Source organism: Hermetia illucens, chromosome 4 (assembly GCF_905115235.1).
Source record: "Hermetia illucens chromosome 4, iHerIll2.2.curated.20191125, whole genome shotgun sequence".
In the NCBI taxonomy this organism is placed as follows: Eukaryota; Metazoa; Arthropoda; class Insecta; order Diptera; family Stratiomyidae; genus Hermetia; species Hermetia illucens.
Window position 1 is genome coordinate 12151269 of NC_051852.1, and position 72089 is coordinate 12223357.

Genomic DNA, 72089 nt, shown 5'->3' on the forward strand with positions numbered 1-72089 from the left:
GCGCCTCATTCAAAATCTGAGGTAGAAGAGGCAATAATTGGGACTGTGATCCGTCGTGGATCTTCCCCTTTTTGATCGCGGCACTCGGGTCCGGAGACTTACGGCTCCACGCGCGCGGTCGAGCCCTTTTTTTTTCTTTTCTATTTTCCAATTTTAGTTCGCGCTCTGATTATCATTCGATAGACCGTCGCGAAGTCCCCTTTAATGTCTATTTTGGAATCCAGTGCAGACCCACGCATCGGAATAGACACGTTGTTTTGTACAGAGTGCGGCAGCATAACTTCCTTTTTTAAAATGCGCGCCACTCAGTTAGTTGATGTCATAGCGGAGCGCTAGTGGTCTCGTTCAAGAGGGGATACTGAAAAGTTTTGTCCCGACACGGTTCAGTCGCCATCATGCGTTGGAATAGTGAGGAGCGTGCCTTTGCCGTTGAGGTTTACTTTTCAAGCGGATGTTCGGTTATTGCAACACAGCGTGCATTTCGGAATCGCTTTAATTTAGCCCCGTTGGCTCCCGTCCCAGACCGCAAATCAATTGTTACATGGGTCACTACATTCAGACAAACTGCAAGTGCGACAAAAGGAAGAACTGGAGTCCCTCGGCCCGTTAGATCACTTGAGGACATTGAAGCAGTGAGAGCGTCAATATTGCGATCACCACGGCGTTCTGCGCGCAAACACGCATCTGCCCGTGGACTATCCGATCGTTCTGTGAGAAGAATTCTTCGTGATGATCTTCATTTTCATCCCTATAAGATGGCGATAGTGCAGGAACTTTCAGAACGTGACTTTAATTCTCGGATGTCTCTTGATGTGGTTCCCGAGGGTGCTATTGGTTTTTTAGCGATGAAGCCCATTTTCATTTGTGTGGGTCGGTTAACAAACAAAACCTTCGCTACTGGGCTGACACCAACCCTCGAGAATTGCATCAAAAGCCTTTGCATTCACCCAAAGTCACAGTGTGGTGTGCAATTTCCACAGCTGGAATTATTGGTCCCTGGTTTTTTGAGGAAAATGAGGTTACAGTGACAGTGAATTCGGACCGGTATGTAAACATGCTACAGAATTTTTTTTTCCCACGGCTAGAAAATTTGGATTTGGGGGACACTTGATTCCAACAAGATGGTGCAACAGCACACACTTCAAGAGCATCGATGGCTGTTTTGAGGGAACACTTTCCAGAGCGCCTTATCTCAATTAGAGGCGATTTGGAATGGCCAGCACGCTCTCCCGATTTGTCCCCTTGTGATTTTTTTCTATGAGGTTTTTTGAAATCCCCCCCCCTTATGTGAACCGTCCAAGAACCCTACAAGATTTGAAGACCAACATCCAGTAGTAATGAAGCGTGAGGGATCAAAGCGCTCAAAGGACCCTCCTCCCCCCCCCCCCCCCCCACATTCCCAAGCCTGGCTAGCACAGAGGCCTGCAAGAACGTGTCGACCGAATACTTTGATGGAGCTTCAATCTTTGTGGGGGGACCTTCACGGTCAACTTAGCCAATTTGTTTAGATTTCTGGAATAGCTCAGCCCTTTAGGTCGTTATCGGCCACTCAGAATGATCGACCTGATCTTCCTATATCCACTCTAACCATTACAAATGGGAGACAAAAACCCCGTAAATTCAGGGAGTCTCAACTAATCCGGCTTCTCCCCTATCCGTCTTCTTTTTCTCGCCATAAGGCTGCTTTGAATGGGACCACATGTCCTCGCTTTGCAGCATGAGCTCAATTAATGTGCCTGGGGATGCAAAACACCCTTCGATCGAGAGGTGATGGCAACAGAAGAAAAAGGTGTGACAGGCATCATCCATCATATCATTGCAAAAACTTCAATCGGGCGATTGTGAGCAGGTAAAATTGCAAATATCCACGTTGGTTGAGCAACTGGGCTAGATAATAGTCAACCTCACCATGCTTTTGATTAAACCATGGCCGCACGTCACTTATGAGATCCTTTGGTCTATCTACCTCTGAATTCTCTTTCCCAAGACTGCTGCCGTGCGCAGAGAGTACGGGCTCTCTCTTCACAACCGATAGCTTCCTTATTTTCCTTGTCTTTTCTGCGGTATATAAGCCTCCGCTCGGCAGCATGGACAGCAGAATAACTTCCGCTATCACCATTACTGTTAGCTACGGGACGATACGAAAGGTGGACACAACTCCCAGAGCCCCTCGCCTTTATACTTGCGCTAGGCGCTGGCAGTACATTTCTTTACTGAGGGAATCAGCCCATACTTTCGAATCGTAAAGGAGAACGGACTGAACCAAGTTCATCAACAAACGACGCCTGTTGGATAACGAACCTCCGAGATTGAAAATCAGTCGGCAAATCGCATACATCCTAATCGTTGACGGTGTTGTGAATTTGCTCGAATAAGCTCATTTTCGTGTCTATCATGATGCCGAAATATTCCACCCCCGGCTTCGACAAGACCTTTATTTCACCAACCTGAATGGGGAGGACTATGGGAACCCTCTCCTTGGTCAACACAACGACTTTGGTTTTCTCCAGAGTTATTCGCCGCATCACCATTCCTAGTGTGCGCTGAGCTTGCTCTACCTAGGGTGCGGTAAACAGTGCCACAAAATCATCGACTATCCGACTAGATAGGATTCATCAGGCATCTCGAGTAGTAGAAGACTATTGTATGAGGCGTTTCAAAGGTTCGGACGCATATATGAGCCGCTCCCGATGTATGATGCGCTATCCCCCCTCAAGTGCTTTAAGACATCTAATGGACCCTCTGATATTCTGGTAATATCCCTCGGGATACTTCTGTAAATATTTAAGAGGGAGCAAATTATTATTAACACAAAAGATTGTTTCTTGATCTCCAAATATCTGGATTAGCCTCACATTTCTGTCAGTTTTCAAGCTTCCTCTAAGCAATTGTGGCGCTCTATTTTGAGAAATGTGAAAATCTAAGGTTCGAGGGAGTTTGGGTTCAAATTTACCATCCGAATCTGTAGCAGGAAAAAATCGATTAAATACTACATTTCAACTTTGTTTCGAATTCTCAGCACAGTGACGGAACTTCTACTTGCTCATTTGGCTTTTAAAAAGCCCCCATTCGAAAGCGGCACTCATGGCACTCGCTTCTAAAAATGCGCATAAATGTTATGCTCATCAATTTTACAACTCGGCGAATGATTGTCTTCAAGTCACCAAGCGAGTTTTAAACTGTTCCTAGATTCCTAGCCGTCCAACATATGCCTGTTGCTAACTTTTTCCTGAACGGTCTCAAGTTCTTCTTGTCAATCACTTCTCGCCAGTTCACACTTTCCGTCTGCCGATGTATCACTTCTCGAATGCTCACCCTGCTTTCAAAATTCTTCCTCTTATTTCGTACCTTCTCGCATAGCCTCCTCCTTCCATTTTACACTTATTACTTCTCCATGATTTATTGCTTCTAGGCAGTCTCGCTCCTCCTCTTTAGCCACCTCCTGATTGATCACTTTCTGTGATTTTCAAATATTCTGAATGAACTGCAATTTGTCAACTTCTTCCTGCCGTTTTGCAATTTCCGGCACCATCTCATTGGCATTTCCTGGCACCAGCTCATTGGCGTTCTCACGCTCTCTCACTTCCTTCTGTATACTCACTTGCTGATACATGGGCTATTCATCCTGCCGCTCTACGCTTTACCTCCTGTCTTTCCATACCTTTCCTAAGGCCATCCTCCAAACACTCTGGAGGGCTTTCTTTATGCCCTCAATCTGTTCTTTTACTATTTCCGTAATCTTTGCTAGCCTTTCGTTTTGTTGCTTTCTAGATTCCTCCTCCTTTCTATATATAGTTTGTATTAGCACTACTATGTCGTTTTTGTTTACCATGGACGTTCCAGCTGCGTCCTTGCGACTTTCGATAGCCAGTGTAGGCTCACGCTGGAATGCACGTTCCTCGACATTAATATCTCGCGACTCCAAAGCTTCACGAAGTCTCTTCTGCAAGTCTACTTTAATTCCCGTTGTAGGGAGCTCTAAAGCTAACAGCACCCTTTTCAGCTGCTCCATTTTCAAGTCCTTGAATTTAACCATCGTTCGCTGTCACGAATTGTTACGCTTTTTGCTTTAGGTACTCGTCACTAATTGCGTTAGTTACGTAGGCTCGTATCACTGGATTGGGTAGCACTAAATAAAAACCCCCTGAAGTCCATCCGTCTTTAGTAATATAAAAACAATAAACTCAAGTTACAAGAGAAAGAAGAGGTGCTTATGTCAGGCCCATATCGAGGGCACTACTACTACTACTACAGATGAACTAATGGTCTTCAGCCTGCAGATGATTGTCGCTTAGCTGGCCGTCGATTCCAGGGATCCCTCAAGAAGCAAATCCCGACAAGATGGTTGGCCAATAGAAGCCAACAAAAAAGCAAAAAGGCTGGAGTCCTGCTAAAAAGCCAGTAGCAGAAGACCTTCCGCATTCTAAAGAAGATGCCGAAGAATTAAGAGGCCGGTACTGCCTACGAGTGAGATAAAATTGACCTTACTAAGTCCCAGGCTATTTTCGAGGAGTGTGAGAAATCAGTTGAAGCACAATCGATTTCGGGATGAAGTCAAACAAGAAAACAAGAGAAACAGAGTGTAACCGCAGGATACCTTTGTCGATGGTCAAAAGACTATTTCTTGTGGCCGAAGATGACTTAGAGAGAAGGTCCGTCAGAAAATGTTGAAGCAGCATTGGAGTGCTAGCTAGGGTCGGGACTGTGAGGGGGTCCTTTGAGCACTTTGAACACTCGCTCACTCAGTTGCTAATCAGCTGAACCCGGAAGTGGAATCCAATGCTGATCCGTGAAAAAATCCATTTCCTACTCAAGCAATTTGGGAAATAAAAATAAAAGCTGGAATTGTGCAAATGTAAATGAATTCAACAGGGGATGTATCTCCTAATTTGATTCCTCCCAGGTGGCCCGTGAGTACCAAATCGAAACCATACGAACCCTATGCACGACTAGTAGGTGGTCAAGGAGTATGAACCACAGGTGAACAGCCAATGGGAAATGACAGGGGCCGCTGGAAAATGTCCACTACAAAATGTCCGTTCCGCGCAGTTGGACTACGCCCTGGATCGACACCGCCATCGAGCTCTCGATAAACATAAAGACCGTTGATCTGACGGAGATGGATGATCACCGTGTCCAAGCAGACAATAGTGAGGGTAGACGAAATAAATCTGCACTCGAATCGTGCCTAAGCTAACTTGCTGCTCTTTCCCTTTGAATGAAACTTCGAGGTCGCATTAGCATAGGAGCCCTGTATATGAGGAGGTCTCCGAATTGAATATTACAATTTAAACCGCAGAATAAGGGAAACTGCTTGGGACAGACCTAGAGCATGTATTCTTGCCAAAAAGAGCTTGTACGTGTTTTTGTATCCAAACCTAGGTCCCAACAACCTAGCCCCGGTCAAACTGGAGCAGGTGAGAGCAGAGCATATGTAAATTTCTTCCGCTTATATGGCTCACGGTCGATCAGCTACAGGAGATGATCCTAACCTGCTGAATTGGAGCGGCTCGGCAATCAACGGAAGAGGTGACTGCCCATTTAATCTTATTAACATAAATGGTGGTGGTGGTAAATGGTACGCAACAAGGCTAGTACACCAACCTTCAACTGTGGCGGTTGGGAGAGTGTCTTTAATATCAAACTACTAACCGAAAATCGAATTTTTAGGTTGGAGAATTGGGAAATATGTGAATGGAAATCTCTCACAGATCACAATTGCATACCTTTCGGACAAAATTTTCTAGACGTTCTCTACCGTAAGGCGATCGACTAGAGGAAGCTTGGTTAAGTTACCAAAAACAAACTCTTCGCTGCCCAAAACGGTGGCATTTGGAACACAGAGGAACTAGAGTCAAAGGTCGGGCTCTGTAACATGTTTGAAGCCCCTAACCTGCGAAATACCGCAAAAAGAAATTGCAACAGTAATTATATAAAGATATATATAACGCCAAAAAGCTGCCAACGGAAGGACTGCCTTAAGAAATATAAGTCGGCCATCAGTCTAATCTACGTGACTCTGCAACATTCTTCCTCAGAGACATGGAGCCCACCCTTTTTTAATGGGTAATTCTAGAGTTAAAAAGAGTGGGTGTGGTCTGCAAAATGTGGACTTGAAATCCAACCAAAACTAAGAATTAAGAAGGCCGGTATAATCTGCTATGTCTGCAAGAGGACCTTTGCCAGAAAATGTGCAACTGTCTCTTTGACAGTGTTGTGACCGTACGTTTCATTCTCAAGTTATAGCCCGTCAAACATGGAGTCCACCAGTCTTTGGTCGAGGAAGGTTTGTTCCATCCTAAGTACGGTTCTATTGTGTGATAGGACGCGATAAACAAGAAATACAATGGAACCAACGTGTGCATGTCTCATGGAGGCTCTGCCGTCCTGCCCTCAGATGCCTTCAATGCACTCGTGGTCCTCAGTACTAAATGCGGTATAGCGTGCTGCGCTGCTAGGCTTGGTGAGACCGGAAGTTAGACGGCGAAACCAATAACATCCTAGACGATGTGCCTCGGACTGATACCACTTGCATCGAAAAAAACCAAAAAAAATGGGACATTTTCTGCCGTCTCATGTAAATTAACGACACACCCAGCAACTAAACGAAGAAGCCATCTTTGATTTTTGAAACATACTGAAACGAAGTTTATAGGATTTTTGTTAACCAATGGTTCAAAAGAAAAGAAAATTTAAAAATCCCCGTTATTGGCTTAAATTTTCTATTTAAAGTAGGCAAATTGGCTCGGAGGAGGCATCGAGTGAAAAACTTACCGAGGTCCTTCAAGAAGTCGCGGAAGCCATAGAGGCAGAAAGAACTGGATCAACCAGGGAAATGCCCAGTGAAGAGCAGAAGCTGGACGACCTAGACCTAGGACTCCTAGGGCTCGGGGTGGGCAGCGACGCGCAGGAAAGTGCCATGTAGGAGGAGGAGGGTGACACTCCGACAGTGGAGAAGAGCTCCAAATAATAACGGAGCCAATGGCCAGCACTAAGATAGCCCAGATAAACCTCCACCATGCGAGAGCTGCATCTGCAGTGATTGCAAGGGCAAATTCCAAGGAGAACATTGGAATAGTGCTGGCTTAGGAGCCCTGGGTGTACCGGGGGCAGATTCGCGGTTTGCAAGGAGGAGACATCCAGGTAATTTGGGACTCCTCTTGTGAAAAACCAAGAGCTTGCATAATTCTCAAAAGTAATTTAAAATACATATGCCTTTCAGAGTTCTTAACCGGGGACCTTATGGCTATCCAAGTCTCATTGGAAGCCGGGGGGAGCACTCGAGAGGCAGTTGTAGCATCGAGATACTTCCCAGGAGACGAGAGCCGGGCTCCACCGGAACAAGTCGCAAAGCTGACGAAGTATTGCGAGGAGAGGGCGTTACCACTACTTTTCGGCTGCGATGCCAACGTCCACCACGAAGTCTGGAGAAGCAGCGACACTAATCGTAGAGGTGAGAACCTTCTCGAATTTATTCTTAGCAATAAGTTAGAAATATAGAACGTAGGGAACACTCCAACATTTGTGACATCAGGAACGAACTGGAATTAGAAACGGTGGTGGAAAACCTCAACACAATCGTCATTGACGCATATGAGGCCAGCTGTCCGGCTAAGACAGTCAAGTCATCAAGGGATGTACCATGGTGGAACAAGAACCTAGCTAGAATGAGAACAGAGGTACGAAAACTCTTTAACCGGGCAAAACAAACCGGGGACTGGCGGAGGTATAAAAATGCACTGAATGCGTATAGCAACGCGATCAGGGAAGCGAAACGGAACAGCTTTAGAGAATTCTGTGAAGGGATTGAACAGATCACAGAAGCAACCAGGCTGTACAAGGCTGTAGCCAAAGACGGGGGAATATCCTCTGTCTGCTTGAAAAAGGAAGATGGTACATTCACCGAGAATGAGAAGGACAGGGTATATCTGCTTCTTAGAACTCATTTCCTGGGGTCCTACTCCTCGGTGGCAGGCGACAACATTCTGCCCGACTCCGCAACAACGAATAAAAGGAGAAGGAAGGAGAACTGGAAACTAGCAAAAGAGGTATGCTCAGAAGCTAGGCTAAGATGGGCAGTGGGAACTTTTAAACCAATGAAATCTCCCGGAGTAGATGGCATTTTCCCAGCACTAATCCACAGAGGCCTAGGAATTATCTCAGAGTCTCTTCTGAGGGTGGTAAGGGGGAGCATAGCACTGGGTTACATACCAAGGGCATGGAGACGGGCAAAAGTGGTCTTTATTCCAAAAGCGGGTAAAAAGGATCCTTTTCGCCTTAAAACTTTCAGACCAATCTGCCTAACATCGTTCGTACTCAAAACGGTGGAAAAGGTCATAGACAACTATATTAGAACCAACGTTCTAAAGCGTAATCCCCTACATCACTGTCAACATGCTTACCGGGCAGGACGGTCAACTGAAACTGCTCTGTATCAGCTGAAAGAGGTACTACGGGACGCCATAAAAACAACAGAAATTGTACTGTGCGCGTTTTTGGATATCGAAGGAGCATTCGACAACACATCGCACACAGAGCTACAGGATGCCCTGAGCCGCAAAGGAGTGGGAAACACCCTGGCACTCTGGATGGGCAAAATGGTAGAAAGCAGACAAGTAGAGGTACAACCAGGTGCAAATTCTATTATCATGAACACCACTCAAGGCTGTCCACAGGGTGGAGTACTATCGCCGATGACGTGGAGTATGGTAGTGGATGAACTCCTGGACGTATTAACTAATACCGGAATACAAGTCCAGAGCTACACGGACGACATTGTTTTAATCTGGAGGGGCAAATATGAAGATACCCTATGTGATAGAATCCAAACTGGATTAAGGGTTACTAGTGCCTGGTGCAGGAAGGTGGGACTGCGGATCAACCCAACCAAAACCACCATAGTACCATTCACTAGGAGGCGTAACCTGGATCACCTGAAAGCCATAACATTACATGATATGGAGGTGAAACGAGAAACAGAGGTCAAATATTTGGGAATCACGCTAGACCAAAAATTACTCTGGAAGACACATGACGGAAACACTTGTCGGAAAGCCACGAGGGCTCTGATGACTTGCAGATCCATAGCAGGAAAAATATGGGCTTGCAGCCCGAAGATACTACTTTGGATATATACTGCAATAGTAAGGCCAATGATTACCTATGGAGCGGTAATCTGGGCAGAAAGAACCCAACTCAGCACACAAGCCAGGGAATTACATAAGCTCCAAAGGCTGGCTTGCGTGTGTATCAGTGGGGCAATGAGGACATGCCCAACGGCATCCCTGGATTAACCCCTCCTTCTGGGATTAACCCCTCTCCATCTGCACATACAGATGCAGACAAGGAGATCAGTATTCAGGATGGCCGGTAATATGAGTGAGGCGGGGAGCTCCCTAAATCGAAGGAAGATTGATATCCTTTCTAGGCGGTATACCGAATTACTGATACCGAGGGACAACATGACAACGAGGTTTCACTTCGATAAGAAGTTTGAAACACGTTGGAGTAACAAGGCAAACTTGGAGAGCGTGGCTGCGACATACGGCTTAAACCAGCAACTGATTACTTGGTACACTGACGGATCCCTCACAGCAGAGGGAGCGGGTGCCGGTGTCATTGGTCCAAGGAAAATGTACTTTGAGCCAATGGGCAGGTACACTAGCATATTCCAGGCGGAAATTTACGCCATAGACAAATGTGCCTCCTTTAATCTACAAAGGAACTATAGGGGGCAGAACATCGCTATTCTCACCGATAGCCAAGCAGCGATCAAGGCACTTAGGTCCAACCAGGTGAACTCTAAACAGGTATGGGAATGCCTTGAGAGACTGAATACACTCGGCTCGTCCAACAAGGTCTGGATACTTTGGGTTCCAGGCATGCTGGGTTAGAATGCAATGAGGCAGTGGATGAACTAGCCAAGAAGGGAGCAGGGATGCCTTTACACGGGCCAGAACCCTTCTGAGCGATTTAAATACCTCGGGTCAACGCTATCAGCCAATGGAGAGCTGCGTTATGAAATTGCTTCACGCATTAACGCAACCTGGATGAAGTGGCGTTCCACAACTGGTGTCCTTTGTGATCGACGTATCAACGAACGTCTCAAATCTAAAATTTACCGCAATGTCGTCCGTCCAGTCGCTCTCTATGGTTCTGAGTGTTGGCCGACCATAAAAGACAATGAATGGCGTCTCGCGGTAATGGAGACGAAGATCCTACGTTGGACTAGTAGCGTCACACGTTTAGATCACATCCGAAATGAGGATATCCGCGATCGTTATGGGGTTGCACCGATCGTGGAAAAGTTGCGAGAGACGCGTCTTCGATGGCATGGTCACGCAATTCGTGCAAACGAGAATTCACTTGCAAAAATTGGTCTGAACATCGAAGTCGATGGTAAACGACCAAAAGGCAGACCTAAGCAACGGTGGCTTGATACGCTGGGTGGGGATTTGAAAGCCTCGAGATTGCACCTAGATCAGGCATTCGATAGAACCAAATGGCGAAGCCGATCACGACGAGCCAACCCCGCTTGTGAACGGGACAAAGGCTGAAGAAAAAGAAGAATCTAGGAAACGAAAAGAAACGGTTGAGGGAACTATATTGGGCGGGCCTACCAGCGACTTTCCCTTAAGAGAATAATAATAAGCAAATTGGCCTCCTTCCTCTGTAGAGAAAAGTTACAAAAACTTATTCGTAAGCTCTCAGTGGAGGGAGAAAGGATGAAAGTGATGAAGACAGTAGTTCCCCAAATACAGTATTTGTACAACACAAAATAAAGAAAATTAACCAAGAACGGAAATTCCCCAATTTTTTTTTTTTTCTATTAAAGCCAGCTATTTCTGCAGCTGAAACAAAAAAATCACAAAGTGTACAACCAGGACAACCGCAAACTGAGGCTTTCTTACTGAAAACTTTCAGAAATCGCAGAAATCCGCAAACAAAACTCTCCCTATTGCCCGCATGAAGCTGTTAGGCAAAATTCTTTCGATAGCATGCAATCCGGAGAAAAATATAATCTATGAAATAGGATAATTGCCACAGTGGATTTTAGTATAGGAAAAATGTTAGGATTCCAGGGTTTTTGAAAATAAATTAAAATTGATGTTTAAATGATGATAATTTATAGATATGGAGTCGGGAGGGGATACAGACAATTGGGCATGTGAGAATGATTAAAAAAACTTTGTTATAGAATAAAAACGGAAAACGTTGCATGAATTAAATTTCTCCTGCGGTTTGAAAAAGATAATAAAGGAACATTCACTTGGTACACGGAGCTGTCAATAGTACATGCCACCCATCAAAGGAAAGAGACAACTTCCACACTAAAGCCAAACAGTCAATTCAAATTATTCAAATCAATGCATGGTTCCTCTTATCTGCATGCAATTGTCAGTTTTGTTATTGGTTATTCATGTCGTAATGAATTTTATTTTATTTCTTATGTCACTTAATCATTTTTTGAATATAATATGCATTAAACAAGAAACGTCAATTGATCATTTCCCTTTTTTGGTAAACTTCTCGAACCTGATTCTAATTTTATAATTTTTTGGTATAATAATAATGTGTCCATGATTTTAAGGTGTCAATTCGACGAAATATTTTGGAAATAGAAAACTTGACAGCCGTGCATACCTGTGCCGGTGTCATTTTTACTGGAGACGAAATTTTGACAACTGCAAGTTGTCTACATGACGTCCAGTAGGTTTAAGTCCTTATTTGCCTGAATTTCAGCACTTGTTCGTCAATAATGTCTACTATTTTTAGAGGAAATGCTTTGCTGCGCCCTTACTCATTTACAATTACTGCTGGTGTGTCAGACCTCAAAGAAGTAACCAACTTTGAACGATTTTCAGCCTTGGTGAAAATTCATCCCCGTTTTTCGTTAGGCAGTTTGGAATATGATATTGCGGTTATCCGGTTGGATAAACACCTGCCAATTAATAACAAAACTATTGCGATGGCTAATCTGGAAACATCTGAAATTCAGGAAGGCAAACCATGTACTATTGCAGGATGGGGTGCAACTGCTATGGTATAAGTCTTATTTATTGATAATACTTTGATGATATTTTGATTTTGATGGTTGAACTTAGAAACCATTTATCAACCTTCCGGGAAAGCTCTACACGAATAAAGTACATATTAACAAGGATTGTGCAGGCTTCCTATTCTTTGAATATAATATCAGGATAAAGGATACTCAGATATGTGCTGGTAAGTTCCTAGAAATGTTTAACAAAACAGCAATCGAACGTCAGTCTTCTTTTTAATTGAGTACTTTTCCATTCATATAAAATGGAAGTCCTTCAGGGTTGTTTTGTTATTTACATTCATACCAACCTAGATACTCTAAATTTAAAGCTTTTCTATCGAAATTGTTCTTCACATTTACAAATATTGAGCTTTACCTTCTAAATGATTGCCAAATGTTCTATTCTATTAGTCAATTCGCTGGAAATTATTCATCTTAATGTGAATTTTTAATGAATTTCAAAAGGTGATCTGAGTATTGATTTACGTCAAAATCAGATTCTTGAAATCAACGTGAAGAATATTTAGCAATTTATTTTCAAGGCACATGGAAATCTGAAAAAGTTGCAGGCATGCAACTGCTCTAGTAGTTTCGGCAATAGTTGGTATTCTGAAGAGTATTTCGTGTTTGGTTAGTTTACGAAAATGGTCCTGGTCATATATGTACGCCCATTTTTTCCAAAAAAAGGCAGATTGGTGTTAGATCTTTACAATCGAGTACAGAATCGTTTTTTATTTATCTTTTCCTTTTGTTATAGATATAAGTTATAACTAAATTGGTAAGGAAGGACCAAACTCCTCGGTTGTTCCTTTGCCGTAAGAAAATTAGTTTTATTTACAAGCAGGCACATGTTTATCACACAATATGTGTCCTTCACCGAACGCAATCCAAACATTACCAAACACTACAACATCACCGAACATTAAAACATCACCTAACATTACCCCATTCTAACAATAACATCGTTACATTACCAAAGTAATAGTGATATTACTTCTGTGATAGGTAATGGTCACATTATAAGGCATCATCAAACATAACCGCTCTTCGTAGTACGAGTGGCAGCGCAAGTTGTCGAATGCCAAGCCGATACGAACGCCGACTATCGGTTGCGAATCTATTGCTGTCTTAATGGCCTGTTCTTTTATAGGCTTTGGACTGGCTTCGGGCTATAATATGACTTCATATTGATGTGAATATGCGGATGCAAATTATTTTCTTTAAGTAATTGGTTTCTAATATTGTCGCTCAATGACGATGACATTTTAAATTATTCCATGCAAAGATAACTTCTAAGTGAAGTAATGCTCGTTCGCAGAAATCATGATTCTCTGTTCTTCGCATGCGAAAGGATTGTGGCATTTAACACCTTATATAGGACCTGTCTTTTTTTTCTGGTGCATAAAAGGGTTCGTTCATTTATTCTTCATTGATCCCAATTTGGCGCTGCCGTACATGCTATAAATATATTGTAATAAATATGGGGCAAAACTCCCTAATGATGAGGCATATTTTATGATATTTATAATATAACATCATACCCTGTGAGTTGGGGCTCAAGGGCTTTGCGTTAGAGGCAACTATAAAAGACACAAATTTGTTGGCGAGCAACCTTCAAATTTTGAAATTTTGCGGTTGCGAAACGTCAACAATGTCTCGGGTAGAGATTGATCTCACATCGAAGCCGTTTGGCTATCGAAAACGGACTACGCATTCAAATGGAATACCATAAAGCTGTTGGGCTTGGCGGTCTCCCCACCCCCCTTGGAAACGCGAGACTTTTCCTAGATAGTGGAAGAAGGGGATGATCATTAAGATTCCATGCTATATATGGAGGCATCTGCCATGTAAGTTGTGGCTTAAGAATACAATCAAAGCTTTCCCTGTTAGCCGTAAGAGGCGACTAAAAGGCATAAAAATTAGTGAGCTAGCAACCTGCAAATTTTGAAACTCTACTGCTACCAAAACGTTAACAACGCCTCGGATAGGGATTCACCTTACGACAACGACCATTGGCTGTCGAAAACGGACTATGATTGGTTTCTGGAATGTGTGCACATTCCTCGACAACAATAGCGGAGGTGGAGGAGAAGGAAGGAGGAGAGGGAAGGAGGAGGTCCTCAGAATTCTCGCTTGCTCCAACTTCAATGGGAATCCCAGCGATATAAACTGGACATTTTGGACCTAAGTAATGTAAGATGGTGGTACTCTGGAAAGTTCTCCTCTTCCTCGTGCCAAACTAATAGAAATGTGCTTTTGTATTCTGCAAAGCCAAGTGGTAGTAGACGCAAATCCGGTATCGGATTGCTATTGACGGGTACCGCAAGGCACGCTCTCTTGACCTGGGACTTGGTTTCTAACAGGCTTCTAACTGCAAAATTTCGCTCCAGGTTAAAGAGCATCACAATTGTACAATGCTACGCACCCACGGAGACTTTCAATGTAGTGGAGAACAATCTTTTCTATGAGCAATTAAATGTCGTTCAAGGGAAGCTTCCTAAAGGAGACATTGTGATCGTGATGGGTGATTTGAGTGCCAAGGTGGAATTTGACAACAACTTGCTTCGACATGTAATGGGGAAATACAGTCTTGGCGATCATAACAATAATGGTGGGAGGTCTGCAATTTCCACTGACTCGTCATTGGTGGCACATTGTTTGAGAACAGAGCCTGCTATAAAGTCAGTTGGGTTTCAACTGAACGACGGAGTACGAGCAATCAGATCGACAACTTTGTGATCAACAATTGATTTAGGAATTGTCTTCTGGATGTGCGTGTTGTGCGCGCCATTTCTAGCAGGGTTAGGGAGCTGTGACCCCCTAAATTCAACATGGACCGCTTGTATGACCCAGCTGTCGCGGGACAGCGGGAAAGTTATCTTACTGATTTAACTGCAGATCTACTGAGTAACTCATCTGAAAATATCGAAGAGCATTAGGTCACCATAAAAAATGCTCTTTTCTCAGGTGCTCAGGTGCTCCTTGACCGTTTTACATCCGGTGAAGTTCTTTAGTGGATGGAATGGATGGTCACCGTTACATGCGAAGACGGATTGTTCCTCCAAGCAGAAAAAAAATAATTTCAGCCATCAATGGACTCAAACGGAATAAATTCGCTGGGCTTGATGGTCTCCCAGCAGAGTTACTTGCTGATCTGCTGCTTCCACTCGTAAGGAAACTTTGGTAATCCTAGACCTTTCTCAGAGTGTATAAAAGAGGGATGATCGTTAAGATTCTCTTTTTGAGTGTGACGATTGGAGGGGTATCTGCGTGCCGTCGCAAAGATAATAACTTTTCCAGAGCCCCGACCTTTAACTCCAATTCGTCTCTCGTGCCAATCTCACCAATTTGCGCACCGGAGAGTTTGTTCTTAATTACTTGACCAGTCAATCCTCTTCGAGTCTCTGAAGGGTTTGGAGACCTTTTTGGCGAGATCTAGACTGAAAAGTATCCAACTGTGATCTGAGAAGGATCTCTGGTTAGACACTCTCCAGTTCTCCACCATTAAAATCCGAATGTAGGTTAGTAGGGTAATATCAAAGACTTCTTCCCAACCGTCATAGTTCTCCGAGCTGTTGCTACGGTGGTCGTCAAATGTTGTAGTTCCTTTGGCGGAGCTGTTCGGTTGTGAACCATGTAAGCTGAGAAAATATACACGTACTCTGTCACCGCATGCTCCAGTTTGACGACGATTAGGTCTCTAGAACTCAGGTCCGGACACAGAAAAGCGTGAAGACTCTTCTTCATGAGGATACATGCTTTAGGTCTGTCCTGATCAGCATCTCAAGTGATGTGGAATAAATTAAAATCTTTGTTTTAGAGACCTTTGATGGTTCAGTTGATTCCGGTCTCCTTGGTAACAACCCAGTCGTCCATGGGAATCCTGGGGTTTTGATGGCGCAGGAATTGGACGAGGTTGCCCTTATCCATCCGGATCTTCGGCAACCAGAAGCGAGTAACCGGTCTCATGGGAAACTTGTCGTAATAGATTATTGCGGGGTTTCGACGTCGCTGAAGGATTTCGCAGTTCATGGTTCGTTGGCTGGCTGTTGCAGCGTACTTTTCTCTAAATGTTGCTTAGCGTCCGAGCTTTTGCCCACTGTGCTTCGCTTGTGATCTTGTTCGACCTCGTCTTGAGATGGATTGCATTTGAGAACGGTGGGCTTTGCCTTTTGCTCATCCGCTAGGCATTTGCTATTATTCCTCAACAATCGCCTGGTATTTAGCGAGTTCTTTTTCAACCCGCTTGTCAGACGTCCCGACGTACCGATCTCCTTATTCTTACCATTTTTGAGAATATGCATAGCCTTTTGATACTGGTTGTTAAGCAGGACACCGGTGGACCTTCGCTTTTTACCCAGCTTCCGGCGACCGACATTCTTGTCGGTCTTTACTTGAGGGATCCCCCGACGTCGAAGGTTTCGTGTTTGAAGTACTATGTCTGGTACTCACTACACCCAGCTTGACGGCAGTTTATTTCAGGCTGGAAACCACTAGTTTATCTGCCGCGTCGCCCCGGTAGGTCCGTGCGATTGGTTTTACCATACCGCACCGCACACACCCTACGTGATCCACTTGCCCTTAACACATGACCAGCAGACAAGCGGATTATCGTCAGTTGAATGAGCCTACTCCCAGCCCGGCCGTACATATTCCTGGCCCGTGCAAAGACGATTTTCAGCGGCCACCGCAAGGAGGTCGTGTGGGGACTTATCTGATTCTGCAACTATAACCTAAAGTATAATAAATACCTTCTACCATAACTTTTTTTATAATTGAAGCGATTCGCATGAAACTTTCCAATATAGTATCAGTTATACGTTATACGTTACCTTAGTTTCAAGTTAAACGCTGTCATTCGGACGTGATGACTTGACATTTAGTATTATTTAATCTTGTCTTATTTTCAGGATCAAATGACCCAAATGAAGACACATGCTTTCAAGACACCGGCTCACCATTAATATGTGACAATCGTATAGTCGGACTTGCAAATGTTTATAATGAATGCAAAGTGGGCAAAACAAAAGGAACTGCATACACGAAAGTATCTAAATACACTGACTTTATATTCGGAATTCGAGGTAGTATTTCCGCGTCTGTAAAGCCAATCTTGTGGACATTCATAATCATAAAAATATCTGTGTAACTGCTTTGAATTCTTTTCTTTGCATTTTACCTTTCCGATTGATATGGTATATCCTATGGTATTTTGGAAAAGTGCATAGGTCCTCAACATATTGTAATGCTTGTAATGGCGCTGGTTTGCGTGCATTAAGGATGGAGCTCGACTATACACACTATAACATTCTCCGTGAAAATAGTTGAAAATGAACATGATGCAGCGCCTGATAAGCACAAGCACTTTCAATATAGTCATGGAAAGCAGGTTCATTTTCTAAGAACCACACTGGGGTTCTTCACTTTGTCCTCATTAACTCAACAATTATCCCATTATCCCTCTTTAGAGAGAGAGGGATACTCTTTATTTCACAATTTTTATGCCGGCTTTCATTTATATACAATACAACAACTGGTCCCTTTGCCTTAAACTTCATAGTCCAATTTTAATTAAACAACTTCAAATTTTATTTTGTCATAAATTTGCAATGATATAAACCAGAATTGGCCAACCTTTCGTTGACCCTAAAAAACTTGCTCATATTGCTTATTGGGTGCAGGCCGGCGATTGATCGTGGCTGAAGGGAAAGACCTACATGACACTGAGCTTGGCATGCATTTTTAAGTTCAAGCCCATGGACCCCGAACGAAAATTAACCGGCCCGACCAGGCTGATCGATTGACAGCGGAACGCTTGGACTGGCAGTCGATTCGAAGACATGGTGCGGACACAATTATTTCAGAGTTCAGTGACATTTTTTATTGAGCTGGAGTCAAAAATAAGTGGTAGTGAAGTAATTTGCTGCATAAAAAAGTGGAACTCAGTAGTCAGGGAAATTTACTCTCCCTCCAAGTGTTGTAATTCCAATGCAATTCTGACGGGCACACCCCTGCGTATACGAAGATGTGAATTAGTAGGAGTTTCGGACGGGTAAGAAACTAGGGTGCACACGAATAAGTGGAAGGAATGGGCAATAATCGAACATTTTTAACAGGTAACCTTAATTTGACGCTTTGCATGAGATTTTGATGAGATGTTTTGTGATGCGACTGCCGCGATTGACCGATGGATAGAATGCGTTTTTTTGTCATCGTCAAAAATTTATTGAATCGGTCAAAATTTCGATTCAATCGAGGAGCCAATGCGTAAATGCGTATGTGATCATATTTAACGGTGAAGTGTAGGGCGCAAGAAGGAGAAAAAGAGGGGCACCCAACCAAATCTCCAAATCTCCAAATCTCTTCCCAGTAACCTTCTAAAACAGCCCCTCGGACACCACCTTATTGTGATGAGAGAGCCTGTGGTACTTTATTACTACACTAAGGGTGTCCAAAAACACATGAAGATGGAAACAAAGGATTGTAACTCTTCAAGTGGTAAGAATTTCCAATCCACTGGCGACTTTGAGAAATCAGGTCGTGGCCGAGGCACAGATTTTGAAGGCCTCACCAAATTTATGTACCCCAACGGAGAAATTTGTGGAACACACCCGGTGTCTACAACGCAACTCTCTTAATGAGAGGAACTGGAAACCTGACTACGACCGGCCTGTCGATGACACTGTTGTCTAACTCTTCCAAAATACGGGAGAGGAAGGCTCGGCGGAAGGGGCAAGGACTACAGGCTTGCCTGTAAGAATCTTCTCCTCCGCCTGTACCAGGAAAAATGGAAGAAAGAGAAGCTGGTGATGTGGACGCAATTGGTCTAACGCCGGTATGTAGAAACAGATCCATGCAGCCCGGACACCGTGAATATGGGAGGGCTCCCAGCCGGCGACAATGGAAGGCAATGCTAAAGAAGGGGTTAGGAATGAGGACATTGACGTAACTATACCACTAAGTATGACGATATCCAGAGAAATCGGACGCTAGAAAGCGAAACTTTTGGCGGAAGGTGAAGACAAGCTGGTAACCCCGGTGAGATCCACACTGAACGCAGCAGATTTTTTAGTTGGTTAGTTAGTAGCTTCAGATTAGTCTGCACTTATGACTGCAAACATAAGAGTTAGTTAAATTAACCTGCAGCATGCCAAAGCTTTTTCCTATCTACTGTAGCAAGGCTGGCAAGGTTACAGGACTTTCCTTATATATTTCTGGTTCAAAAGCCATGGGTCTGTTTTAACAGAACAGAATGGTATTGGGTCAGTCAAGGGAACTAGGGTCGATCTTCTTCGATGAAATATCCTTGAGACCGAGAGACAACCATGCTGAGAAAATTCTTTTCCCAGGACCTTGTTGTAGTCGACTTATAATACCAAGTTAATGGTAAGAGGAGAAACGTCATAGTTACCACTGCTTACTTACCCGATGATTCCTTGTGTCCTCCGCCGACCCAAAGACTAAGGGATCTGGCAGTGTATGCAGAATCAAGTGGCCCTGTACTCTTAATAGATTGTGCAAATGCAATCCTAGAGGAGAGAATCTGTTTGCATCTTTCATTTCAGCTACATTCGTTAGGTCAAGAAGAAGTGAAGTAATTGAGCTAACAATCCGCATTTCAAAGTTGTTAGAGTTGATTAGAGACTGGCGAGTGCTAGATGAAGTCTCACTCTCAGATCACCGGTACTTTGAATTTAGTCTGACTATTGCTGGACTGGAAGTGGAGACTTCCAGGCTGTACAGAGTCCTTAGTAAGGATAAGTCGGCCAAGTTGAACTCTCTTAGAAAACCGGATGGTACTTTCGTGAACTCCAGAGTTGAGTCTATACAGACTCTCTTGGAAGTATCTTGGAAATACACTACCCTGGAGAACAGGTGTCTGAAGTGAGAGGAAGAGAATTGGCGGTTCCTGTAAACCTTTCAACACGAAGGTGTTGCAAGGGGGGGGGGGCCATTGTGAAAGCGGTTGTTACCAATGAAAAGGCGAGAGCTGCTATACCATTTGAACACTTCAAAGCAGGTATAGAGCACTTAGAGCAACTTCTAGGAAATGATTTTCGAGGATGTCTTGCTCTGGGCTGCGGGCCTGGGAATGATGACTATTCGAATCCAAAGAACTTCAGGAAAATCAGCTCAACATCATTTTCGCTGAAATGTTTTCAGAGACTGGTTAAGCGTCACATTCTCGAAAAGCCGGTAAGGTTGCCCCCACTAAATGAAAACCAACATGCTTACCAACGAGGAGAGTCCTGTGAGTCTGCTCTTCATTCTTTGTTTTCAAAGATAGAGGACGCAATTCTGAAAGACGAGTACGCGATGGAGGTGTTCGTGGAAACCGGATGGTACTTGAGAAGCAATGGACGTAAGGGGCACAAAGGGTTGGAAAAGTCATTGGAAGCATTAAATCCAGTTTTCGCAATGTTTTCTGATTGGTAGAAGATATGATGCTATCTTGAAACGAAAAGAAAACTGGGGCGAACTAAAGGAATGCGTGTCAGGATATTCGGATATCTCCTAAACCGATGGCTCAAAAACAGGATAGGGTCCTTGAGCAGGAGTGTACCTCTCGATTAAAAGCGAGAAGTGGACTTTTCCCGGTCTTTCAGTCTGAAGTGTATGCGATACTAAGGGCGCCAACCTGAATGATTGACGAGTGGTTGAAAGGTAGGCGGAGGTTATTTTTCCTTGTTTCATTTTCGATGAAACCAGAAACATCCATAACGCAACTAGTATTCGAACCGCGGGTACAAAATGTAAAAGCTAACCCCTAATAACTAGACTATTGTACCCTCCAAGTCATCTATAGTTTTAGAAGTTCGGCATAATCCTCCTCGTTTAAAGTCCTAAATACCGCCATCATAGTGGATCAACGACTTTGCCTCCGCACCCCTGTTTAAGTGCTCTTAGAAATTTATTTAAAAATTTCACTAGTTTGGCCGATTCAAATCAATTATTTTTAGATTAACCACTATAGCAGCAACTTAAACCCTTATCTCGGAGATATCTATCTAAATATTCCTTTGTTCGAATTATCCTGAAACCACAAATTGCTATTCTTTAGTTATTCAGTCTCATTTCAAGTTTGATTAAATAAGGGTACCTTCATAAATTACTCGTATCCTTCTCAATTGAGAGATTTCCAGAAATTCCCAGACATCTTTGTCCTCTTTGCAAATGTTTATATTATCGAAATTAATTCTTAGAAGCAATAATTCACAGTCCTCTTGTTTACAACCTTCGGGAGCATCTTTATAATTTACATGCATGGAACACGTGTGTATGTACTCTTCTGAAACTTTCTTAAGATTTTCCTATATTCATATGTGGGCAAAGTAAATTTACGAGTTTTCCCTTTGTTTACTGTTCAAACTATTATATTCTGTACACATACATATATGTGACTAGACAATGTTTAAGGAGGTATCCTAGGAAATTTCAATAAGGGTAACAATGGGTAGTGGAATGAGGAAAATATTGATAATGTAGTTTGCAACTTTGAAGATGTTGTTCTGTAATTTCCCTTCATTATGAAGGAGATTGGGTAGAGCCCGGGAAATTTATAGTTCTACTTCTAAAATTAGGATGTGGAAGAGGTAATCATCTATGTTGTGATTTCTGAATCGAAACTGGTATAACAAAAAGCAAAATAATTCTTCTTCATTAAAATCTATTAGTATCTTTCGAAGAGGCTGCCTTTTAGTAAGTTGAATCAGTTAAATAATTTTATAAAATGCAGAGAAGAAGGAATCATCGGTTTTGTTTTGCTGCAAAGGTGGAAAACAGACTTCCGAAATGCGGTCTTTCTCAGCGATTACTATTATTCCAATAAAATTTGCTAACTGATCAAGTCTTGATTTCCACCAAGTAATGTGCATAAAGTGTGCATAATATTATAAAGGTCATCTGCAACATTTCATTCACCTCCCCCAGTGGCAATCTGACAAGCTGAAACCTAGGAGTTTCAGCGAGAGAACCCCCGGCGAGACTAGCCAGCCGCCGTTAAGCGGCGGACGTTAAATCAAATGTGGCGCTCTCTCTTCCTTCTAGTGTGTCAGCATCTTGGAAAAAAGGGTTCCGTTCTTCCGAAGGAGATCGCCATCGGCTTGCCACCGACATTCAGACTGAACGAGGGTCCTTACCGTCGGGGGCTTTATAGGGGCCCTCGTATGGTGGCTGCAGCGGCATGGCTACAAACTTCAAGTTCCCCAAGGGTGTGAACCGCCGGCTGCGTGTGACAACAGCAATTCGGTCTCTCCAAGGCCATCTTTCTTATCGAGGACCAGGTCGCCAGAGAGTAGGTGGTTTTCCCCGTATACCAGCTCGGCAGAACTGACTGGAGAGTAGATCCAAGTTGCATACCGTGGTCTGTGATAAAGACGGCGGAAACACCAAAGCGCGGAATCCACTCTCGATAGAGGGCTTCAGCACATGACTATGCCACCGACGTGGTAGTGGCCGCCACGTAGTTGAATTCTGCAGAGGACGTCCCATATCAGCGCCGACTGGAAGACGCGAAAATTCCGTTGGTTCTTTTATGCCCCCGATGTTTAGTGATGAAACCATTGATCAGTCCGTTGAGCTCCCAGCTTCTAATAAGCGGAAGCTGACTTCGACGACGTCACCGCAGGGAGCCAGAGCCGCTGACAAGCATCATCCGCACGCTCAGGAACCCCAACCTCAAACACGCTGTCAAGGCAAGCCGCCGCAGGTAAAATGTTTTTTTAAGTTGTAAAATTTTGACATATTCCTTCCGTGTCCTGAACTTCTAGTTAAAGCATAAATAAATGCAGAACCGCCGCGAGGGACGGCGACAATATTCTTTTTAAAACTCGTCGATGGAGTTCTACTCTCGTGGCGAATTTTTTATTTTTGGTTTGCGCGTCAAGCGTCCGCTCCGGGGTACATCGGTGAAGTTTCGCGCATTTCTGGATGCGGTCTGCCGTAGTCAAAGTAGGGCCTTAAGGAATCCGGTACAGTCGCGTCATCGACAAAAACTCGCGTTGTTAACTTGTTATGTCGGTTGACAATAAAGACGCGGCAGGCCCATCGCACGCTCAGGTGACCGCCATCGCTGTGCGCGTCCTTCCCTTTTGGCGACGGAATCCGGAGCTGTGGTGCGTCCATCTAGAGGCGCAATTCCAGATGTTCGGGATGACGCATCAAAATTTAATTACGCCATTGAGGACTTGGATGAGGAGTCCTTCCTCATGATGGCCGACATCGTAAAATCGGCCTCCTACACGGTATTGTAGACAAAGTTGGTGAAGCGCCTGTCGGTAAGTGAGTCAGCTAAGCTGAATCACTTGCTGGCAGGTTTGACGTTGGGCGATCAAACTCCCAACCAATTGATTCGCGAAATGAGGCAATTGGGTGGGAGCAAAATCGACGACGATTTGTTAAAGTCGCTCTGTCTGCGACGACTTCCGGAAAGCACCCAGGCGGTCCTCGCGTGCGTCTCCGGTTCTTTGAAGGCGCTGGCAGCTGCGGCCGATAAGGTCCATGAGGTGCTCGCGCGTCCAACTATAGCGGCTGTTCAGCAGCCTTCTGACGAATTTGGCGAGCTGAAGCGCGCTGAAGCATGCCTGCGATAAGGGCGACGCTAGACGCTCAGCGTTCGGGCGCCAAGTCGCGAGCGCGCTCGCGGTCTTCTGCTCGAAAAGGGCGATCGGGTAGCAGGTCGTCAGGACAACCTACGGATCCAAGCATTTGTTGGTACCATCGCAGATTCGGCGAAAAAGCCACCACCTCAAAAAACTAGGTCCGCGGGGGGTCCTGGCAACGGCCACTCAGAACGCAGCGCCACGTCGCCTAGCAATTTATGACCCTCTCAGCAGGCGCAGTTATCTTGTAGATGCTGGTTCGAAGGTTCCGGTTCCTCCCGTACCCCGGCACCATCGGGTATTTCCTCAAGCTTTGAAACTTGTGGCGGCAAAATCCTCGCGCATAAACACCCACGGATACAGGCAAGTGGACGTGAGTCTTGGCTTGCGTAAAATGTTCCCGTGGAGATTCATCCTGGCGGATGTCAGCTTCTCCATTTTAGGCGCAGACTTCTTGTGTAACTATGGATTGCTGGTGGACTTGCAGAACCGGTCCTTTATATACTCCACAACCAACCTTAATTCGTCATGTCAAATCTCATCTCTCCCTAACAACTATCTTTCCGTAATTTTGGAGGAAATTACTGACTCTCATGTTCGGGCACTTCTCTACAAATTCAGCCAGATTACTACCGAATGTACACAATGTGCAGCACCACATTAACACTACTGGTTCCCCTATCTTCTCGAAGGTGCGTTCCCTACCATCCCAGAAGCTGGCTATTGCACGGATAGAGTTCGAACAACTTATGCAACAGGGTATCTGCAGACCTTTGGATAGTTGTTGGTATTCCCCACTCCATATGGCCCCTAAGATAAACAGCGAATGGCGCCCCTGTGGGGATTATAGAAGGCTAAACGCGCAGACTGTTCCAGACCGATATCCTATTCCACTCATCCACGACTTTGGACATCATCTCGCAAACTGCCGCATCTTTTCGAATCTTTTCGCATTCCAAAGACGGCAATATGCGCACTCTTTGGACTCTTCGAGTTCACACGGTTGACTTTCGGGTTGTGCAATGCGGCGTAAACCTTTCAAAGGTTCATTTACTCGATCCTGCGAAAGCCCGACTTCTGTTTCGTATCTTTGGATGATGTTTTGGTCGCTTGTTTCTCAGAGTCTGAACACTTAGCTCATCTTGAGTACATTTTTCAATGTCTCTTTCAGGCCGGTTTAGTCCTGAAGGTTGATAAATGCTAGTTTCTCCAAACACAGGTGAGATTCCTCGGCCACTTCATTTCCCCTGACGGAATACAGCCCGATCCAAACAAGGTGCCAGCAATTACAAGCTTTCCGCGTCCGAAAACTGTGAAGGATTTGCGAAGGTTCTTGGTCATGTTAAACTTCCATCGTCGTTTCCTGCCGCGTACTTGTCTGGTCCTAAAACAAAAGACACACGAGAGATTGTGTGGTCTGAAGAGGCTGTCCGCGCGTTTGATAAATCCTGACAACAATTGGCTGATGCTACACTCTTGGCATTTTCTCTACAAGATGCACCTCTAGCCGTTTTTGTTGATGCCTCTGACATCGTATTAGGTGCTGCTTTTCACCAAAAGGTGAATCAAGTCTGGCAGCAGTTTTCACGGACCATAAGCCTCTCACATATGCTTTGAAACAGAACCCCGACAAAGCGTCCCCTCGTCAGCTTCGACACCTGACCTTTATAAGTCAGCGCACGTCTGACATACAGCACGTGTCCAGCAAGGATAACATAGTTGCTGACGCTTTGTCACGTGTCTCCGAGGCTAACATCCCCGCCTCACTCGACTTCTCCGCTATTGCCAAGGTGCAGGTAGATGACGCAGTACTTCAGAGCCTCAAATCCAACCCCAAATATAAATTTCGGGAGTTGCCTATCTTCGGCTCGAACCTCTCTCTCTGCTGCGAATACTCGGAAAAGGAACCCCGGCCATACATTCCGGCCACGTTTCGCAAAGAAGTGTTCCACGCGGTTCATGACGTAGTGCAACCAGGCATCAGGACAACAAGCCGGTTAGTCGCCGAGAAATATTTCTGGCCCTCCATGAATAAGGACATCAACTCCTGGGCTAGAGAGTGCTTCGTATGCCAGAAGTGTAAGGTCACCAGGCATGTAAGAAAAGAAGTGGGCTAATTTTCCCGCACTACCAAACGGTTTCACACGATACACCTCGACATAGTGGGACCTTTTCTCAGAGTTAGGCAAACTTCTGGGTTTCAAACGTCAGCGAACTACGGCTTACCACCCGCCCCTGGGTGCTAGAGCGTTGGCACCGGACGCTGAAAGCCGCCATTATGGCACGCGATGATCCATCCTGCACAGGTGCACGCAAGTCCTGGTCAGGACGGATGCCGTCCGGACGCTGCTGCAACTTCCAAATAAAGGCCCGCACCGTGTTGTCGAGCATGGAGAGCATTTCTTCCAGCTTGGGATCGGAGGACACAAAAAGGCGGTCTCCTTATCTAGGCTGAAGCCCGTGTGCGCTCCAAAGCAACGTCGCATTCGCTTCGCGGAATGGTGAAGAATGCAGCTCCGGATTCGGTCGCTGAAACCCCTAGGTTTTATCTGGGGGCAGAGTGATGTGGCGCAGCAGGATTAACAACATTCGAAATTTATTTGATTTATTCGAAATGTATTTATTTATTATGTTAATGCGAGCAGATTTATGACGCCCGGTCTCTTCTGTTCCAACCATCCTGCAGTGTGCACGCAGTCGTTATTAATGGATTTTAACTAAAAAAAAAAATATTGTGAATAGACAACGTTGTTGTCGGAGTTCGATTGGAGTGATTAAAATCTCACGCAGTTTCTCACAGGGCATGGCGGTTACCATAAATACCTCTATAGGTTTAAACTGGACAGGTCACCCAACTGTCCCAGCTACGACGGTATTCCAGACGACCCGGAGCATATTTTCTTCCATTGTCCTAGATTCGCTGAGGAAAGGAAGAGTCTAGAGTCTAGTCTGATAATATAACTGGAAAAAGGCTTGCATGTCAGGAAAACTGGAATGAAGAACATGCTAGGGCACATTCAGTACAGGTTAAGAGAGACAGATGAGTCGAAAAAAGCACGGTGGCGAATGCAATCCATGGAGGAGAGGCTAGACCCATGTTCATCCAGCGGTGAAATAGTTTACGGTGTTCCCGCGGGGAAAAAGACTGAAGTTAGGGGGTGGGCTTAGTGGGTAAAAATCCCACACGTTGACACATATGTACCCATGTCCTTGGAAGATTTTCACCCCCGGCAAAAAAGGCTGACAGGTCTTGTTTTATTCGTGTTTCAGTAAGGCCTTTACATTAACATGGAACCGACAACTGAAGTCTTTGGAATTGCGATTGGATAATCATCCTCAATTGCTAGCTTATTTCACTAACAACGTTTACATTATGTGAAAACCACCAGAAGGATCTCATTATTTTTCTTTATTCTCCTTCTTTCCCGTATTATAATTCTCAATTTTTTTTTAATAAGTCTTACCTGGCGATATGAATTAAAATACACCCTTAAGCCGAGCAATGAAGCATCCGCAATAAAAGAACACACAGCACAGTGAACAAGTTCTCATTTTCAAAGGACCCACTTAAAATCTTCCGTGTGTCGTTCCTTTTCAAAACTCAAGTGAGCTGAAAGTTCCTTTTTCCTGTGGAATAGAATACAAACAAACCGGCTAACGTCCATACCCTTAGGTAAAGAGTTACCTCTATCCTGTTATATCGTCCTGTTTACTCGGTTTGTGTTCTTTTCACAGTTCTCCCAGGCAAATGCTATTGAGATACAATTTACACAAGTCTAGGCCCCCCATTTCCATTAATGTGTGACACCATATGCAGAATTTTGTGTAAACCTTTCACCTTATTATTGTATATCCTTTTTATCTAGATGTAGTTTCTCCTGTGCTTTTTCATGTCTCTGTTGCTTTTGTCGTTTTCAAAACATTTCGCCTTGTTCATTCAGATACACCACGTTTTTCGTCATATCCTCCGGGCAAGCAGGTCGGAACAAACAAAGGACGACCGAGTGAGAAGAAAAGACGGGAAGGAGCACAGTCTGCTCCAATACGACTTCAATCGGGGTCGAGCTCAAGGAAGGATGCTTTTCCCGGCAAGGATGAAAGTTTATCACGTGTAAAATGTTGTAAGGAAATTTGTACTCCCCAGTATTCCGCCGAAATACGAATGAGGTTGACATCGTATGCTTACCCATACTTTGTATATGTTACGTTGCTTATATTGAATCCTTTCCCAACGTTTTCAAGTACTGCTACGTTCGGAACACCTCATCGCAATGAAATGTGTAATGTACAAATTTACATGCTCTTCATGTGCCTTATCGCAAGCTTACGTGTATACACAGATGTTCTTTAGGATCTCGTTCAGATTATGAAATCTGGATAAAGAATTATCTGCAGGATGAGGCTGATAATTGTTCCTTTTTATTTGATTACGCGCTGATTACTTCCTAATTGTAATGTTCTTTAATAACCTTAAACTTTTCATTTTATGGAGTTCACAGGATCTTATTCATATAACCAACGGCGAGTAGAGGTCACCAAATAGCAGGTTTACCTCGGCAGGAAAACAGGAACCCAACAAAATAATCTCATCAAGGCAAGGTGCATTTACAGTCAACGAATATTGCGCAATTCTAAAAACGTTTATTCAATCATCTCCAGCCTCAGGAGCTCAAATGCCCCTGCAAGCTTCTGCCAGGACCTGAAAGGCTTTATATCAAGCACGAATCATTTAATTACAACATCACTTACAGAGTGTTCGCCAAAAAGGGTCCTTCTCTTGACCATAGACCAGAAGCAAGAGGGGTGCGATACCAGGCCAAAGAAAAGGATCAACTCTTTAGAGTTGAAATGTAATCCTATTAAATGTGTGTGCCAGTTGCGATAGCCTGGACTCCCATCCTCAGTAAAACAGCGTCCTGTCATCCATATGTGTACCTCAGGACACCGTTAAAGCTTCATCACGCTTAAAAAAAAAAATCGTCAGATAATGAACGAGAGCGTCCGTAATGGTTTTTTCATCAAACAATTTGAGCGGCTCTACCATGTGTTCGGTTTCATTCGCCAGGAAAGACGGAAAACTCCACGTTTTCCAGATTTGATGATAAAATGAAAACATTTAAAATCCATTTCGTTGCACGCTTTTCAGGATTATGGTCATAATCTATTTGACCTGAAATCTACCTAGAAATTGATTTTTTTTCGTGATGTTGGCAAAATTTATGGACGATTAGCTTTGGAAGAGGTAGCATGGAAAGGATAAAGATATTATTGGGTTGGGTTTTTTTTTTGCACTTGAAAGTCTTCTGAATCAATTATTTCATAAAAGACCTTAATATTTATTATAACAGGAACAGCTCGCACGTGGCTAAGCCGAGATTAAAGCGAAAATCATAGCATCGAGGCTTGTTCGGAAAAAGGAATTTGGTAGGTTGTTAGTATAAAGAACAGAGTGCTTGGGTGACTGCTTGTATCCAATATGTAAAGACGATAACAAAACATGCACTCAACATTTTTGACATTTTGGAGGGGTTTGGTTCTCTGTGTCAAGTAATAAAAGTAAAGAACATTTTCCCTTTTTAAGGTTTTATGTAAAAGAGGTGGGAATCTTCAAAAGGCACTGATCTGCGCGCATCAGTGTGTGGGATTTTGATCATAGCACTTTCTGCCTCCTGCCTGAGTATAAACCTTCGAGATGCTTTTCGACAAGAACCACCGCTTTGTCGTCAGCGTACCCCAACGCTGTAGTTTCCTTCGAAAAAGGAAGATTAAGCACATCGGTGTATATGATATACCGCAGTAGCAGGCCTAATACGGAACCCTGTGCGACACCCGCGAGAACAACGTACTCCTGGGGTCCTTCGTCGGTGTTATACAGAGTCTCCTTTTAGAGAAATAACTATCAACGATAGCAGCGAGATAGGCGAGAATACCAACCTTCGTTAGGGATTTTCGTATTAAGTTCAACTGGTCGAATTGAATGCATTTTTCACGTCCAGGGTTATTATTATTCTGTTAAGGGAAAGTCGCACCGCGTCCTTGCAGAACTATTGTGCCCCTTTTACTGGTTATAGTATACCTACCCTCAAGCAGGCATATAACCGTTAGGAACTTTAGTATGTTCCCTACTTCCAGATCTTTCAGCCTTGACCTACTTTGCACAAGTGCCGGACACTGTCCCAGGACGTGTATGGAGGTTTCGTCCTCCTCCTCGCAAAACCTGCAGGCAGTGTCCGTAGATATCCCCAGCTTCCCTAGGTGATAGTTCAGCCGACAATGACCGCATGGGTTGGTATCCCCCAATAAGCACCCTGGACTGCTCCATCCTTGGTAGTTCGGCCAGTATAGTTCCCTCCACCGTTCCTCTTCATTTCTTAGATTCATAATCATGAAACCATTTCCGATTCCACAGAAGGGTTCTGACCCGCATAAAGGCGTACCTGCTCCCTTCGTGGCTAGTTCGTCCGGTGCCTCGTTTCCTTCCAACCCAGCATGGCCTGGAACCCAAAGTATCCAGACCTTGTTGGACGAGCCGAGTGTATTCAGTCTTTCAAGGCATTCCCATACCAGTTTAGAGTTCACCTCATTGGACCTAAGTGCCTTGATCGCTTCTTGGCTGTCGGTGAGAATAGCTATGTTCTGCCCCTATAGTTCCTTTGCAGATTAAAGAAGGCACATTTGTCTATGGCATATATTTCCGCCTGGAATATGCTAGTGTGCCTGCGCATTGGCTCAAAGAACATTTTCCTTGGACCAATGACACCGGCACCTGCTCCCTCTGCTGTGAGGGATCCCTCAGTGTACCAAGTAATCAGTTGCTGGTTTAAGCCGTATGTCGCAGTCACGCTCTCCCAGTTTGCCTTGTTACTCCAACGTGTTTCAAACTTCTTATCGAAGTGAAACCTCGTTGTCATGTTATCCCTTGGTATCAGTAATTCGGCATACTGCCTAGAAAGAATATCAATCTTCCTTCGATTTAGGCAGCTCCCCACCTCTCTCATACTACCGGCCATCCTGAATATTGCCTTCCTTGTCTGCATTTGTATGTGCAGATGGGGGGGGGGGGCGGTTAATCTCAGAAGAACCTTCAGGGATGCCGTTGTGCATGTCCTCATTACCCGACTGATACACACGCAATCCAGCCTTTGGAGCCTATGTAATTCCCTGGCTTGTGTGCTGAGTTCGGTTCTTTCTGCACAGATTACCGCTCCATAGGTAATCATTGGCCTTACTATTGCAGTATATATCCAAAGTAGTATCTTCGGGCTGCAACCCCATTTTTTTCCTGCTATGGATCTGCAAGTCATCAGAGCCCTCGTGGCTTTCCGACAAATGTTTCCGACATGTGTCTTCCACAGTAATTTTTAGTTTAGCGTAATTCCCAAATATTTGACCTCTGTTTCTCGTTTCACCTCCATATCATATCATGTCCAGGGTATCTTCATATTCGCCCCTACGGATTAAGACAATATCGTCCGCGTAACCCTGGACTTATATTTCAGTATTTGTTAACACGTCCAGGAGTTCGTCACCTAACATACTCCACATCAGCGACGATACTACCCCATCCTGTGGACAGCCTTGAGTGCTCTATTTGCCTGCTTTCTAGCATTTTGCCCATCCAGAATGCCGAGGTGTTTCCCACTCCTTTGCGGCTCAGAGCATCTTTATCTCTTTGTGCAATATGTTGTCGCTCCTTCGAAAAACGCGCACAGCCCAATTTCTTTTGTTTCTATGGCATCCCGTAATACCTCTGTCAGCTGATACAGAGCAGTTTCAGCTGACCGTCCTGCCCGGTAAGCGTGCTGACAGTGATGTAGGGGATTACGCTTTAGAACGTTAGTTCTAACATAGTTTTCTATGACCGTTTTGAGTGCGAACGATGTTAGGCAAATTGCTCTGAAAGATTTAGGGAGAAAAGGCTCCCTTTTTACCCGCTTTTAGAATAAAGAGCACTTTTGCCCGTCTCCATGCCTTTGGTATGTATCCCAGTGCTATACTCCCCCTTGCCACCCTCAGAAGAGACTCTAAGATAATTTCTAGGCCTCTCTAAATAAGCGCTGGGAAAATGCCATCTACTCCGGGAGATTTCAGTGGTTTAAAAGTTCCCACTGCCCATCTTAGCCTAGCTTCTGAGCATACCTCTTTTGCTAGTTACTCCAGGGTTACTACCACGCAATATTTGCTGACCTTCCGTGAATTGCATCTTCGGCCAAGCCAGTAACCAAGTTCATGGCATCAATGGTGGATCTGGCTTTATGGAACCTATACTGATGGTCAGAGGGTAGTATAGGCCCAAGGGCAAAACGTGGATTGGTACCCGCGATGGAACATTAAACCTAGGGAACGCCTGCTGAACCAACACGAACAGCTCAACTACCAAACCTTATCTCCACCTCCACGTGGTGACCGCTGGAAGCTCTTTCTTAACGAAAAGCTGCAGACGGAGAAGAATGAAGGCGACTCTCCCGCGCCTAAAAAAGGAACAAATTGTACCAACAGGTCCTCCAAATTGGGGGTTGGGTACGGCTGACCCTACACGAAAAACAACTTGTTACGAAGCCACTACAGGACCCTCGGACTGAACTGATAATTCAACGACGAACCCGGCAACGACAACGGAATAACGATTTGTGCATTTTCTCATGGAACGTAGGCTCCCTGTACAGAGAAGGAGCTGCCAAGCAGCTACCCTGTGCGCTTTTCCAATATATGTAACAGCGTTACACGAAATGCGTTGGGTAGGGACCCATTTCTTGGAGAAGAGTCATTATACCATATATTACAGTGGCCATCTGGTAAACCTTGTGCTCGGAGTAGGTTTCTTAGTCAGCCAAAAAATGAAACCTACTGTTATCGGCTTAAAAACGCAAGCAGAAGGCTATGTACTCTGCGCTTACGAGGCAAATTTAGAAATATAAGCCTCGTTAACGTTCATTCTCAACAGAGGAGACTGCAGAGGCGGAGATGGATACCTTCTACGAGCCAGTAGAACGAACCCTCGAAGCCTGCCCCAGATATGATACCAAAATCATACTTGGCGATTTTAACAGTCAAGTAGGGACGGAGCATAGGGGATACCAATGGTAACGGACTGGTTTACGCGGAAAGCGGTCCCCAAGCAAACGTGAGCCTCTCCAGACGGGACCACTTTCAATCAAATTGACCTCATGCTGATCGAACGCCAACCTCTCAGCCTTGATGAATGTCAAAACATATGGGGGGGGGCAACATACACTCGGATCACTATCTTGTTGACATCGTGCTCCGAGCTTGAATAACAACACCGTCTAGAATCCTCTCTGACAATCAGGTGAGAGTGAACACTGAAGTCATCCACAACACAGCCCCCGCAACGCCTATAAGAGTGAAATGGATGCCACAATAACCGCAGTCAACAGAGATCCGGGTGATGAAGTATCAACAAATGATCTTCACAATCACCCGAAGAACGTTATCATAAATACGGCCACAAACATACTTGGCCCCAGCCGCAAAAAGAGTCGAAACGGCTGGTTTGACGATGAATGTAAGCTAGCAACGGAACAGAAGAATGCCGCATACCGAGTAATGTTGCATTCTCAAAGAACGCAGACACGCGCAGAGACTTATCACAAACTCCGTCGAGCGGAGAAATGACTTCACTGCCGGAAAAAGGAAACCTGGGAGAACCAACAGGTCTGTGAACTAGAAAAGTACAGGGAGCAACCTCACCAGGCACGGAAGTTTTACCAACAAGTCAGCAGGATGAAGCCTTACTCACCTCGATGATCCTCCTGGTCGGACAGACAGAATGGGCATATTGGAGCGCCTCTTGCATTTACCACAGCATCACGGATCACTTTCTTGAGGGCCAGGTTAAATAGGACCCATGACAGGGCATTCCCTTGTCATAGACCGTTGTGATGTCGAATGGTCTTGAGAGTGACCCTGCTGCTTTTATCTGGCCTCGCACATTGGTCAAGGTCAGCCTAGTCAGTCCTAGTCAGTGTCCTTCCCTAACTTTATGTGAAAAGGCTATCTCTTCGTTTCAGAATTTGGAGAAAACTAAATATTTTTTCTTCTTCGTGGGGATGAAGCCTCAGAGAGAGTAAATCGCTTAATGTTGGCTGCTATACGCGCTTATATCGGTCCTGATCAAAGAGATTGGGATGTTTAGCGAAACATGTCTTGATAGGAACTTCCCCTTATCACGTCGTTTTTGAGCAGATCATGGTCACCCATGGGAGTACCTAAGCCCTTTTACGACGGCTGAACGCCTTGCATGATGCGAGCTTGGAGGTCTGTTCTCAGGATATTGCTATTCTGAGAGCAGAGGTTCAGAGGCGCATCCTCCAAGCAAGACAGACACAAAAAGGGGTTACAACTTGCGATCCCAAGCTCGTAAATTTCAGGTTGGAGATATCGTGAATAAGCGGCTCTTCAACTTAAACAGTGCAGAAAAGCGGTACAATGCCCAATTGGATCGAAAGTTCGTGAAAGCCAAGGTCATCGGTAGAGTCGGAACGGTTCAATAGGAGTTGGAGGACATGGACGGTCGTACCTTGGGCTTTGTTCACCCGAAAGACCTTAAGGGCTAACTCACGTCTGGATCTTTGCCTGCCTTTCCTCGGAAGCACGCCGATACTCAGCCGCCTATCTGCAGTGATTGTCTCACCGGTCTTCAGCTCTCTTTCCTCGAGCGGGTCTCGGAAACTCAGCTGCCCTGTAGTGACCGCGGCTCCGCGATAGGAGTGGAATCTCATTCGTCTCTTTCTGAATTAATTTGCTCAAATAATGCATTTTATAATGTGCAATTACCCTAATGGTCGCCGCAGATTGCACATTATTGAACGCATTCGGGCGAATTAATCTTGACATAGGGAAATGATTTGCCGCATCCGCAAGCGCGCGGGCATGTTGGTGCAACATGAACTCAACAGAGTTCAAGGCGAACGTAGCGGCATGAGGATGGTTGAACAGCTGGACTGGCGGGTGAGATAGACAGAGAGTTTAAGGAGAAGTTTATGATTTGGCACCGGGAACACTGCGAAGGGACGTTGTGGCAAACGATTTTGGGAGTTTCCGTTGGGGAGGAGTGCTAGGCATCGCGGGAAGATGCGGTGTTCTTTTTGACACGTTTCCAAAAGTTGGTTTAAGTGAATTATTGTGAATTAGTGAATCTCGTCCGCCATTTGATTCGAGCAATCAAAATTTGAAAATCTCGAGTTCGCAGGGTTCTTGTGCTGTGTGTTTGTCAAAAGCGCTCAGAGGACCCCTCCCCCGTATTCCCGACCCTGGCTAGCACAGAAGCGTGGTTGTTTATTTCGGGCTATTCCTGAATGGAAGGTCCGTGAACGTTCCTCCTCGTCATAATTCTAATGTAGTGACGGCACTTGCAGTGGTTGGCGATATCTCTTGCTCTCCAGTTCACTGAGCCACTCACCCCCCAATGTCCCGTCACATTCACCGTAACCAACCTAAAGTAAGATCGACGATACTAAGCATCGATTCGACAACTGCCTGCGAGACGTACTATGAATGGCGCTAATGTTAGGTGATGCTATATTACAACATTGCTTTTGTAATGGGATGATGCCAGGTAATGAGATGATGCTAGGTAATGCGGTGATGTTTGGTACTGCGGTGATGCTTGGTAATGCGGTGATGCTTGGTAATGAGGTGATGCTTCTTGATGCGGTAATGGAAGATGATGCTGTAATGGTTGGATCGCTTTGGTTGGTAACATCATACAATTTTTTAAAAAAATTGTTCCGATGAATTTTAAATTTTTATTCTAACAGTAGGCGCTTTGTTTTATTCCACCTAACCCTTGACACTTTCGAAGAATTTTGGCAACTGAAAGTTCAAACCTAGATTCATTCTTTCTGTATATTTTTTTTTTATTCTAGATTATTATCCTAAAAAAGCAAAAACAAATTCGCTAACGTTTTATTATAAATGAAGGTAGTTTTCCATTCATTTATTCTGTATTTATTTTGTATAAGTGAAATTTTGCCTTCTGAGGCATTCAACCCGTATTATTTGAGGAAGGAAAAGGACAGTGGGTGCAGAACTCCGCTTCATCAAAATGAGTTTCCCTTTCTTGTAAGTAGAATGAAATGTTTATTGTCATAGACCATAGATTCCTTAATGAAGAGAGTCTATTACAAAACCTTAACCATGCAGGGTGGGTAGACTACAAGTGAACGTATTGCAATTGATTTAATGAGTTTAAGTTGTTTTTTAACGATCTATGTAGTATCGTTCCGGCGAAAATTAATTTTTTGAACTCCACAAAACGAGTTACAGCGAGTGGCTTCACCGGGATGCCCGAGCAAGCAGCTCTGACGCAAGAGCTGGCATTATACTAATCTCCTAGGTAGTAACCTCGAGAAAGATTCTTGGTGATGAGCAAACTGCTAATGACCGATACACAGGAAGTCTCCGGAATCGTCGACAACTCTTTGCCGAAGCTGACAGGCTGATTCGAATCTAGGTCTGCCAAGGTGATAATTAGAGTGTATATCATCAGCTGACCCCTCTGAACCCTGGTCAGGTAGTATGCATTTAACCGGTATTAGTAGACGGCGAGCGCTGATCCGCCCTTGGGTCAAAGAATCAGATAAGCTTAAATCAAGCCTCAGGGAACTAGGGTAGAGCCTTTGTTCCGTTCTGGACTATTTCGGCCCGCTCCCTTCCACACAATTTGTTGGTAAAACTTCCATGGAGAAAAAAAATGAAAATTGACATAGGAATGGATAAGGAGGTGGCTATTTTTTTAAAACAGTGAAACAGAAAGATGTCAATAAAGGCGTAAAAAAACGACTGTATAGAGCTCGAAGAACTTCTTTCTACGGGTGGATATGAAGAGCAATAGAAGATGCATGAAAACCAGAAGCGACGAGCCCTCCTCTGAGACCAAGGCGAGCCTGTTGCAAAGCAAACTGGCGAAAAGTGAAAGGAGGTAGGCGCATCTAGAGGAGACTTCAACTCAAAAGAAGAAATCGAAATGCAACTAAACGCTGCACTGGCAGAAAAATCTCCGCCTAAATTAAAAGCAGACATGGATGGTGGATCAGCAAAACAAAGGACGAGGAGATAAAGGAAGACTAGAGTGCTAGCTCTGCTTATCAGGCGGATAAAAAGCAACACCTTTGCGGAAGTCTGTTGTAAGATCAAGCCCGAAGACAGCGGGGCAAAAGCATCATCCAATCGGAAAACGAACGGTGGTAGAGTCCTCCTCGAATAAGGTCCGAAGACAACAAACAGAAGTACACTCTATGAAGCGAATTGGCATCACCTCTGCGAATTTCCGAGAGCAAAAACTCGCTGCGGTGGAAGGTGCTAAATAATACGTGAGAAACTTTCTCAACAGCGGGAAAATCAGAATTAGTTGGATAGAATGTAGGACACGAATTCGGGCCGCCCCCACCAAGTGTTTCAGATGCTTAGATTATGGGCACCCGTCTGCAACCTAACCGGGACCTGAATCAAAAGGCGGTATGCCTCAAATGCGGCCAGGTATGACATAAACCGAGTATCTGCAATGAAAACAAGAGTTGCGTTCCACGGTTCGTCGCCTGATGAGGACGTTGCACATGCCGCCTTCTCAGAGTGATGTTCAAAGCAGAATTGGAAAGAGCTAGGAGGGGATAAACATGATCCGGATCAACATGCACCGAAGGACAGCCGCTTCGCAGTTTGTTGTGGAGTTTAAAGCTGATCTACTGCTCATCACTGGACAGTATCCGAATAGGGATCCTGCTTCATGGCACCCTGACTTATCTAGTGCTTATCACTGAACAGTACCTGAATAGAGATGCATCTTCATGGCACCTTGACTTATCTGGTTCCGCTACCATCTGCATTCGGCGCACACTCGCCTTAGGGTTCTTGCTCAAGGTTGAGGAATGTACTTTGTCTGGTTTGGGTGCTTAGTGGTAACGCTCTAACACCAAAAGCAACGATGCCGGACTTTCGGCACAGGCTTGATGTTCTTGAAGACGCTGTCATGGGCACGGGAGAAGGTACGTCTCGATTGAGGAAGAGGAAAATAGGCATGCTTCGCGAGGACTGCAGAAGGAAACGAATTCACGGAATGGTAGGGTTTGTAATTTAAAAAATGTATATCTGCAGCAGCGATGAGGTCCCCAAGCTGCGAAGGAAGCGTTCTGGCCATAATTTTCGCACCAGAATGACTGGTATCATTGATGGACGGATGGCGATCTCTGAAAGACCTTTCGGCAAGAGACAGCCAATATACGACTTTCGACGTAGTTGACACCACCTTTCAGTGGGCGCCACCTCGATACTTTTTTTTGTGCCTGGTACGACGCGAAGGTCAAAGGCGATGGAAGGCACTTAGCTATGAACCAGATAACCACAGCCAACTGAGTTTCCATGCCCAAGAGCGCATCGAGACGTAACATTCGTCTACGTACTGGTTGGCGGCGAGAATTTTCCGAATTCCAAAAGGAAAGTCAAATTCAAAAAAAGGAAACTCCGCAGCACGATAAACAAAAGCAAAACCCGCTACTAACGAGACCTAGTCGAGGAGGTGAATGAGGAACCATGGAGGCTCGGTTATAAACTGGTAACCGGAAAACTCGAGGACCGGCGGAAATCCTGTTCACTTAAGGCTGAGCAGATACTGTCAGGGCATTATTCTCTGCACATCCCGACCAGGGGGAGGCATGTAGTACAATGACAGGCCAAAAGGAGACTCTGCAGATAAACAGAACTGACAGGATCTAGTCGATGGGGAACCATGGAGACTTGGTTAGGCAATCCTTTCTATGAAAAACAACGAGGCTTCAAGATCCGTTGTTGCCCCAACTGAGGCAAAAATATACTGTTATAATATTGACCTGATCAACTGCTCGTCACATTCGAAGCTGGCGTGAAAGAGGGCATTTTTCTTAAAACACATTTTTTGGTGCGATACGCGCCTCCGGAGATTTATCCTTAAGACAGTTCGGTTTCAGAGCAGGGAGATGTACCTCCAGCTTATATTCGTACTATGAGGGGCATCGAGCGAATAGCTTAACCAAGGTATCATGGATGATGGCACCATGGTCACCGTCGCCAGAGACGGTTTCAAGAAATGGGGGAATTACGGGATTCGGAATTATGTCGATGTTGCTGGCTGCTGTGTACATGGTATGAGGTTGAGGAGGGACTAAGCTGCTGACACTCTCATCTAATGGATTATCTCAAAATCATTTACCGTTAGTGTATGTGATGGATGGCGAGATTTCATTTCCCTTTACACCTGAACCTGCCCATTATATCTTCTCGTGGATGTGAGGTTCAAATAATCTCTCTAAACATTTCACCGAAAATTATGTTAGGCTGATCTGTCTCCAATCGGTCTCCAATCAGTCATCCTTTGTCAAGAGCTGGCCATGTAGCCCAGAATAAGACATACTAGAAAACTATTCCTTAAAGGTTGCTTCAGTACTCTACCCTCTTTCAGCGCTGGATAGAGGGTATCCGTATCAAGTGCTTTCAAGAGGAAAAAGGAGCAGCTCTCGATTTTTCGCTGGTGATCACGGCTCCCGGACTGTTCCAATTCCCCTTGCATCACTTTTCGGGATGAAACGTTGGCAGAAACCTGCAATTCTCTCCGGTTTTTCTGGATATATTTTCAAGAGACTCTGTGCTGACTCAACCCTGGAGTTCGTAAAAGTTTTACTCGGTTTTCCATGAGAGTTTAACTTAGCTGACTTATCCCAGTTACGGTACGCCAGTCCAAAATTGGAAATATTACTTTCGGCAAGGTATGTGGTCTGCCAGTGGTAATTAGCTCTGGGCATTCGAAGACATTGGCGGTAATGAGAAGTTATCTTTTGTTTATCAGAGAGCAGTATCGCGGTGCTTCTGGCAAGGTATGAGGAACTCCGTTCAGGATCATGCCTGGCCGATTGGAAAACGTCGAAGTGTGAAAAAATGCCTTCACAAAAAAGGTTTCACATCTGCTATTTGAAAATTCTAAATGATTAGGAACAGGTCAAGCTCATGTCTACCAGGACCACTGACTATAAAGCTGATCTTCAACTCAATAATCCTAACATTCCTGTTTGAACTGTTAAAGTTGCCCACTGTGTTAAACAAACACTGTGAATCCCGGCCCCTTTTTACAACCCGGGGGTGGTGGAAATTTTCAATTTTTTTCGATTTTCCGTGGGGCTCCCAAGCTGCGGATTTTCGATAATATCTCACGTTCCCGACGTCCTAGCGCCAAAATTCTTGCATTTTCTGAATCTGGGCCGCCTCCTCTCTCCAACGAGGTATCATCCATCGGAATACGACGATTCCTTTGTTGCCCATTTTTTCGACCCGGGTTGGTGGAAATGCTTCGGAATTGAGTTACTGGTATGTAGCACATCAACGATGGGCACGGATGGCAGGGTGATACATGGCATTGTGATAATGAGAGGTTTGTTTTTCAGGAGCGAGTTGGTCCATAGGTGAAGGGCCTGCTTTTCTCTGCATAATTCTTAGCGAATCTTCGACGCTTGACGGGCTTTGCAACGTAGTCGGTTGTCCAGTAGAAACGACTTTCTTCAAGGACTCACCCGACCCGATTGTACCGCCATGATTGGCGAAAATAATTTGAGGATGGAAATTCGTTGCTGTGTTCCCGACCCGCTGATTGTTTTTGCGCTATAGTTTGTCGTTTATTTCTGAGCCACCCAAAGCAGCTAAGGTGCGGTTTATAGGTTGAGCTCGGGTGAGATGCTTCGAACGTGAGTAGCCATAGCCAGAAAAAGGTGCCAATTTTCCTTCTCTCTTGTTGTAGCGACGGGTCTCACAGAAAGCACCCCTTGGGACCCTATAACCTAGGCTCTGCTGTGTGGATGATGTCTTAACCAATAAGACCATGGCAATAGAGATGCAAATAGAGCTTTCCAAATCCCTAAAACTTTCAGGCGATTCTACCACAAAATTTATGGAAGTTCCTTACCCGTTTCCTCCAAGATGGTTGTTATTATACTTTAGCTGACTTAAGGGCCTGCTATTTGCTGGGGCCGTGATACAGGGTAAGAACCCAAACTTTTTCCCTTTCCACACGAACAAGCAAACATATTTACAATGGAAAATTCTGCAATCCCGTTCACACTTTTCTGCTTTCATAGGTAAGCCTATATGTCCACCATCTCAAGAAGGATTTGCATGCTAAGTGTCTGGGTATCATCCTGAACACAATAACTGTTCTGACTGCTGCGACTTGCTTATTTGATAGATGGTAACTGTGTATTAAATTTATAGAAATGTTCTCCTTTAGAATTCCTCTAATTCTTCACAGGGGCAACGTCAAATTGTCTCCGCGTACATATGTGGTTCTGTATGGACTACGAAAGGGATGTGATATGTATGAACAATTTGAGCCACGACTTATACGCTATGTTGTCCATCATCCAGATTTCTTTGCATTTACAAGGAGGGCGGACTTGGCGTTCATGATATCATTTAAACCATTACTTATATATAATGCTACAGAGATTCTGCCAGAAGCAGGCAGTCCAAGCAAAGATGAGCCTTCAAGTGATAAGTTGTTCGTCAGCTTTGAAAAAGTACCTGTTGGGACGAAGTGCACTTTCATTGGGTTCCTCACAGAGGTTTGATATACTTTTTAACTTTTCTATATATACATGTATAATTCGACCCCAATATTGTTTCATTTCAGAATGACACGGGGATGCCTCTTACACGCTTAACCGCTACATCAATTGAAATTGAAAATGAATCTTTATGTGAAGAAGCGTATACTGAAAAAAGGAAAGCTCTTTATCCTGACAAATACTGCGCAGGTGGGTTCAATTATTTCAAAGATTTAGTGGTAGAAAATGGCATCGAAAATTAAAATCAGGCACTTACTTGTCTCTTGTCTCCCCAGTGGCCTTGACTATGAGAGGACTATCTCAACTATTCCCAGGTCTCCACTAGGATCGGCCGAATCTTCCCCAATTCTAATGGTGACGAAGCATCTCAACTGATTTAGGTGACCTCTTCTAACCGCCTCGGCTCCTTCACCTTGTAACTGATGTCCAAATTGACACTGTTTGAGAAAGTTTTACTGGATACCTTTAATGTGATACCCCACATTCTGTATTCCGTTAAAAAAAAATTACGTCTCTCGTTGGCTTGTTTTGAGACCTCTCCCTCCTTCAGCTCCATGCAAAACGATGTCATCCTCCGCACGCGTGTTAGTTTCCAATTCAAATTTTTTGCACGTTTTTTATCAGGAGGTATCATCATCTCTGAGGTATCATCATTTCTTTGGTATTACCATTTCTGAGAAGTGCGTGTGATATACAGACGAACTGACAGACAGTAAAGCAATTTAAACAAGTCGGGAAAACGGAAGCTTAGTCCTGCAGATATGAAAGATTTTGTTGATCTTTCATCTGCTTGGGAAGTACTAATTTTATGCAAAAGAGGAATATTTGACCTACTATGACTTTGTTAATAATGGTACGAATTCAACCAAACTTTCCACTAAGCTGCTCCATATAAAATCTATATGAATTACGGATTTATGATAAACTTAAGGGGGTTAGCAGTGAATTTTAAAAATCTATTTAGTCTCCTTTTAGAAAAATTACAATTTTTTTCTACCCTTCAGATGCTGGTATCGGGGGATATTTCGGAGCCTAGATGCCATATAGAGGTATCGTCATGATTTTTTTCATGACTTTTCTGATAGGTAGTTTCTGATAACACCCTTCCTTCAATTTAAGTGATCTCTGCCCTCTCACTGCCCCGTTCTGCAGTTGGCTTAAAAAATTAACAACCACGTCGTTAATATAAGTTCACTTGGAGCAGATGGGAAACTTGGCCTTCTTTAACTTTGTTAATAATAGTTGGATTGCCTTCAAACTTTTGAGAACTATGTCCTATGCTATTGCCTATACTAATGCCAATTTTGTAATTCTGGGACGAAACTAAGGTGCATCACTGTGATTTTTTTCAGATTTTTCGATTCAATAGGTTCTGAGAACAAGTCCTGTTTCACATTGTGGGGCACACAGTCCTCACTCCCAAATGTTTTAGTCTATATCAGAGATAAGTTCAGCTTCGGAAAGTACTTTTCTAGCCCTTCCATTTGATACCCCAGATTCGCATGTATGGAAAGCATCCCTTCAAATTTGACACAAAATGGCGACACTCGTTGCATGTAAAGGGGCACACGCACCACATGTTTTCACCAAATTTCGTGACAACAATCACTTTAGCCGTTTCTAAGTAAACCGGGTGTTACAGACTGACAGACAGACGGCCAGATGGGGTGGCCAGATCTCCTATCAGGCGCGAACCCAGCTGGCGGATTGGGGCATACCTGTTGATATGCAAATATGTATTCATGCACTTTTCTTTTCTGACTGTGCATGGACTAGTGGACTCTAGTGCGTGGACCAAAATGGCTATGGAAAGGATATTCAGAATATAAAACCACCATGGAAGACGAGAGAAGGAGGAAACTTACGGTACAGGGGCTCGGAATCCCCAGTACCGGCTGCTTCTGGGAATGAGTAAGCAGGCTTCCGGTCGTTGATATCCCTCAACCACAAAGCCTCGGTGGTGGACAACTTGGCCACCTTGGCATATAATGTTACAAATGATTTGGATCTGGGCAAGGAGGTGTTCAAGCGAAGTACGACCTTACCAAGAACACCGGTAACAAGACCAAATAAAGTTGAACCGAAGGCAGATCATTGGACGACAAAAACTGTGATAATACCCGCCGCATGTGTTCAAGATTTACGACAACAGAACCAAGAGAAGGATCCATTCAAAAGAAGCTCGTCAACTATGAGATCTCCACCAATATAAAAGACGGTAAAGGATAAGGTACAGGCAAGGTCAATAGACAACATAAGTGAAGGTGCCTATAAAAGGAGTAATCCTGTCGGGGCTTATGGGGAGCAGATTCCTGATCCGGAGTAATTACCGTTAACCCAGCTTGGGGCAAAAAAAGTTGAGCTGTTCGAATTTATCAAGGACAAGCACAACGTACCCCAAGCTATAAAGAGGGATATTAGAGTCCTCTATAATAGATAGCAAATGGAGGAAAAGAATACTAAAGATACGCCGAACCTTGTTGTGTCATAAGCGACCCAAGTGACGCCTATCCCTGCCACCATTGAATCACGGCGAAATAAAGGAGTACGTGGAAAAGAGGGAAATCCTCCAAACAATCAGCAGGCTCCTAAGGCAAAAAAAGGCGGACAGGACATTCTGAAAACCAGCACCAACAGCTCAGAAGAAGGAAAGCGTACAATTTATGTAGAAAAGTTGACCAGCGTTGCGAAGCCCAAGACGAACGAAAACGATGGATGGACTAAAAGCAAAAGTGCGAGCTCGTCCAAATGCGATCGTTATCTCCAGTAAAGGCAATCTGTCCTACGTGGAGATACTCAAAAAGGTCAAAGCTGATGCCGGCCTAAAAGATCTGAGCGGAAATGTAAACCGAATGCGAAAAACCCAGAAAGGGGATTTCATGTTCGAGCTGAAAAGATCCAGGGTAGGCAAAACTGCAAGCATGAGATCTGCATACAATGTAAGGACCTCGATGAAGTGACATCGAAAGGAGCAATTCAAGTTGAAAGAACTTACCGAGGAGTTTGTTGTGGGCTTACGAAATCCTATGGTGGTACTCAAACGGCCACAATACGCCCTGAAGGGTTCAGATTGGATGGGTTGCCTGCCGTTTAAGAGAACAAACTTCACTAAGGAGGTACTTTAAATGCCTTGTGTTTGGGCACTTCGCGAAGGCATGCACCAGCAGCATTGGTAGATCCGATCGATGCAGAAGGTGTGGGGAGAAAGGCCATATTACCTGAGGATGCACTAGGGACCCAAATGCTTATTGTGCGAAGTAAAACAGGGACAGGATAACCGGCATATTGCCGGAAGTAGTAAATGTCCGCAATTTAGGAAGGCGCTCACTGCAATGAGAAAATGAGGTCTATTCAAATAAACCTCAATCATTGCAGGGTCGCCCAGGATTTATTTCAGCAGACCACGTTCGAATCTGAGATGGAAATCGTCATCACAAGTGAGCCGCACAGAAACCGTCACGGTGGCATATGGGTCACAGATTCTACGAGGGGAGGGCGATATGGACTTGCGGTCGACACGCCATACAATGTATGGCAAGTCAGACAACCAGTGACTTTGTGTGGGCAAAAATAAGTGGTGTACATGTATACAGCTGCTTCGCCCCACCAAGTCTGACACTGTTTGAATTTGAGCAAATACTTGACAATCTTGTTCTCGGCGCAAGGGGACGAAATCCAAAGATAATTGCTGGTGATTTCAACGCTGAGCCATTCAATCGAATGCCAGGGGACGCAGTTTATTAGAGGCTCTTGCACAGATGGACATAGTTTTGGCTAATGAAGGTACTGTGAACACTTTTCAGAAAAGAGGGTCAAGTTCGGTTGCCTTTGTCAGCTCGGCGCTGGTGCGTGGTATGCCTTGTGCGCCAGCAAGGACTACACCCACAGCGATCACCAGGCTATCCTCTTTGCGCTATGGGTGGAGTCACCGGCCCGAAGACCATCATGCCCGAAACCGAGAAAGATTCAGGCTGGTCTGTAGAAGCTTTGGATGAGCAGACCTTGATAGAGGTGTGGTTAGATCAACCTGATGAAGCAGGCGTCTCTACGGAAAACGCCGTCGATGTGGCCCAATGCATCGCCAGAGCATGTGACGCGTCCATGCCTAAGAAGTGCTTATTCCCAAGAAGGTGGAATGGTGAACTGGCTGGCAGATGTTAGTACTTCTGCCTGAACTTTGTAAACCTCCAGGTGAACCATCCTCATACAGACCCATATGTCTATTGGACACTGTGGGGAAAATTTTAGAGCGGGTAACCTATAATAGATTACTCCCGGTTGTTAAGAGCCAAGGCGGCCTTTCAGATTGGCAGTTTGGGTTCTGCCAGATCAACCATTAATGTCATCACATTGGTTACTGGCTTCGCCGAAGATGCAATTAACGGAAAAGGGAGTACCAGCAAATATTGCCTTATAGTAACCCTGGATGTGAAAAATGCATTCAATTCGGCCAATTGGAATCTAATACCAAGGTTGGTATTCCCACCTAGTTCGCTGCTATCGTCGATATTTATTTAACTGAAGGGGGCTGTGGTATGACACTGATGAGGGACCCCAGGACTACCTTTTCCGCGCGTGTCCCGCAGGCCTCCGTATTGGGCCCACTACTATGGAACATCATGTTCAACGATGAATTCAATCTTCTCTTTCCGAGGGAGGCCACAGTGGTGGGTTACGCTGACGACAAAGCGCTGGTTGTTGTCGCAAAGCATCTCTCGAAGATGCTGAGTTATACTCAAGCGAGGCAATCAGTGCTGTCAAAAGTTGGCTATAGAGCTCTGCGCTGACACTTGCGGTCCTCATCACTAAGCGCTGGAAGAGAAATTACGCCTGTATTAGAATTGGGAATCATATCATCACCTCCAAGCCGACCATCAAATACTTGTGGATGGTGATAGACGGGGAGATCAGCTATAGGCAACACGTGCAGTATGTTTGCGATAAATCATCCACTGCTAGTATGGCCCTGGCGAGGATGGTGCCGAACGTGGGAGGCCCACGTCATACCCCCGGCATACTCTATGCGACTCCGGTTTTGAGGGAGGCGTTGCGGATGTCAGTTAACACTAACAAACTGAGTGTAGTCTACAGGAGGGCAGCCCTGGGGGTATGCTCTGCCTTCAGGACTGTCTCAGATGATGGAATATTTGTCACCCCGTCGGTGGTGGTTTTAGTGGGTAAAAATCCCACATGCTAGTGTGTCCAGACCATGTCTTTTGTAGATTTCCAACTCCTGAAAAACAGGCAGACAGACAGACACTGAACCGATCTTAATAGGGTTTTGTTTTGTAAACAAAACCTTAAACTGTACTTCTTTTCATTATTGAAATTTTCGGTAATTTACATTTTTATAGCAAAAAAGGATATTCACCCATATTCTGTATTCACTGAAATAATTTTCAAATCAATTCCTGACGTATTTTGACTTTGGAATATTCTCCTCTCTTTTCCAAAGGAATACCATCGAAAGGAGATGTACCAACATGGCAAGATGCCGGTGGACCATTAATTTGTGGCTCAAAAGTCGTAGGGATAGCATCACGGACATCAGAATTTGGAACTCATCCAGGCATATTTACGTCTCTACATGAATATAAAAGCTTCGTAAAATATGCCTATGATTACGCATATTTAGTAAGTTTGCTAAAAACAAATTCTGCTTCAAAATTGACAGGTTTTGTATCAGCTTCCCTGCGGTTTCATCGTATATTTAAATTTATATTTTGTGTAGTCTCTGAACTGTTTTCAACGTAATTTTTCGATTATTTTACAAGTTAAATGTTTGTAACACGAAAAAATATATTTTTTTAAGGAAATAAAAGTATTGTGATAATAAATCTAAGAGTTGACATTTTTACACTGAAACTTCGTATTTAAAATTAAACTTTGTCTTTAAAATTAAAGGTATAGCCGTCTACCCGCGTTATTAATCCACCTAATTGTCCATAAGAGCAGCAATGCATAGCGTAACAACAATAACAAGCGAGGTGAAATAGAAGTATAAACGTAACTTATTGATATGAATTTTAAGGACCAATTTGTACTGTACGGAACAGAAGCACTAAGGATTCGGTGTACATGAAACTGAGAAAATGTTAGACGGTAGAAAAGAAGATGACTAGGCAAACTAGATATACTATGCTGGTAACAATGGCGCTAGTAGAACCTCGTCGGGTGCCACAAGATTGACAAGAAGTGATGCAGCAGGACACACTACCGTCTTGCGGGAGTAAACTGTTGAAAGTGCTCAAGGCCGCTAGCCTTTCATTTCCGCCGTTGTTGCGCATAATCAACGTCAACCCTGAGGTGCTTGCAGCCCTTGGGCTCAGTATGGCCCAGCTGATATATCTGATCAGGCAGCCGATTGAAAGCCAGGCCCCAACCCCCGCATCAGACAGCAATATAGAGATCGTTCGAAGCCGGAAGGAAGCAGCCGACTAAGCAGCCACCACAATTCTTCGGCAGCCAACCCACGCTAATGATGATATCACCAAACATATGGCACGCAGGTACAGGAGTTCAGGTGGCTTGCTTCTTCAGCAACAGTGAAAACTGGTAAAGCAAACTCAGCAGAAGTCGGCGCTACTAAGCAGAATATCTACTCTATTTATTCCGCCGCAACAGCCGAATCAAGTTCTTAATAAAGTCGGGCTCTTTGATTTCACTGCTTCCTAAAAGGTTAGCGAAACCGCCTGGAAGCCCTTACGTGATTTATATGAGCAGTGCATCGTTCAGCCATCATCCAACTATTGGGCCAGCTGGCACCACCTCGCTTCAAAGGCAGATAGCACATCCCGAATTACAAGTCACCACAAATGTCTGAACCCTCACTCAACCCTGGATCATTAGCTGGTACCTATATCCATCAGGAGGCAAAATCTTCTCCGTGATCGCGTTCTACCCATTTCCGATCACAGGAAAGGGCATTGCAAAGACGGAAATGGCAACTCTATTTGGCCTCTTCGAGTTCCCCCGGTCATCAGCACAATCGCTCCAACATACTTGGGGACTGTCCGTTTGCCCGGTGTTACCTAGGCAACATATTCGTTGCTTTAGACGACCGCGATCAGCATCTCCAACAACTTTTTTCTAATATATTTCTCCCAAAACTATGCATCAACCTCGTCAAATGAGCAATGTGGAATATCTCGACAACATCGTCTTTTCAAAAGATGTCAGCCTTCTTTCCCGCCAGGCCCTATCGAAAACTTTCCAACAAAATACCATAGGACTCATTGGCGCGACTGCAACTTCGTCCTTCTTGCCGAACGCCACTCTAGCCCTAAAAACAAACGTATAGAATACTGCCATCGAAGTTTCCCTCGAACAAGAGCTTCCTCGTGATACATGGAGTCCTCTGGGTTTCTCCTCCAGGAAACTATCGATCGCTGCGAGTCGTTAAGCACCTACCGGGAACGCCAGAGCCTGTCTACCAGCATCTTCACGCAGAAGATCTTGCAATGCGCTTCGCAACCTGGCTTATTCCAGCACAAGAGTCTCAGCACGACTGCTTTCACAGGAGAAAATCTGTCCTCCAGTCCACCTCGGCCCTCGAGTGCCCTTCAAGTCTAACCAGCCGATATACTATTTGGAACAACGCTCCGAGTCCCAGGTGAATTTTTCTCTCTGTATAATTTTTGTAGTTTTCCCCATAATTGAAAGTGACTGACATCAATCGCCAGACGTGCCAACCACTCCATAAACAACCCGCAAACTACCGCATCCTGTATCGTTAGATCTCTCGATGTCAACTTTCTCTTCAATATCAGTTTCTTCGGAACTCAGTAAGAAATTTGCCACCACAATGCCAGGATCACGAGCGTCATAACTATCGTTCTCCCAGCACATCGTCAAAGGGACCGTTGGGAATGAGAAAAGGAATAACCACACCAGATAAGATTAATTGACAAAAAGTGGTTCAAAAAACACATCCTGACGACTAGAATAGAAGAGAGCGACGCGGACGTCATTCCGGCCGAAGTTGACAGCAGGGCAAATATTCAATATCACCCAAAACTCATTATCCCATCCATCAAGGATGCGGCGAAAGATTTTGATGTTCTGCGCTGGAAGAGGATTTGTCAACAATCAGGTAATGCCGCCGATGATACACCAATTGAGGCGTCCAGGAAACTGATATTGCTTTTTCTCGAAAACAAACTGACGAGTTCTGAGCCGTTGAAATTGCAGTAGCTTAGGAGTTCGGCCTGATGGTTTTCCTCCGTTTAACAGAAGGCATGGTACCAAAAGATCCCATGAATCTTCTGCAGGTTTTCTTATGATAAATGAATGTTGTCCTGTTCGAACGGTACGAAATCGGTTTCGGTGAAGCTCTCTCATGTGCTTTCCGATCATTTGCAAGAGAATGGGAATACCACCCTCATCAGCGTCGCTTTATAAACCCGCACAGCTGGTTAGGTGTCGAGATCAGCCCTTACAAAGTGGTGAGTAGGATGTCAACGCAACGGCTACTGCCCTCGTGGTACACGATTGCAAAGTTTAAACTGAGTTGCACTCGGAGGCGAGAAGATATAGTGTCGTGTGGGTTCCTTTGAATCAAAGTACCTTACCTAATGACAGAAATAAGGGCAATTTGAATTGCACCGTTTTTTTTGGAAGTAGGGTATGCTTTTACGCACAGAGTCCTGTACTATCCCAACAGTACGCTGTCAGACTACCAACTAAACACCTCCCTGTCATCAGAAGACTAGCCTGGAACCATTTGACACACCACGCACACCACGCAACCCTTGGGAGGGCTTACTTCCGGCGAGCCCTGATGATGTTCAACCCGCCTGGAAAGCGCAAACGACTGTTCCGGCTAATTGGTGCGGGATGGGAATGGTTTCGGGCCAACTAGAAAACTAATTCAGTATAGTCAAACAGTGCTTAAATCCTTGAGACGTCGTTAAGTTGTCCAACCATATCCAAGTGAATGTCCTAAGAACGTTGATCAAATATCTCGAATGTTTGAAGGTTGCCTTTTGTAGGTTTGGCGACCTTGAAGCGCTGGCAGCTGACACATGTGTGGGACCACAATTTCACATCGCGATGCAAGCTCAGCAAGAAGAAATTCTTCAAAAACAATTTGTATGGTATGTGGCCCGACTACTGGGATAAGTCTAGTGTGTCGAAAACTTTTACTCAGCGTTACAATGAAGTGATTAACAGCAGTAAATACAAATGCAGTTGCCAACATATCATCGATGAAGCAATCCCCAAAATACGGACTTCGTAAAACGTCGTTCATGTAACTGACTAGCGTTCTGCAGTCCAAACGTTATGACTGTGAACTCGAACAAACCGAATAGAGTGACCACTGCCGGAATCAGATGCAAAGGGCTTGCCGAAGGACTTTTCCAGGGTTGATAGAAGCTTTTTTACATTGGATACTTGTACTCTGACTTTGCGACAGCTAGCTTCGGCGGTGTGACTCACAGCGGTTTCGCCCCTGCGAACTGGCCAGTGGTTTCATTGGGGTGATAGGCATTGCTCCTTCTTCCGGCTTGGGTGGCCGGAATCAAAGCGTTCGGGAATTACCGGAGGAAACTGTAGTAACATGAAACACTGTTGGCTGACGCAATCCTGGAATAACTAACAACACTCAGAACGCCTCTCCAAAATGTTGGGTCTTCGGATCCAATGGTTCCTCATATCAACTAGCAAACTGCAATGTTTCAGTAGATTGAGGCCAATGATTAGGCGGTAGACATCGGCAACACAGAATTTCTAGGCGAACACGAAGCGAAGTCCTAAGTCGACTATTAACGCTTCCAGTTGGTACGTATTGATGCTGGTGCTATTAGTGACGTACAGTGAAAACAATTCTTGTAGCAAGAAGACTATACACAAAAGGAGCAACTCCACCAGAAAAGGGGCACGGAATCTCATTGTCCACCTTTTGGATAGGGACGAAATAGGCGAAGTAGGTGGTTCAATAATGCCTTGACAGATGTTGCCACGCGCTCGCAGCAACTCAGAGCCATTGCTCGTAACCACGTGGGCGAACCCCCATAAACTGCATTACATACACCACACTAACACTAGTCCTTATACGCGGAATTTTGCCCGTGCAACTCCCGTCCCGGCCGAAAGTGTGCAGTACTTTTCCGTATGCATAAAGTTTCAAAGAATATGGTGGGAGTTAAATCTTCTGTGTATAGTCTTCTTGGCTTGTTGGCACTTGTGATGCTAATTTTTCTAAAGAACGACGATCACGCCTGCGCCAGTGTTAGTTAAAAGTTTAGGCCCGTGAAAAAGTCGAAAATACTGAGACAATTTGACAGTAGTTTGTTGTCACCTGCCGAATTTGACAGCACTGGAACTAGCTTTTTCTTGATCGGATTACAATGGGCAAGAATCGTGCCGCATTATGGCGGAAGCGCCACGAAGGCTGTTTGTTTTTCAACCTGACGTTCATCTGCGACGTTTTGAATTGCTTCGGCTGACTGATCTACCGCGCTAGAGCTTGTCGAGCGGCTTTAGCATATACGCTAATTTTTTCGAAGTATCGATTTGAGGTGGTGAGGTGAAGCGACTGATATCTTACGTATCAGAAGGATTCGGTCTGCCATTTCTAACAGCTTATTTAAATTCCTCGGTTCGGAACAAAATGGCCCTCGCCGAAGTTACGAAGTCTTCAGGTAATTGTCAATCACTCGATCCGTGGCTTTCAAACGGGATGGCTTCTGATTCCCAAGCTTGAGACCAATTAGCAGATACCGATTTCCTGTGTATTCAGATGCAGCAAACGTTAGAGACGGAAGATCTCATGGAGCTCCTAATCGCTAAGAATGAGGATCTCCATACGCGATTATCCAGAGGCTTCAGAAGGAAGGTGAAGGGCAAGGGTAGATTCCTCACGATCAGGGTAGATGACCAATCCCTGGAGGCAATCAAATGTCGCAGTTGCCATATCAACTATCCATTTGGCAACATACTTGTGCATATGCACAGGGAAAATCGGAGGAAGGACACCTTGGAGAAGACACAGGGTGGAAAACATCGATGTCCCCGAAGAAATCTCGAAAGCCATAAAGGCGAAAGGACTGAATCCGTTAGGGATGTACACTTGCTGTTCTGTGATGAGCAGCAACTAGATGACTTAGACCTAGATTTAGGGTCCAGGGCAGAGGCAACTCTTCAGACGCTGCCTCACCTCTGCCCTGGGAGCAGCGTGACCAAAGTGGCCACAAGGTGGTATTTGCTCCCTTTTATTAATTCAAAAACACGTCATGTGTATGAATTATAGCAAACACAAATCCATCTTGTAATTTTTTTGTAGGCCTTAGCCGGCCAAGGCTAAACTAAAAAAAAAAAATTCGATTCTTAAACAAAATTTTAGACTAGACCTAGGACTTAGCGTGGGCAGGAGGCTGACACTCCGACAGTGGAGAAGAGTTCCAAACAATAACGGAACCAATGGCCAGCACCAAGATAGCCCAGATAAACCTCCACCAAGGGGAACTGGGCAAAATGTTAGAGAGTGAGCAAATAGAAATACCGACAGGTACAAATTCTATTCTCACGAATACTACTCAAGGTTGTACACAGGACGAGGTATTATCTCCGCTTTTGTAGGGTATGGTAGTGGACGAACTCCTGCTAACAAATACTGGAATACAAGTCCAGGGTTACGAGGACGACATTGTTTTAATCTGTAGGGGCAAATATGAGGATACCGTATGTGACAGAATGCAAAGTCGATTAAGCGTTACTAGTATTACTAGTGCAGGAAGGCGGGACTATGTAGCAATCCAGGCAAAACCACCATAGTACCATTCACTAGGAAACGCAAGCTTGATCATCTGAGAGCCATAAGGTTGCATGGCATGAAGGTGAAATCAGAAACAAAGATCAAATATTTGGGAATTACGCTAGGCCAAAAATTACTCTGGAAAACACATGTCGCAAAGCTACAGCAGCTCTGATGACTTGCTGGTCTGTAGCAGGAAAAAATGGGATTGCACCCCGAAATAGTACCTATGGGCGGTAATTCGGGTAGGAAGAACTGAACTCAGCACTCAAGTCAGGAAATTACACAAACTCCAAAGACTGTTTTTCGTGTGTATCAGTGGGGTATGGGTCCATGCCCAACGACATCCCTGGAGGTCCTTCTGGGATTAACTCTTCTCCATCTGTACAAACAGGTGAACTCTAAACTGGTATAGGAATGCCTTGAGAGACTGAATACGCTCGACTCGCGCAATAAGGTCTGGATACAGTGGGTTCCACACTACGTTAGGATGAAAGGCAATGAGGCAGCGGATGAACTAGCCAAGAAGGGAGCAAGGACGTCTTTACACCCTTCTGTGAAATCGGAAACGGGTTAATGGCTATGGCATTAAAAAATGAAGAGGAACGGTTAAAGGAACTATACTGGGCGAGTCTACTAGGGATGGAGCAGTCAAGGGTTTTTATTAGGGGATACGAACCCAAGCGTACTAAGGACTGTTTCAATCTCACCAAGAAGAACCTTCGAATTATAGTGGGAATTCCCACTGGTCACCATCAACTAACCTATCACCTAGGGAAGCAATGGGTATCTACGGACACTACCTGCAGGTTCTTTGCGAAATGTGTTGAAATCTCTATACATGTTCTGGGACTTGTGCGAAATAGGTCGGGGCACCAGGGAGAACACTTAATACCAGATGCAAAGATGTTAGATTTGGAAGCAGGGAATATACTAAAATTCCTAACGGTTATAGGCTTTCTTGAGAGACTACGTGTCAATTTTTTTTAGTTTTAGTTGTCTACAGTGATGAAACATGTCTGGTCTAAGGAAATGTAAGAGTCATGCGAATGTATTTCTTTAAGGGTACCCATCACTGCGAGGTTTAGGACATTCGATTGGCTACACCAAAATTTTGGGCCCAGAATTAAAGATGACATTATACAAATCTAGCTCAATGGAGTGCGTTGAAATATGATGATCCCGAACATCCGAAACTGACTGCATACAATGGAATGAGCAGTCAAAAGGGCTAGGCCTTTCCGTTACTAAACGTCAGTTAAATAGAAAATACCTGGTCTTCCATACAGCTTCAACTAGTCTGACGTGACATGTGGCGTTTGACCTAGGACTATCTACCTAGGCAGGCTCATAATATAAACCAGTTAAATGAAGCTAGGGCCTAATTAATTTCTAGACATAATCTTGGTTGTGTAGTTAGAAATCCCTCCTTTTACTACGGATATATTTATTTGAGCATTTATCGTCACGTCCTTTAACTACGAAGGCAAGATTGTTGAAGAAGGAGAGGTCTTTTTCCAAAAGTCTTTTTAAGTCTCTTAGATAAAAGCACCCAACCTGCAAGTATGGTTTGGATCAAGGTGCTCCAAGAAGGATATATTTTGTTTTCAGAAGTAAAGGTCAAAATTTGATGGTCTGCTTGGCACATCTTATTTTCAGAAATCTGTTCGGTCTCGGATTTATCTTTCTGAAATTCCAAACCACCTGGTCAGCTTTGTATGAAGTCCTCAAGTGATTACTCTATCTATGTCTGGTTGATTCATTTGACCGGAAGTGAAACTTCCATTTATGCTTCATTTTCCTTGATGAATAGAAAGAAATTTGGTAGATTTCAACAATCCATTTCCACATCATACATCGAACTCCTTTCATCCATGAATAATGCAATCCCCTCACCACAAGCATGTACTATATGTACTATGCGTATGTACACCTCTATTATTCTCTAATACAAACTACAGTTTCCAATATGTGAAGTTCAATTCATATTTATCTTGAGAAAATGTTTTTCTTCAGGATATTCCCATTTTCTGTGCTTCCTTCCTAGCTCCTCATATTATTTCTTGCCTTTCAAGCTTGATTCGCTTTGGATATCGTCCAAGCAATTTTTGTGGACAACAAAAAATGGAGGGACAGCAACTCAATGAACAATAAATATTCTGAAGTATATCGAAAATATTGCAAGAACGTGCTGATGCCAAGAGGTCGGAAACAAGCAAGGAATATTAGATACAAATATTGTGATATATTTGTATCTTATATTTTTTTTATGGCCAACGGACATGTTGGGTACTCGATTGGACCATGTATGATAGTACTTTCAAACACTTTTCCATTCTCTATTTTACTTGGGAAATCACCATTGTCGTTTCTGGTGAAATAAAAAAAAAAGAAATCTTTGATGAACAATATTCGAACCGCAACGAAGAACAAGAGGAAAGGTCGATAGACAGATAACAAAGAACATAAGGGTTAAGCACTTATAGTAAGCATTGATGAAGTTTTAGGAGGATCATTATTACTCATTCATAAACGTTACTCAAATTGATGTTGAAGAGAGATGGAAACAAGTCAAGAACCAGAAACTAAAGGGGCTCTTCGATCTACTATAACTTCATTAATAGTAGTAGGATTTCCACCAAACTTTCCAGGATAAGACTCCATACCGAAACGTATGTACGATAAATCAAAGGGGGTCCGCAATAAACTTTCAAAATATAAATATATTTATTTGAGCATATATCATGACGCAGAGTATTTTGAAATCTAAATGCCAAACGCATGTACCACTTTTCTTCAGATTTTTGGGTTTGACAGTTGCTGAGTATCTGAAGTAATTGACCTTTTTCTAGACCATCCCTACTCTCTACAGTGAATATTAAAACCAATACTTGCCCCAAAAAGTACTAAGGAAGACCTCTCAATTGATATCCCACATAGCGAGATCCGATGCAAAAAAATGTTTCACCCCAAGGAGGCACCTCTTTTGCATATATGAGGACCCCTCCCTCTTAAGTTCAACATGGAAAAGTGTAATTCATTGTATGCATGAGGGTCCACCGTTCCAAACTTTCCACAAAATTTTGTGTCAATAGGTGTAACAGTTCCTTTGAGAAGTGTGTGTAATAGACGGACAGCTCTATGTGGAGTTGCCAGGACTCCCACCAGGCGCGTGCCTTCATACGGGTAGGAGAATGGTCAGGGGATGCGTACGAACATGCATTTGTAGACCTAGGTGTGCAGATACATCAACGGGAATCATCCTTTCAATGGGTTCGATTTGCGGCACATCGGTTCCCACTTTTTTTTTTTCTATTCGCTTCAAATTTCTGACCAAATGTCTGGGAATTCCCTTTGCGTTTCTAGACATTCGAACAAAATTTTCTCCGAACGTTACCTATTATTGTAACACTTGCTGTGGTATCATGCTCGCTGAAGCGATTCAACGGCTGCATCAAGATATGACTACTTTAGCGTCGACCCAACTTACAGTTTCAAAGTTAGCATCTAACCTGTTTCCTCAATCTGGTGTTTTATCCGACATCGGAAAACTCGGTTCCTGAGACGACTGCACCATACCTACGCCTCCCCAGCGGACTTATCGCTTTCATTTGTCTCCCCATGCAGTATTCCAGTGTCACTAGAGAAGATCGCACCAGTCCGACGATATCTCTAAGCCAAAGTATCTCTAACAATCGCCTTCCTTCCATGGAATACGTTCCCTACTCAGCATCGGCTGAACTACATAGCTCCGACAATCGTCCTACTCATGCTGAACTGGCGCCTATGCACGCTTCCTCCAGTATCTCATGGATTCTCACTACCGCTAAACCGCAGGCCATACTAGCCGCCATCTCGATCTCTTGTTGCTCCAGCGGCTCCCTGATGAACATTGCCTCACCACAGAAGCAACCATTCGTGTCAAGGTTAGTTCATTCCAACACTTACAACAACGTTGTAGCCTACACCTGAAACAAAACCAAGCCTACTCTGTCACCTCTTTCGTGTGTGAAGCTAACGAAGGATAGCTCCCGAAATGGAGTGATAACTTCCTTCAAAGTGACATATCCTCCCGATTTTGACGTTAACCTTTCATCTGGGCGGAAGGGCTCTTCATCAAGCCTTATCAGAGCACTAAACTTCGAGAAAATTTCTTATCCGCCCTCCTGCCTTACTGAACTTGAATGATTTTCATAATTTAGGACTTTTTACCAAAATGTTAGAGACCCAATTAACTGCCTTAACATTTTAACATCACGTGCTGAAACCTAGTTGAATGACAGGATTTCAGATTCCGAGCTCCTCAGAGTTTACTTTATTTTTCGTTGTGACAGAAACTGTACTGCACTTGGCAAATCAATTGGCGAGGTGCCCTGTTCAGTCCCTGTCTGTGCTAAAACTATATTTCCCCCTCCACCTACGATTCTGTAACCTTACGTGTCATTCTTCCGCCAAACGCATGCCCCTTTATCATATCCGGTGTATATTTTCCTTGCTTCAGCCCCCATCTCTCACCTTGTTCCCCTCTGCTCCCATAACAATAGTCACGGTCTTAGGAGTTTGTGGAATCAAAACGCGCTAATTGGGCTCCTCGGAGCGGCCACTGATACCTACCTACCTACCCTCCCCTCTGTTTCTTCCCATATATGCATTTGCACGCGTGTGGCGCAGGAGCTCCTGTGATCGAGCTATCATTATAAAGGGACCAAATCTTCCTTGGCCATCTAAGGCCCGTAGCTGCTAAGTAGTGCGAGTAGATTCCACCTTTGACAGCCACCAGCGAGACACCGACTGTACCTGCCGAAGGACAGCCAAGAGCAAAGTTCCGGCAGATCAATCCGTCAGCCCGATCATTCCTCTCTATATTCTTATACCTGGGAAACCAGAGGAAGGTGATCTTGATCGTATCGCCCAGACTGTACAGCGCGTTTCTGCACTGCCCCACCAGCCTGGAGATGTCATCGCGGAGTACAAGACCTTAGTGGCCGCTTAACTTTCGGTCAGAATGGCTATGTTATGTTTGGAGGTCAGATCATGCTCCCGAAATCGACAGACTTCCAGTATCGCCAGCACTTCCACTTGGAACACACTGGCGAAACCTCGGAGACCATCTTTGATCCATCAGTGAAAAATTCTGTGACATAACTTTGCAACACGCCACCGGTCTTCCCCTATGCCCTTGTAGGAAAGTCCACAGCAAGATTTCTCATTAAATTCAGCTTTCGTGTGGCATAGTCCGTGGGGAATGCCAAGATTTCCCGAGGTACTTCGTATAGGATGTTATTGTGGTCGCAGGACTTCGCTGTCCAGCATCCGGACTCACCTGGTCTAATGGCACTGCATGCTACAACGTATTTAATGTGGAAGTCTAGGGAAGGGGGGGGGGGGGGGTAGGGAAATGCAGGAGTACATTGAGAGCATCTGCCGGGCAGGATTGCAGAATCCCAGTAGCAACTGCACACCTCCCGAGACGCTCCTTCCATGATATCGCTATAATGGACGGAAACATCCCTGACACTAATATCACCAACTCGTCCGCATACGCCACTACTTTCACCCCGCTACTGTTCAATATTCGTAAAATTTTGTCCATCACTATTAACCAGAGCACTGGAGCACCCAAGAAGACAGCTAGGGTGTTCTGCTTGTACTGCAATGACCGCTCAACCGTGCCAACTACCTCGTGGAGATCGGTTTCTGTGGATTTGGCTTCAAGGTAGGCATACTGGCACTTAGAGAAAGGCATTCTCTCCATAATCACCCTTAAGTGGATGTCCAGGACGCGCTCTAGAGTCGCCAACACGGAAATGGTAAGGTAGATTGGTTGAAAGTCCATCGCGGACTCATGGCCACGCCTACCGGCTTTCGGTATGAAAATCTCAACAAGCCACGGCACAACCCTTTCCTGCTGCTTCGGTAACATGACTGGCATTATGTCATCTGGGGCCGGAAATTTACATGCGGCGACACGGCTTATAGCCCAGCCAATCTTATCCTAGGTTATTTTCCATTTGATAGTCTCGCACCGCTCGGGTGGCCACAAACCCTCCAAGCAAGGCTTTGATTAAAAGTCCACCTCGCTAACGGAAAGTGCGTTTGAACCAGCAGCTCCAAGGTTTCACCAAAAAATTTCATCCAGGAACCTTCCGACTTTTTAAGAAAGGATGGGCTCTTATGTTCCTTGGACAGAATCTTACTGAGCCTCGCGAATTCGCTGGTGCATTCGATGTTCTGACAACAGTCCAACCAAGACCAACTCTTGGCTCTCTTAATGGCCCACTTCTGCTTCTTCAGGCAGTCTTTGTGTGGCTGCCAGTATTTAAGTCTGTAGCAGATGTTGAAGATTTCCCTGGTCAGCTTCCTGCGGCCGGAGATATCTTCATTCCCCCACGGTGGCAGTGTCTTCTTGCTGTATTTAGCAAAGCACGATGCTTTAAAGGCGGTATCGAATGCCTTTGAGGTCGGGGATCTTCCACTCAAGTTCGTCTGTCATGCCGAACTGGCTAATTTACGCGCGGGACAGTTTGTTCTTAATTATTTAACCAAACTTTCACCAATCAATACTTGTGGGGTCTCTGAAGGGTTTTGCAAACCTCTGGGGTAAGATCTAAACTGAAAAGTATCCGACTGTAATCTGAGAAGGATCTCTGGTCAGATGCTCTCCAGTTCTCCACCCAAAGAATCCGATTGACGGTTATTAAGGTGATATCAAGGACTTCCTCCCAACCGTCACAGTTCTCCGAGCTGGGGGAATGGAAGGTTAGTGTACTGCTCCTTTTACACCCCGATAGGGCTGTAGTAATAATAAAATCAATGATTGACTCACCGTTTTCGCTGAGCTAATGCGTATGCCTTGCATTGGCGTCGCAGCCTATCAGTAGGTTGGCCTTCTTTGTTGCTATGGTGCTTGTCGAATGTTGTAGTTTTTCTGGCTGAGCTGCTCGGTCGTGAGCCATATAAACCGAGCAAATATACACGCCCGCCCCACCTGCTCCAGTTTGACCATGACTAGGTCGCTGGGACTCAGGTCCGGACACAGAAAAGCGTGCAGACTGTTCTTCGCTTACTCTATGCTGTCTGTCCTGGTCAGCCTCTCCTGTGCCATGGAGTAAATTAAAATATTTGCTTTGGAGCCGTTTGATGGTCCGTAGTGGATTAGTGTGACGTTGATGTCTTCCTCAATGAGGATGTCAAGCAGATTAGCCGAGGCGCACTTCGAGTGCTGCAGATTTATCTCCGCTATCTTCAACATGATCTGCTTGCGTGCAGGGTTCGTCAGTCGCCGTTGGGCCGTTGATTCTCATCTCCTCCAACAGCTCGTTGGCGGCGCCGATTGGATCCAATTCGTCGATTGATTTTGCAGGGCGGAGCATCCTCCTTTTAGTGCCTCCAGGCACTCTCCCTCTATACGGAGCAAGAAAGGTTGGCTGTTTGTCTGGGGCTCCTCCGCCTTGATAACAACCCAGCCGTCCCTGGGAACCCTGGGGTTTTGAAGACGCAGGGATTGGACGACCTTATCCTTATCCATGCGGATCTTCGGTGAACAGATGCAAGCGACTTTGGGCTTTACGCCCTCCCAAGCATCGCTGATCTTAGCGGCGCGCGAACCGAGAAAGTCCCTGGAGAATTGGTCCTCGTAAGCTATTTCATGGAACCCACGGACGATCTGAAAGGAATCAAAGCAGGAGATGGATCCCGTGTGTTTGCTTTTTGGGGTCCAGGAGATGCTCAACGACCATATCCAACAGTCTGGCCACACCTCCGACGCTAGTTTGCCGATAGCAGAATTAAAATCCGGCAGCGCCACACCTAAGTGGCTATTGGCCACGTCGCGGAAGGGTTTGGCAGTTTGTGGCTTGTCAGCTACCTGTTGCTGCTCACTTTTCTACGGATGTTGCTTAACGACCGAGTTCTTGCCCATTCAGCTCCGCCTGTGATCGTCCTCGAGCTCGTCTTGAGATCGATTGCGTTTCAGAGCGATGAGCTTTACCTTCTGTTCGTTTGCCAAGCGTTTGCTGTTCTATTCATTAACAATCGCTTGGTATTTAGCGAGGTGTTTCTCATTCCGTTCGTTGACAACCCCCGCCTCCTTATTCTTAGCAATCTTGCTGAGAATATGCATGGCCTTCTGGTACTGGTAGCAGGATACCAGTTAACCTCCACTTCTTAGCTGGTTTCCGGTGATCTACGTTCTTGTCGGTATTTGCTTTTGAGGGAAACACCGACATCGAAGGTTTCGGATTAGGAGTACCATGTCTGATACTCTATACACCCAGCATGATGGCAGTGGATTCCAATTGGAGACCGCTAGTCCGTCTCCCGTCTCACTCCGGGAGGTCCCCACGGTTGATTTCAGCGAAGCGGTGCTACGGCTTTCACCAAGTGTACTGATCTCAACGGCTACTGTCTGGATGGATGGCAGCAGCTCGTCCTCCAATGATGCGCCTGATATCACCACCTCTTCTTTTATCGTCGATTTATTTGTTCTTTAAGGTTTTGTGTAAAACGAAACCTTATTAAAATCGGTTTACTATCCGCCTGTCTGTCTGTCCGTCTGTTCGTCTTTTTTTTTTTTATACGTTGGAAAGTGGAAAGGTTCAAAACCAACCGCTGGCTCCTGCCATACGGTTATGTGAGACGTTTACTCATTAAAACCACCTCCTTCTCCTTCGCTTACCCCGCGAGACTGCCATTTCGCTATTACATCGCGGAGCAGAATCAGTTATGAACTGCGCCTTCTGTCGTTATTTGTAACTTTCCTCCGAAGCTCCTCCCTCCTTAGCAGATTGTGGATCGCCTTCATTAAGTTTTCCACCGCCATCCAAAATGTTTCAGAGGCTTGCATATGGTCCACGATATTCTCGGGTGTCAACCGTGTCTCGGCGTCAATTTCCACCTCCGCTCTATGTGCAGCGAACCGCGGGCAGTTAAAAACAACATGCTCCGCATCTTCCGGAGTCATCACGCATGTCGGGCAATACGGGGAGTCGTCACGCCCGAAGTGATAAAGGTATGCACGGTACCCTCCGTGTCCGCTTAGGAATTGAGTTAGGTGGTAACTAACCTCACCGTACCTTTGCTTGATCCATTTAGAGACATCTGGAATAATCCTGTGTGTCCAACGTCCTTTAGATGAATCATCCCACCTTTTTGCCATTCCAAAATAGAATCACTTCTTGCCAATTGCCGATGATTGGTATAAGATTCACCGGTTGCATATGATGGGTCATCGAGGCATTGACCCTCGTTCGCCAAGATGTCGATGGGGATCATACCGGCTATCACACAAGCTGCTTCATCTGAAGTTGTACGGTAAGTGCATGACGTATGTTACGTAATGCGCTCAATCGGTATGGGGCTGCGATTTTTCTTCTGTTTGCTTCCACCTTCAAAGACGATGCCTAGACTGGAGCTGCATAAAACAAGATGGAGCTAACAACTCTCGAGATCAGGAGCCGACGGCTTTGCCTAGAACCACCTATATTTGACAACATTCTTGCCAACAATGTAGCCACTCTGGAAGCCTTGGTTGCTAAATTTTCAAGATGAGACTTGAATTTCAGTCTTTGGTCAACCATGACTCCTACGTACTTAAGCGTTGGCTGCAACTGTATTATGTGATCCCCAATCCTGATCTTTATCGACGTCTGCTTCCTTCGCTTTGTAATCAAAACTGCCTCGGTTTTATGCTCCGCGAATGTCAGACAAGCTTCTTCTAGCCAAGACCTGATTTCAAAAATTGCCTCGTTTGTGAGTACCTGGATCTCATCAATGTCTTGTGCGACGATAGTTACTCCGATATCGTTTGCGAAGCCAATGATTGTCACTCCTTTGGGTAGTTGCAACTTTAAAATTCCGTCATACATTATTATCCACAGGAGAGGACCGAGGACTGATCCTTGTGGAACCCCGCAGGTTATTGTATACGTCTTCGGTCCATCGTCCTAATCGTAACACAATATCCTCTCCCGGAGAAATTCCATGACTATGCGCGCCAGATATTTAGGAGCGCCCAATTTGGCTAAAGCCGCAATTATTTTGCTCCACTTTGCCGTATTGGAAGCATTCTTCACGTTTGTCCGTCTGTCTATCTGTCTGTCTGTCCGCCACACGCATTTTTCTCGTGACGGTTATTGAAAAATTGAGTCCGTGGTTTGGTCCCATGGGTAGTCCTGGAAGAATGTCCACCCGGGCTAGCCCGACCACCCGGATAAGGGTCTTATTTTAAACTGAGGGTGCCCAAGGTAACCAGAGTTCGCATACTAAAGACCAAATTACCCATGGGCCACGCAGCCCTCGGCATATGCTGTTCCACCTTGGCTTGGGGTCCTATTAGCACCGTCTCCAGTGCAGAAAAGATGGGCTGTTCGCTGTTGCTTCGGCTCATCCCCCCGCCAGATCTACTTGCCTTAACACATGGGCAGCAGTCAAGTAGATGGTCGTCAGTTGGATGAGCCTACTCCCAGCCCGATCCTACATACTCTTCGCCCAACCGAACACGATTCCCAGCGGCTACCGCAAGGAGGTCGTGCGAGGACTTGTTAAAATATCCAACCTTAAACTGAAATATAATCAGACCAGGCCGCCATTGAGCCCAAAAAGTCTCAAATCTTAACGTATGGTCCCGTAATATAAACAAAGGATCAGTACATAAAATATTATAGTTGAAAGGTTCATCCCAATATCCACTTAATATTTCACATGTTCACAAATAGAAAAATAAAGTTGGGACACATTCTCATGTACGTCAGCTACTCCTATCAACGACGAACGAATGCCTTTTTAGAAACGGTCACGGTCAAGACTATCATTTTCTTAGGATAAAATATATGGCCTAATCCCACTGTTGAATATCCTTGGATCCGTCTCGAAACAAGCAACGATTGACGGGCTCATTGAATATTCCAGTTGATCCTGTGGCAGCTTATAAACGTAACATCTTGTAAACAATATCGTGTAGAAGTTTTCACATTTTTCACCCAGCTCCCTGTCATATTTCGTTAGCAATATTTCGGCCCAAACTAAATGGGAAACCATCTACTTTGCATAGACCACATTCATTGACATTCCCTGGTCTGTACCTTCCGTCATATTGCTCCTCGTGTCCATGGCTATTCTTGCTGGTCACGGAACCATACGAAATTCATATAAATCTGAATAAAATTTCAATTTTCCTCCCAGTTTTTTTTTAAGGGTGGAAAGTGCTAAGGATTTCGCTCCTACTATAAGGCTCCATATTATTTCATCGCAATGACACCTTTATTATAACAGCATATTTCTTAAATGGATTTCTTATGGTAAAAGATGTGTAGTGAGAAAGTTTATGGACATGAATACAAGTTTCTCCAGGATTTCTTTTCAGGATAAGTAGCGGAAACTAGGTTGCGATGGTCAGTCCCCAGTGGTAGCTTTTAAAACTTCGAGATATCACGTATCCAACTTTTCTCATTGCATTTCGAAACTTTGAAATTAAAATCGAGTTTGAAATGTATTTTTAGAAATTCTGTATTCCAGGAATTCAGGATATTCTAATTTGAAATGACGGAAAAGGTCATTGAGGCTTTAAAATTGGTTTCGCAACTAACGAACTCATGGTAATGGCCGCCACCAAACTGTGTTTTCGTATCTTCCATTTTCAATATGTGGGAAGTTGGAAATCCTTCAAATGTCATTTCTGTACTCACGAACCCTAAAAGGTAAACCTCCTCTACTACTGAGTAATTCCTTCACTAAAAAGGAATGGTAGGCAGTTAGCGATGTTAAACTAAACCCACGGACCACACTAAAAAACGCCAACATACCCACAGGAATAAAAACTCTCCAGAATGATACATCCTCCTGGCAAAGGTGTTCCAAATAGGTGTCCCTAAAAAGGTGAACAGGTTGACTGGATGATGGACAGACGGTCGGGAAAGATACAAACATTTCTCAGCAACTTATTTATTCAGTTGATCACTACTGACAAGCTACTGCATCCCCGCAATGTTCAAACTACTTTCCTTTTTCCTCATCTGGATTTTTGCAATTCAAATGAAGGTGGAAAACTCCAGGCAGACTCCTCCGTATCCAATTTGATTGATGGCCATATCATTGTGAAAGGACTATGCAAAATGAATAAATATTCGGAGAATTTTCTTTTTCGAGCCCGTTGTAGTAGGGATGCCGCTATTGTTGTTTGCCAGCGTCTGCCTGTTATGTTATTGAAGGTAATTTTTTTCAAAAGGAGGAGATTACATTTCAAGGATGTGATACGTCAGAGAGTTTACAAGTCTTTTTTCAATCCATGCAGAACATCATGGGCGGAACATGGAAGAAGTTCAAGTACCTCAACTAGACAATGTTCTTATTGCCTAGAAATCTTCCTAATCGAATTTTGATTAGTTCAAAGTTTTAACTGGGGATCTGGGGGTTGTAATTCGAATGTGGGCTAATTGCTTTTGTTTGTTCTGAGAAGGTTAATGGCTGAATAAAGGGGATTGTGTGAAAATTGGAAAAGAAAATTTAAGTAGGTGTAGGTGTAGGAAAATCAAATATAATAGTGCAATCATACCATTGATAAACGCATTGTAAAAGCCGGTTCAGGATACTCCTTTACTAGGTTACACCAGCACTATCTCAGCACGTCACTGCGTTACCTGTCGGGGGTAGCCTCCGTCGGAGAGTGGTGGGATGGCTGGGGCCACAGCGCCCCAAGCAAACGCGAAAGCCCAGTGGTGGAAAGCGCTGACCTAGTATCGAGTCGCTAGGGAGTCTCAAGTTTTCCCAGTATATCAGCTCGGCGAAGGTGACCACAAACTCTTCACGATGGACTGTACGGAGGCCAAGTCAAATGAAAGGCAGCACTTGCGTCCACAAAAAGATATCCCGTGCCATTTCACCGGCCTTCAATGTCCTATGCCAGCCAGTCAACCGTTCGATGACCTTTGAAGCCTAGAAATTCGCCTAACTCCGAGAACAGGGGTTAGTTTGGCTTACTGGGGGGAACCGCAGCTCCGAGTACTCAGGCCATTGTTAGGCCCATTGTATTATCCCCGTAAATTGCCGATTGAATGGCTTTCCGTTAACGGCGTTCGAAAGCTTTAACAAATCTGAGAACATTCTACAGAATCGGCGAGTATGCAGATTCTTCATTGAAGAAAACCTTACCTCTAAGATCTGAGGAGGCCGGGCAGCTGCATATAAAGTGCAGGGCCGTGTCCTCCTCCTCCTCGCATTGACTGCACATAACCGAAACTATCACCCCAATCTTTTCCACATGGTAGTTTAAGGAGCAGTGGATCCAGACCCTCGGCGAGCCAGTCTGTCACTTCCTCACTACTAGCGATGTTTGAGTGCCCCGGGGTCCTTGGGTGGTGATTTCCCCGAAGGCAGTTTGCCCGGGGGCGGTTTACTCGAAGGCTGTTTGCAGTCCGTGGACTGGTGCTTACCCATGGGTAAGACTTTAGTCTCGGCAGGTGGCGCCGATTGGAGCCTGGAGTCAGGAGTGCTGACAGAAGGCGCCTGCTTCAGCTCGTCCGTTAAGGAATGGGTCCCAATTAGATTGGTTCCCATCTGAGTCTAAACTCAGATTCTCCATCGATGAGCTTACGGTTGCCCCTTCACTCGAGGTTGGATGGTCACAATCGAGGTTTAATTGTGTTTGTTAAACAGGTTTATGTTTTTTTTTTTTGGTTTTTCATAGTTGGCTGCCACGGCCTCAGTTTTATCGGGGAAAGTAGGTCGATCTCGGCAGAACCTCTTTTTGTCGAGACAAGGCTATTTGGAAATAGCGGTCGCTTAGTACCCAGAGTTCACGGTTAACGGCCATATCCTAACCCCCCCCTCAGTCCTCTGCACAGTAGTCACACCTTGGCTTGAGGTTTTGATTACCACTTGCTTCAGGTGTCACCTCCCGTCTCCTGGAGGATCTTCCTTACTAAGCTCCCTCACCACGACAATGTAGCTAATCGTCGAGGGAGCCTGACTAAAAAGAAAATTCCGATCCTGCGTCCTATATCGTTCGGCGGGTCGATAATCGATTCAAAAACAACGGTAAAGCACCTTGGACTCACTATTGACTCAAAGATGAGCTTTTTTGAGCAAACCAAAGCAGCGGCGAACAAGCCTGCTGCTGGAATTTTGGCGTGAAGTAGTCTAATGGCTAATACTGGGGGTCCTATGTCTAGCAGGCAACGTCTCTGAGTTCAACGCAGTCTATCCGACTAGACGGCGCAGAGGTATGAGCTGATGCTCTTGGCAAGAACATATATCGTTAGCGTCTCGCGCAAGTACTAGGATGGTCCTTAACGCCCTATTATGGCGGTGGGGGAGAAGACACAGGTGAGGTGGCGAAAATTCCGGGTATTTACGGCTCCAACTTCGACAAGAGGGGAAGAGCATACAGCTCGTAAGCCCGGAGCTGACTTAGGGAGCAGGCAAATCTTAAGAGATGCTTCAGATGCCTCCATTTCGGTCACTTTGCAGCAGGATGTACTAATGAGCACAATAGTTTGCGAAGGTGCACGAAGTGTGGAGAAAAAAAACCACCTTATCAAAGACTACATTGGTGATTCACGATGCGTGTTATCCAAAGGGAAAAAGGGAATGGACGACCAGCACCTTACAGGTGGTGAAGTTGATATAAATCAAACTCAACCATTGCGAGGCAGCTCAAGACTTGCTCTCGCAAACCATTCGTGAGTCGGCGTTGCGGTAATATGTGAACCTTACCGAAATTACATTAGTGCTACGTGGGTGAAGGACAGGAAACAATGGTATTTCCGAGAGCCGGCTTTGGAAGGGCAAAAGTGAACAGAAACAGCATTTACAAGGCCTCAAAATCATTGCCAGCAATTTGCACGCGTGGGTTTTAGACTGGGGAAGGGACACCAAGGGTCAAATTTTGCTTGAACCCTTCGCGGAGCTGGATATCGTACTAGCCAACGTTGCGTACCTATCTTCCGAGGAAGAGGGCTAGGCTCAATTTTCGATCTGACTTACCTTAATACCTCATTTGCGAGAAGGATTGTCTGGCGGGTGAGTGAACACTACACCCTCAGTGAACACCAGTCCATCTTTCTCGACATAAAAAACGAGCAACAGAATTGGAAAAACCAGAATAACTGGGTTTCTTTCATCGAAGATACATTCCTGGTGGCCTTAGCAGGAGGTCACGACCCGTAGGGAGCTGTACTGGGAAAAGTGAGTCAATTATATCAACGGGTAACTGAGGCATGCAACTTTGCAATCCGGCGGCGGAAGCTCCATCACAATAAGAGACCATACTACTGGTGGAACCAGTTGAGGGCATCGTGTCTGCGAGCGAGGAGGCTTTGCCAAAGGACAAGAGTGAAGCTTGAACATCGGGAATTGGAGAAAGTTTACCGCAATCTTCAAAGTAACTTTAACAGGGCTATACGCGAAAGAAATCGGAGTTGTTACAAGCAGTTGTGCCTTGAGGCAAATACAAACCACTGGGGCACTGCTTACAAGGTTGTAATGAACAAGATTCGTGGACAAAAATTTCCCCAAGTAACGCGCCTGCGACTCTTCTTCAAAATAATCGCACTCTTTTTCCCTCAACAGGAATAAATGAACCTCAGCTAACAATTTAACAGGACGACTTTACAATGCCCGGGGTGACCGAGGGGGAACTACGCGAGATCTGTAGACGAATTGGGGCAATAAGGCTCCGAGATTGTACGGGATTCCGAACAAGGCCCTAAAGTTGGCTACTAAAATCAGTCCCCCATGGTTCATAAGTACATTTCAATCATGCATGGTAGAAGGAGTGTTTCCCACTCAGTGGAAAAGGCTGAAATTGATTCTGATACCGAAGCCCCAAAAATCCCATAGCGCATCCTTTACATATCGCCCTGTCTTTTAGAGAGTGTGAAGAGGAAGTTGGAGAGGGTGATATCCAACAGACTGTTTCCGTTTTCCGAGCTAGCAGGTGGCCTATCGGTGCAGCAATATGAATTTCGTAGAGTGCAAAGTCGATTCAATTGCAACGATCATGGACCTGGCCCGGTAGGCATCGGCCACTGGTAGTTGCTGCACGGTGATGACGCTGGATGTCAGGAATACCTTTAACTCGGCCAAATGTGATTGGATTAAGGGTACCCTGGTTAAACTGGGTGTCCCTGGTTATATAGCTTGGACAATCGTGAGTTGTCTCTCGGAGAGGCTTTTTTAGTACGAAACGGACGACGGGTCAAAGGATTATGTTGTGACAGCAGTTGTTTCCCAAGGCTCCGTAATGGGGCCACAGGTTTGAAATATAATGTATGACGGAGTGCTCGGCCTTCGCATGCCAAAAAAAGCAACGTTGATTGATTTTTCAGACAACTTGGCAGTGGTAGTATTATAGTTGCGAAATACCCCCATGACGTGAAACTGTATGCATGGCTTCAAATGAGGAAATTGGACTTGGCGAAAGATTAGACGGAGACCGTCCCTATTACTAATCGCAGGAAAAACAATACTGTCAAAATCCGAGTGGGTAATCTAGAGATCGTTTCAAAATCGATCGTTAGATCCCTGGGGGTAACTATCGATACCAAGTTGAACTTCAAGGGCACCTGGGCTATCCGCGCGAAAAGGCAACAAAGGCTAGCTCATCTCTAGCAAAGATGATGCCAAATAATGAAGGGCCGAAATCTAGTCGCCGGCTGCTTATCGGAGGGGTGGTGTAATCCATCCTCCTGCTGCTGGATAGCACAGTAAAACAGAGACGGGTTAGTTCGGCATACAGAAAAATTGCGCTGAGGGAGTACAGTGAATAGAGGACAGTATGCAATAAGGCAGTGTGTGTCATCGGGAGGAAAATTCCCTTGGATCTTCTAGCGAACGTACACGAGGTTCATCGGAGAGGGAGCGAGCAAATCCGGCCGAAGTGACTGCGGGCTTCCTAAAAGCCACTAGGAAGGAGCTGTGCAGGAAATGGCAACAAAGATGGGATAATACCGAAAAGGGACGCAGGACCCATTTACTGATCCCATGTATTGAGAAATGGGTGGAGCGAAAACATAGAAAATTGAATTACCACCTTACACAGTTCCTTACGGGACACGGTGAACCAGGAAGCGCTTGCATCACTTTAGGCTGGATGAGTTGCCAGACTGTCCCCAATGCGCCGCTAAACTCGATGGCCCGGGACATGTTATGTTCCACTGTCCGAGATTCGCGATTGAAAGTGGGAGATTAAACGATTCCCTCAGCTCAGTTATTGGACCCATACTTTCGTGGAGGAGAGATGCTGAGCTCCGAAGCAAATTGGAGTATGATAAACGCAACAGCAACTGCGATACAGGGAAGGTTGCAAGAACTGAAACGGACGCGTGACTTAGCCGTGCTGGTACAAATCGGAGCCTTCCTCGCGAAGTAATGCTTCACGGTGGTCCAGCTGGAATATGGGCGGAGAAGTGGGTTAGCTTTCCTGGGTGAGAGTGCAAACTGGCAAAGCAGCGTCTTTTTACGATTTCCACCTACACCCATAAGAGAGGAGATGTCTTCTGGTGATGAGGTTGCCCCATGAAAATTTTCCGTGTTGATATTTGTGAAGTGTCATAACGCGATGATTATTCAAACTATCCCACGTACAGACGCTATAAGTTTTTAAGAGGGCGCGGGGTGATCAACAAGAATTTTTTTTTTTTTTTGGGTTGAGGAGGGAGGACCACTTTTTCCCCTTCCATAAACTTCCAATCCCCTGTGAGAAAGGAGTTGAAAATGCAATTAGAAACCAACTGTAGACCAGCTGAGTTGGTGCCCTTTTCGGAAACCTTGAAGCCAGGCTAGTGTGATCATGAGATTTGGGGTTCAGATCATACAAACTTGGCGTCGTAAAAATAATACTTTTAATTTATTTCTATAAAATATAGTTCTTAGATCATATAATATTTTTCAGAGGGTTGCAACTTCCACAATTTAGAAACAAAATAAATATAAAAGCATTAAAATGAAAGCAGTGGAAAATTCAATTACGTCATACTTAAAAAGAATTTCCGAAATTTTTACTTTTATCTTGGACGCTGTTGAGTAAAACTGCATCATTCCAACTGGATTATGTATGAATCCAATATGTCGAGAAACCAACATAAATAGATTCGGATAAACTTCTTGATCCGAAAGATACGACACAACAGCCACTAATTTATTCTTGCAGATCAATGGTCCACCAGTGTCGTTAGCACAGAAAACTGTTCCAGAATTATCTAAAAATTAAAGTAGAGTTCTCGAAATTATCTCAAAATTTTAAGGATCTGACATTATATTGGGTTGGGGGAAAAGTAATGTCGCATTTGCGATCGAAGCGTAACGCTTAATTTAACATACTTAGAATTATCCGATTTAAGTCAAATATGCACCGTTTTGTTCGCAAACTTGCCATTTAGAAGGCAACTCCATTATCCCCCTCTTATAAAACCCCCCCTCCTTATTTGCAAAAAACTCAGGCAGCCAGTTTTCGCAAGCCTCTTTTGAGGCGAACTTAGTAGCACCAAGAGCGTTTTGCATGGACCGGAAGAGAGGGTAATCACTTGGTGCCAGGTCCGGACTATGCGGTGGATGCGATAGGACATCCCATCCGAGCTCCCGTAGCTTCTGGCGGGTCATCAAAGATGTGTGAGGCCGAGAGTTGTCCAGGTGGAACAGAACATCCTCCCTATTGACCAATCCTGGCCGCTTCTGGTCAATCGCCTGTTTCAACCGGTCGAGTTGCTCACAGTAGAGGACCGAATTGAGGGTCTGGCCATAGTTGAGCAGCTCATAGTCGATGACTCCCTTCCAATCCCACCAAACACTGCAAAACCTTCCTGACCGTCAATCCGAGCTTGGCGATGGTTTGGGCCGGCTCGGAGCGCTTCGACCACGATCTATTTCGCTTGAGATTTTCGTACATGATCCCCTTTTCATCATCAGTCACTATCAGCTTCAAAAATAGGTCGAATTCGTTCCGTTACTGCAGTACATTGCAGGCGTTGATTCGGTCCAAGAGATTTTTTTTCGTCAACTCGTGTGGCACCCAAACATCCAGCTTTTTTTGGAATCTAATCTTCTGCAAATGATTCCAAACGGTTTTATGGTCCTTACCCAGTTCTTGGCCAATC

At 44.8% G+C, this 72089-nt stretch overlaps 3 protein-coding genes across 3 annotated transcripts in view; 2 read left to right on the forward strand and 1 right to left on the reverse strand.

The window, feature by feature from the left end:
* Positions 1-11349: 11349 nt before the first annotated feature.
* Positions 11350-17192, forward strand: LOC119656269 (hypodermin-A-like). Its single transcript, XM_038062692.1, has 5 exons — positions 11350-11520; positions 11591-11709; positions 11776-12043; positions 12105-12225; positions 16954-17192. The coding sequence occupies exons 1-5, from the start codon at positions 11371-11373 to the stop codon at positions 17190-17192; spliced, it is 897 nt and encodes a 298-aa protein (XP_037918620.1). The 5' UTR covers positions 11350-11370.
* Positions 17193-35445: 18253 nt separating this feature from the next.
* LOC119655083 (serine protease 28-like) lies at positions 35446-47077 on the forward strand. The gene is made up of 5 exons (XM_038060781.1): positions 35446-35727; positions 40761-40870; positions 40931-41243; positions 41312-41435; positions 46702-47077. Exons 1-5 carry the CDS (start codon positions 35581-35583, stop codon positions 46998-47000), a joined length of 993 nt encoding a protein of 330 aa, XP_037916709.1. The 5' UTR covers positions 35446-35580; the 3' UTR covers positions 47001-47077.
* Positions 47078-70821: 23744 nt separating this feature from the next.
* LOC119655262 (trypsin-like) overlaps positions 70822-72089 on the reverse strand; it is a 2758-nt gene continuing 1490 nt past the window's right edge. The window contains exon 5 of the mRNA XM_038061058.1: positions 70822-71195. Within this exon, the coding sequence (XP_037916986.1) occupies positions 70909-71195 (287 nt within the window). The 3' untranslated portion in view covers positions 70822-70908. The remainder of the gene's footprint in view (positions 71196-72089) is intronic.

Coding starts and splice junctions, on each gene's coding strand:
- LOC119656269 (XM_038062692.1), top strand. CDS start 11,371: ATGGTTCCTCTTATCTGCATGCAATTGTCAGTTTTGTTATTGGTTATT. Junction 11,710..11,775: donor AGTTGTCTACATGACGTCCA/GTAGGTTTAAGT, acceptor TACTATTTTTAG/AGGAAATGCTTTGCTGCGCC. Junction 12,044..12,104: donor GATGGGGTGCAACTGCTATG/GTATAAGTCTTA, acceptor GGTTGAACTTAG/AAACCATTTATCAACCTTCC.
- LOC119655083 (XM_038060781.1), top strand. CDS start 35,581: ATGAAGGTAGTTTTCCATTCATTTATTCTGTATTTATTTTGTATAAGT. Junction 40,871..40,930: donor ACTTGCTTATTTGATAGATG/GTAACTGTGTAT, acceptor AATTCTTCACAG/GGGCAACGTCAAATTGTCTC. Junction 41,244..41,311: donor TCATTGGGTTCCTCACAGAG/GTTTGATATACT, acceptor GTTTCATTTCAG/AATGACACGGGGATGCCTCT.